The sequence below is a fragment of the Lathyrus oleraceus genome, chromosome 4, assembly GCF_024323335.1.
Source record: "Lathyrus oleraceus cultivar Zhongwan6 chromosome 4, CAAS_Psat_ZW6_1.0, whole genome shotgun sequence".
Taxonomy (NCBI): Eukaryota; Viridiplantae; Streptophyta; class Magnoliopsida; order Fabales; family Fabaceae; genus Lathyrus; species Lathyrus oleraceus.
The window spans coordinates 98,743,896-98,815,984 of record NC_066582.1 but is presented as its reverse complement, the minus strand read 5'-3'; positions in this window follow the sequence as shown (position 1 = coordinate 98,815,984).

Here is a 72,089-nt window from a genome sequence, read left to right as displayed (position 1 = left end):
TTCAATAGGATAAAACTAGGTAAAGGGAAAAAGGTGCAATATAACACAATAACAACAACATTTATATAGAAAGATTGAGAGAAAAAAAAGTATGCTTGGTTTTGGTAAGTTTTTCGAGGATGGTGTTAATTCAATTTCTTATGCTAACTAAATTGCTTCTTAAGGCTTTTTGACACAAAGTGATTTGATCAAGACGAGTATGGATATTGATGATAGATACATAAGTTTTTCTTTTAATCGGCCTTGAGAACTTTTTGATTTCTTTTTTAATGGTCCAAGAGAATTATCTGAAGTTCTAGATTTCTTGATCTTTGGTTTTTGAATTTCATCGGTCGGGTGAAGCCTCTTGAATCACATAATACACAAGAAAATTATGTTTTAGCATCGGTCAAAAGTCTTCGCTAAAAGGTATAAAATTGACGCAAAAAGGTGTTAGCGTCGAAATCGGAGCAGACAATAAAAAACTGAAAGAAAAACGTATCGTTCAGTCGGTGTTAACATTACCGTTGGTTCAGAAAAACGCTAAAGGAACCGTCATACATAAAAGCCGAAGCTATAGTACAAACATATTTAGCGTTTGCGGCGGCTTGAATCAACACTATTGTGTTGTGTGTACTTAATTATCGTCGGTCCATAGTGACATTATAGTATTGTGTGCATTAATGTAGTGTCGACCTGTAGCAACACTAACTTTCTAGAGATAACCATGTAGTGTTGTTCTAGTGCGACACTATCTATCTTTTTCACGTTCATTAGCGTCGACTAAAGGCGACACTCTCTAGTTTTGTGTATCTTTTAACGCCGACACAAAGTCGACGCTAAGTGTAAAAATTTTTTGGCCAACCTAAACCTATTTGGGATGAAACCTGCTTTGAATTTCTCTTTTTAGAACTACTAAAACCTGCTTAGGATAAAATATACTTTTAATTTCTCTTTTCACGATGTACCAAAATTAAATGGAATAACAATATTACGAGGTAAAAACCACTTTGACATTTGTCATCAATACATAATATGCGGAAATTAGGAGTCTGTATACATATTCCACAATATTAAAAAAACCAACATAACTAACACTCACAGAACAAGTGAACAATAATTTACATAAAGTAATATGTAAGTTTATGTCTTATATCAATTTCAACAAAATTAAAGTTCCAAATCATAAACTACTAAACCAAAATGACAAAAACTGGTACATAATCACAATCTAAAACAAATTATATCCCCATCAAACCAAAGATCAATGTCACTTTGTTGATCCTCATTCTCTAATTACAAACTCCATTCGTCTTCATTTTCATCTCCATCTCCATCTCCATGTCTATAATTCAAAAAATATCCATTAGACTAGAAGTGAAACAACAAAACATTCTTAACATCACTGCTTTTGAAAAATATAATAAGAACTTAAACTATAGTAATTCTATCGCATAAGTTCTATTGGCAAAGTGATTATAATATAGACAAATAACTAGTTTTTACTGCCTAAAATTGCAAGGTTCAACTTAAGTTAACGAGATCACCACAATCTACATGTCACAGAGATCACGACCATATGGTATTATTTGGACATTCATGAATGTACTGCAGTTTTATAAAAGCACAACTTGATATCAAACATATTGTCCAATGTCATGTGTATGTTCCATTCCCAACCAAAATAAGAGTAGTTCTTACTTATATTCATCAACTTTATATCAAACATATTGTCCAAAGTTGATCAACTAAAAATTAACAAATGTAATTAATAAAAAGTTTTAACAATGAGCACAATCATGTTATACTAGACCAATGAGTAGGGCATAAAAGGTCGTATGTCTCAAAGCAACTACTTATAGGATCAATGAGTTTCACCTTACATCTGTCGTGACATTTAACCAATATATTCTCTAGCTTCAGTCAAAATGAATTACTTTAAGGCTATGAAAAAGTTGAAGTACTTCCAAACAATGAATGTCGTTTATCAAATCTTCAATTAATGGGAATGAAAACAGTGTTCTCAAGATACAAAATTAATCAAATACTAAATTTTTCTTTGCTATAGTAATTTAACGAGATAAATTGATAACTTTTAGCTACTATGATTTTCTAATAGTCAAAAAAATTAAACCACAAATTCATATTCACACATGTTAATATAATATGACATATTTTTAAAGAGCATACATGCATTATCATATATTCAAAAGAACTTACTTCCAATGAGTTGCAATATAGATATCCATATGATGAGCATCTGACTCATCATCAATCACTCATTTTATCTAGATCCATAGATTGCTCATCAGACTCATCATCGTAATCATGATGAGTATTAGGATGGAAACTAGAAGGAGCAGTAGAAGGATCCGTCTTACCCGGGTGCCACATAGCAAACATTTGTTTCTTACATTCTTCAAATTTATTTGCTAACTCTGCAGTATTTGTAACACCATAATTCTCCTACTCAACATTTAGTAAGATGATTCGATTTTAACTCAATACTTAGAATGTCACGCATATTTCACCAAACACAAAAAAAAAAAAGATAATCATGTGAATTAAGCAGCGGAAACAATAGAGTTTGACATATAACTTTTCATCAAAAAATGAATAACAAAGTGGTTCAAAGTGAAAAAGGCATGTAACAATGAAATACAGGCAGCTTGTCCCTAGCGCCACATATTAGAGCGACTCCACTAAAGATCCAAACGATAACACCACAACAAAACAAGCAGGGGTGAGAATACACTCAAAATATGTTAATAGTGCAAAAGTAATAAAGGGTAGTACACACCAACATAAACACAAACATGTCATTTATAAGACTCGCCGATCATCAACATATTTATAAAACAATTACAATCATCACGAATCATCAATACAGATATATATGCAATGTACTCATCTCATCATCATCAAATGCATGTGGTACCATCCTACTCACCAATTATATGTCAGAGTTATGTTAATGAACAATCTCATCACCAATATTTAGATATCAAAGTTATTTTACTGATTTAGTCTCATCATCAATCATCACTTATCCATAACTCTAATATACATGATACATGGAAATCCCATAACAATGTAATATGAAAATCATCACCAATAGGTCATATCTAAATCCCATTACTCACCATAATGCAACACCATATTATAATATTCACCAATATACATATAACATATTAATACGCAACAATACATTACCAACACACATGATGCATGATTTATGTAACAACAACATACAGGAGTAACAACATCATTGGTTCCACCTTGAACTGTACACAATACCAATTAAAGTAATTACATTAGTTCTCACTCTGAACTACACGCCTCAACATCAACAACATATAGTTATATTCATCAGCACATGATTATACCAACAATCCACAACTCATACACTTAATTATAATTCCCAACATATAATTATGTAAAACATCTCAAATATTATTAAGCACGTCATAGTATTTTATCTCAACATAAAAATCAAGATCATATAATTTCTCATCAATTATCAACTCAACATCAACATCAACATCCCTCTTCATGGGATAATCAATAATTCAATCAATCACAATAATCAAATAAAATATTTTCATAGTCATTAACCATCAATTAGCGTTACATAATAAGTAACAGTGTATAATCACTTCCTCAAGTACAGTATTAACCTCTTATGACCTTACCATGAAGTAGTATTGCATCTTAGCTTTCAAACATTTCAAATTGTACCTCAAATGGAGTCACAAAACTCAAGTTATGATAAAAACCGTATCTGAAAAAAATCAGCCTTGTCTGATTCGAATCATGTTGTTTTTCTGATTCATATCAAATGGGTCAGAGGCGTTTTTCCCAAATTTTCCCCATGATTCGAATCATGTTGTAATATTTATTTGAATCAAACTTGCCTGAAACATTTTTCTGCTAAATTTTCATGAGAATCTCACTCCCAAACTCAATTTCTCCAACCTAGAATTATCCCACTTCAGTTTGAACATGAGTAATCACACGTATTCATATAACACATAAATTATCATGCATATTTGACATATTAACATTGATTTATCACAAAATCATCAATCTAGTTATCACATATTCATAAAACCCTAGTCGCCCTATGATTCTGAGTCTTTTATTGACATTTTTTATAAGTGTCAATCATGACATATTTTGTGCATATATACTTGGTATTCTTCTATTCTATTACGCGGTTTCGATCATTTATTAACACGAGTTTGCATAGAAAGTCAATTAATATGCATTTTTCCTTGGAGTCCTTAATATGTGTGTTAGTATGCAGAAAAGGATGCAAGAAATCAAATTGAAAGCACAAATTCCATGAAAGAAAGCACAAAGTAAATAAGACAAAGTTAAGTTTGCTCGCCCGACACGGAGTGGCGAGCATAAAGTGAGCTCTCTGAGTGAGCTCTGGAGAATAAGAAGCAAGGTCAAAAGATAAAAATCCAGGGGCAAAACTCTTGTTGGTCGCTCTACGAGGGTTTGAGAAATTGAGTTCGCCAAGCAAGCGCATGGTAACTGGGAGAGACCATATATTTTCATTAAGACGGTTTGATGCAATCTGACACATGATGGGCCAAAAAGGTGACTTTCTCCGGGCGAGCTCATGCTTGCTGGGCGAGACAGGACATTCATAACTTTCTATAAATAGGTCATTTTGCTGATTTATGCCCAATCTCTCAATATTACACCATTCCATTTAATACTAAACCCTAGAAAACTCAGTTTTGAGGCATTTGAAGCTACAATCATTTAATCGGAGCTAGATTTGCATATATTGTCTATTATTAAACTTGGATGCTCATTCATCCCCCTTTATTTATTGTAAAGTAAGCTACCATGGTTATGGATAGCTAAATCCTCTTGTATCAAGATTAGATGTAATCAATCTTAACTTGTATGTATTTGTTTTGATCTTTTGTATGTGAACAACTTGATAATCAATATAGATGATAACCTTTGCTTTTATTGAATATTTGTGGTTTAAATCATTGTTGAGAAAGATCTTTTAAGTCTTGACCTAAGTTTATCATTTATCAAAGACCAAGTCTAGACATGGAAGTGGAATTTGGTATTCACTTTGTATCATATGATTAATGTTATTTGTATTGTTTAATAGGTTGAGACATCATCGATTAAACAATACGGTAAAAATTGCAATATCGTCTTAGACATGAGCGGTATAGATGAGAGATACGTGGTTATGTTGATTATAAATGAAGTTCACATGTTTTATTAATCAAATACATACAAAATAGGTTGATGAAATCTAGTCTTGATATGTCTTTTAAAACATCAATATTTCTAAACTTTTTATCATTGCTACAAACTCTTATGAATGTTACTTTCAACAAACCAAAAACAATCGAAACCATCACCTAATACATTGTAAACTGTAGAATTGTGGTAATATTGCATCAATCCCTATGGAGAAGATAAAACAAATACCCACTAAAAACACTTTCAACAAAATGGCGTTGTTGTCGGGGATTATTGTTATGATACTGCAAGCATTCCCATAGTTTATCATGTTTTAAGTTTTTTTGTATTGTCATTTCTTATCTCATTTATTATCCCTTGTGTTTTTAAATTGTTCTTGGTTAGCTTTTCAGAACTCTATTTATGCGAGGAAGTGTACCCGCAAATCAACTTCTTTTTTATCTTGAGATTGAAAGAATTGCTCGTAAACTTAATAGCAAACCAGAAGGAAAAGACACCTAGCTAAGGAAAGAAGAGAACGCGAAGGAACTTATAGTAGTACTCTATCAATAAATCCTATTTTTACACCAGTCATGGAAGATCCACCTCCTCCTTCACCCCCCGCAAGAGGTCCTTGTACAAATAGTTCGAGGAGAAATGGTTAGTTTGCTATAACTGCAAACAATGGAAGACACTTGGAGATGAAGACTGAGATACTTTAACTTTTGTATGCAAATCCCTTCACATGGATTGATAATGAATATACTTACACACACCTTACAAAATTCTATGAGATTGCCGACGTAATTAGAGCTCCAGAAGCGGACGAAAAGCAAGTGTTCAAAAGACTATTCCCACATTCTTTGATTGGAAAAGCAAAAGAACGGTATATTTATCAACTTACTCAAACAATGACCCATTGGAATGTATTAGAGGAAAAAAATTCTTGAGATATTCTTTCCACACAATAGGTTCATGGAAGCAAAGACTTCAATTGCGGTTTTCTCTCAAGGTGCAAGTGAATCCCTTAATGAAGCTTGGGAGCGGTTCAAGTCAATGTTAAGGAAATGTCAAGGTCATGGTTTTAATGAACTTACTCAAATACATATCTTTCTCCATGGACTCTAACCACAACCCAAAACTCTATTGGATGCTAGCTTGGGTGGTTCTTTGATGTTGAATAGTGTGGAAGAAGCAATAGCCATTATTGATAGAATGGCACTCAACGATCATCAAGGCCAACGCAATCGAGGTACGGCATAAAGGAAACTGGGAATCATTGAATTGGGCACAAATGATGCAATTCTAGTCCCAAAAAAAATATTATCTCAACAGGTGGAGTTACTCACACAAAAAATGTCGAAGTTCCCACAAAAAATTAAAGAGATGCAAAAGATTCCTAACAAGCATCAATCATTTTCTTCTTGTGAATTATGTAAAGGAGATCATCCTACCGGTTATTATCCTCCGATTGGAGAGGGAGTGAATTATATGGGGAATCCAAATCAAAATAAAGGTTACCAACCAAGGTTACCAACAAAGAGGAAATAACCAAGGTTATCAACAAGGTTGGAGATAAGAGGCCAGACCTTCAAACCGTCAAAATCCTTATAAAAACTACAATCAACCTCCACAACCTTAAGGTGGAAATTCAAAGATGGAATACACTCTCACCCAATTCATACAAATTTCAATGGCTAACAAAGAGAGTACTGATGCGGCCATAAAAAATCTTGAGATGCAAGTTGGTCAATTGTCTAAGCAATTAGTCGATCAACACAAAGGAACTTTCATTATAAACACTCAAGAAAACCCGAGGGAGCATTCTAAGTCTATCTTAACTCGTAGTGGTAGAAAAATTAACATGGTCATTGGTGGTGAAGTTGAGGATTAGGAAGTTGTAGGTGAAAAAGAGAAGGAAAAAAATGAGATTGAAGTAGAAAAAAATGTTGAAGGATAATTAGTTGAAAAAGAGAAAATTGAAAAAGAAGAAGTAGAAAAGAAAAATAGAGAGGAAAAGAAAAGAAAAAGTCAAAAGGGTAAGGAAAGTATAAGTAATATTATGGTTCAAAACTTTCTATATCCTCATGCTCCTTCCAAGAAGGATAATGCTAGGCATTATGCTCGGTTCTTAGATAAATTTAGTCGGTTACAAATCAATATTCCATTTTCCGAGGCTCTTGAGCAAATGCCTACATATGCAAAGTTCATGAAGGACGTCCTTACAAATAAGAGAAGATATATGGATCAAGAAACAATCACTTTTGATGCTAGTTGTAGTGCAATCATTCAAAAGACTCTACCAGGGAAAGAAAGCGATCCGGGAAGGGTTACATTACCGGACACCATAGGTAATGAATACATTGACAAAGTTTTGATTGATTTGGGTTCTAGAATCAACTTGATTATGTTACCCATGGTTTAACGACTAGGAAACATTGAACTGAAATCAACTAAGATTACATTACAATTGCCTAAAAAGTCTAGAACCCGCCCTCATGGAATAGCGGAAGACGTTCTAGTCAAGGTAGATAAATTCTTTTTTCCGATTAATTTTGTTTTCATATATATGGAAGAATATGATGATACACCATTGATTCTAGGCCGACCTTTCATGAAGACCGCAAGAATGATGATTGATGTTGATGATGGTATAATGAAGGTTAAAGTTCAAGATGAAGATGTGTGCTTCATCCTCTTTGAAGGCATGAAGTACTCCAAAGTTAAGGGAGATGGTTTCCGAATGGATGACACCAATGAAGATTTAGTGGATGCGAAAAGGTAATCTTGTTGGAAGATTCTGTTTCAAAAGATACCTGGACGGTAAATGAAAAAGTTTGAAAAGATACCTTGGTGGTGAAATTGATCGGTTAACTATAATTTCTCTTGGTGATTCGTGATTTCTCCACCAAACTGTCGAGTTAATCGATGTTAAACAAGGGCTTATTGGGAGGCACCCCAATGTTGTAAGTATTTTGATTCTTTCTTTAATTTACTGCGTTTTAGTGTTAGTATAGAATTGTGAACAAGTGGAGTGGTGAAAATGCCAAAATTCTGGTGTCTGTCTGGTTCGCCCCAACTTCGTTGGGCGAGCTCGCCCCTGGTTCATCAGGCGAGCTCTATGAATTCTGGCCACTAGACTTATTTTTACCATACTCTTTTAAAGTAAAATTTTATTTTTCTTGTGGTCTTCATATGTGTGGGCCCAATTCATCATCAGAATTTTGTTTTGGTATTTCATTCCTCTCACTCTCTCACACACTTCAAACCCTAGTTCAAGTTTCTCTGCAGATCCGAGAGTCTGCTGGAGATCACTCGATGGTTACCCGTGAGGAGTTCATAGCTCGGGCTAATTGGCCTGAGGGCAGGACATTCTTTCAGGAGGAGGTAGAAGTTAAGCAGGATGGTGATGATGAGCTGGATGATGATGATTTTGATGAGGAGTAGAGGATGTCTACAAAGTGAAGATTTTTTTTTTTGCTTTTATGATTATTATGTTTTATGTTTTTGTTGTTAATGTAGTTTGTTTTGGATATTGTTAATATAGTTTGTTTTGGATTATGTACTAATTAATTTTGACTCATTGGAGTAGTACTTTTGTCGGTGTTTTACACCATAACCTTTTGTTATAAAAGTTGATTGCATTATGTTGAATGTGTCAAGTGGTGTTTAGTTGTTATTTTCTTTTATATATAGTTATCTACAAGGAAATATTGTGTTTGTCTTCAAAAGAGTTGTTATGATTGTTCAAAATAATCCATGAAGATTCACCCAGGTTTGGATGGTGATGATAAAAAAAATTATGTAATGTACACAAGAAAGGTACATGGTTACTGCTTTCTAGAATGTTAGCGTGACTTTGAATGTTGTACTTTTTGCAAAAATCATTTTAATACATCATTGTGCAAAGACTTGTTTCAAGTAATTTAATCATATACATCTAAAACCACAAATTGTGAGTAAGCTTTCTATTGTTCACCAAATTGTTATGGATGAATGTTAATTCTTGTCTAACTCGGCTGATTCATGTCAAATCTTTTAATTGTTGTGATTTTTTGAAAGCATGGAAATGATCAAGGAATTTTGTTGATCTTAAGCACAACCATGACCAAAACTAACTTACCTTGTGGGTAGTGAGAATTTGTTAACCCCCTTTGAGCCTTAAAATGTTAGGATCCATTTTGATGATGAACTATAATTGTTGTAATTGTCTCACGTATTTTAAATGTGCAAAAGTCTTCATCCGTTTTATGAAGCGGAGAGTTAGGATGATTCAGGTATGAAGAAGTTGTAGCTTGAAAATGTATTGCAAGATAGTATTTTTTAGAACTTAATTCTTAGTCGTGATTTGGTTTTAGAAAGTGTTGAGCATATCCTGTAAGTGTTCATTTGTTGAATTTGGACCATTATTTTCTCTCTTGTTGAATTATATGCTTGAACAAATCTTTTTGTGCTAATGAAAAATATACTTTGTTTGAGGACAAACAGAGATCTGAGTTGGGGAGAGTTTGATAAGTGTCAATTATAACTTATTTTGTGAATATAAACTTGGTATTTTTTGGTTCTATTCCAATGTTTCAATCATTTATTAACCCAAGTTTGCATAGAAAGACAATTAACATGCATTTTGCCTTGGAGTCCTTAATATGTGTGTTAGTATGCAAAAAAGGATGCAAGAAATTAAATTGAAGGCACAAAATTCCATGAAAGAAGGCACAAGGCAAAGAAGACAAAGTTAAGCTTGCTCGCCCGACGCGGAGTGGCGAGCATAAAGCGAGCTCTAGCGAACAAGAAGCGAGGTTAAAAGATAAAAATCCAGGGGCAAAACTCGTGTTGGTCACCCGACGAGGGATTAAGCAATTGAGTTCGTCGGGCGAGCGCATGGTCGTCGTGCGAGACCATATATTTTCATTAAGACCGTTTGATGCAATCTGACACGTGATGGACCAAAAAGGTGAGTTTTACCGGGCGAGCTCATGCTCCCTGGGCGAGATATGACAATCATAACTTTCTATAAATAGGTCATTTTGTTGATTTTTGCTCAATCTCTCAATATTACACCATTCCATTTGATACTAAACCCTAGAAAACTCAGTTTTGAGGCATTTGAAGCTACAATCATTTAATCGGAGTTGGATTCTCATCCATTGTCGATTATTCAACTTGGATGCTCATTCATCTCCCTTTATTTATTGTAAAGCAAGCTACCATGGTTATGGGTAGCTAAATCCTCTTGTATCAAGGTTAGATGTAATCAATCTTAACTTGTATGTATTTCTTTTGATCTTTTGTATGTGGACAACTTGATAATCAATGTAGATGATAACCTTTGTTTTTATTGAATATTTATGGTTTAAATCATTGTTGAGAAAGATCTTTTAAGTCTTGGCCTAAGTTTATCATCTATCAAAGACCAAGTCTAGACATGGAAGTGGAATTTGATATTCACTTTGTATCGGATCATTAATGTTATTTGTATTGTTTAATACGTTGAGACATCGTCGATTAAACAATACAATAAAAATCGCAATACCGTCTTAGACATGAGCGGTATAAATGAGCGATGCGTAGTTATGTTAATTATAAATGAAGTTCACATGCTTGATTAATCGAATACATACAAAATAGGTTGATGAAACCTAGTCTTGATATGTCTTTTAAAACGCTAATTTTTCTAAATTTTTATCGTTGCTACAAACTCTTATGAATGTTACTTTCACCAAACCAAAACCAATCGAAACCATCACTTAAGAGATTGTAAACTGTAGAACGGTGGTAATATCGCATCAATCTCTGTGGAGACGATAAAACAAATATCCACTGAAAACACTTTCAACACTTTTGTAGATTTTTCATCTCATTCATTCAACAAAAACTTTCTATTTGATCACAACTAGCACTATAAGATTCTTTTATTTTAAATTTTGTTCGTACGAAATGAGTAGAGAAATTAACATTTGTGTGTAGGGATATTAATGGATAGGGAGGAGGTGGGGGATACATTCTCGTCTTAATCCCTAACCTTCATTACTCCTCATCCCCGTTCTAGGATCCCCACCACGGAGGAACTTTGTCCTCCATGCCCGTCATCGCGGATCCTCCCAGAATTTCAAGGTTCTTATAGAGACCTATAAACATAAACATAAACTTATTATTTATTATTTTTAATTATAAAAATTCAAAAATTAACCACAAGAAATTAAAAAATTAATCCTCTAAGATAAATATATATTTTTTAATTATATTTAATCTATACTTTTGAGAATCATGACCACCAAAATTTTAAATTTATTTATAAAATAAATTATATGAAATGACAAATAAACTGTATTGTTTAAAATTTGTTTATAAAATAAATTATATAAAATGACAAATAAATCTATATATATAATTTTCATTTTGAATTGTTTTGGAAGACCAGGATTTTCACGCGATCAAAAATCTTTTGACCATATGAAATACTAGTAATATCTAGTAGAACCTTCCATGATGACATGATGCCTACAATTCTAAGTTTAAATTACGGCATAAAAACCACTCTATATATAATTTATTTGTCTCATGCATCACATGTAGTCGTAATGCAATCACTGTGTATCATAAAATAGTCATAATAATGAAATGTATTTGATGTCAATTCTTAATTCCGTGTATATAGGATCTCTATTTTCTTTTCTAATTTTAGATATTTTAAATTATTGTTTTTTCTCCGTTATAATATCAATTCACTCATTTTTATGAAGATTACAATTAGAAAAAGTAATCCACTTGGTAAGATGCTGAGAGAGAGAGAGAGAGAAGAAGGTGTTAATCCAAAGATAACAAAAGTCTAAGACGTGATGCTGGCGGCGAAAATTAGGTTACGGATGCGTGAGGGTGGGGTCAAAGACGCTCTTCACATGCACTTATTGTTACTATTATTCAAATTAACAACGATGGATTTTTAGATATTTAAATAATAACTTATCAAAAAACAATTAAATAACATTATCTTGGTGGTCCTGTTAAGTTAACATATAAAAAAAAAGAAAAAAACGAGCTTGAATTTTTTAATTACTAACATTTTAGGTTTCACTTTCGTAGATTAGTTCAAGCAAATTCTCTGATGAGTGAGTAGTCAATAATATTAGTCAATGTTTTATAACAAAAGTAATATTATAAATATTCTAATAATTAGTTACGTAAAAAAAATTAAAGATGCGATGAAAATTGCAATTTACCAAATCATCAATATTATATGTCTAATAAGTGAGTCCGTGTTAGTGTCACTATTTTAATTTAATATAGCATTATGTATGAAAGCATTGCTGAGTCTCTCTGCTAATAATTATTATTATATTTGATCATTTATCACTAAAAAAAATAATTATAAATCAAAGAAAATAAAAATGTGATTTTGAAATTATCCTTATTAATCCATCAATGTATTTTAAAATTATTTTATTTATAAAATGAAAAAAATTAATATATATATATATATATATATATATATATATATATATATATATATATATATATATATATATATATATATATTGTGATGCACATAGTATTAATTAAAAAATAATTAAAGAATCAATTTTAATTCATAAATATAATAGTTATTTCGTAAAGAAGTTAAAATAATTAATTTAGTAAAAATCTGATATTAGAAACCATTGTTATGGAAAACATTAAACCTTGTGCTGACGTAAGCTGTGACTTCTGCTTTATAGTTTATTTATGGAGTTACAGTAGTTCCTTGCATTGCACGTGAATGCATGCACACTTATAAAAGTAATAGAATCTTCTCATTATTTATATTTATCAATAAAAGATTTTTAAAGTATAAAGGAAAAAGTTCGTTTTTTTTTTCAGTCACATGATTTTTTTTGTTGAAAATTTACCAAGTTAATGAATCAAATCATAATTGGATTGAGATACCATAGTGCTATGCAAAGAACAATTTATTTGACATACTTAGAGTGCTATGCAAATTATAATTGATCTAAAACAATTTTTTTAATGGTGGTAGTTTATAAATATATTTTTTTGTCAAGTGGTGAAATTCACTCTTTAAGAATAGATATGATATTCTTGCACACACCTACCAACTAATCAATGGAATAATATTTATATTATTTTAAAATATTTATAAAATTAAATTGATACAAAATACACGGCAATAATACATAAAAATTGCATTTAAACAAGATTGTCTCAAACAATCTACACTTTGTTTCAATTTTAAATATGAACCTTGATAAAATAGAATACAAAATAATTCAAAATAGTTCATCTTATATTTAAATTATTAATACCATTTAAAGCCAAAGAAAAAATTAATAATATATAAATATTTTAACTAAAATTCAACTCATTTTTGCATTTTTTGTTTATAGAATGTCTCTATTTATAGAGAAATTTTCATATCATTTTGTAAAAAGAATTAGTTTTTTTTAAATGATCTCTACAATGTTAACAACAAAGTGTTTTAATTAATAAATAGAGATAAAAGCTCCAACTTCTCTCTAAATTTCAAACACTCACCGAACCTCATTCATCAATCCATCACTAATACCTTCTTCAACATCAGCACTGCAACAAATATGGAGTTAGAGTGGTAGAGAACCTGAGAATAACGTACAACATCCAATAAGCTCTCAACCTAGGGTGATACTTCTCAATCAAAGTCACTAGTTTAGGTGCAAATTTATATATGTTGTAGGAAAGAGAATTGGGTCAATTAGAGACTCTAATGGTATGGACAATGGTTTGTTAAAATCAGACAATGGCGACTTGAGGATGTTGATAATGAACGAGTAACTTGACTTAGATGTTATGGCACACAGAGCCTAATTTTTTTAGAATTCTTAACATCTTCGATGTGTGTGTACTTATGCTCAGATGAAGAAACAAGTAAATAATCTAAAATGGACGTTGCGAGGGTGGTGGTAAGAACATAATATAAGTTGGTGTTAAATGAAACATTCAATGTGGGGATAAACAACGAAGGATACTCAAGGGCCGGTGAGGATAGTAATGTCAAAAAGTAGAGATACAAAGATGACTTTGGCCTTTCGGAATCCATTTCAGAATCAGAGCGCGACTCTGATCACTGGGTAGGGAACAAAATATAAGCTGCCACACAAGATATGGTGGTCAGATGTTCCCTTGACTGGAGTAATAATGAAAAAAAATAGGGAAATATGTAAATGGTGAAAAGACGACTTTTTGCCTAGACTGTCCATTTCTTGAAATTGTTTTTCCATAATGTCTTATTCTAAAAAAAAATCTCAGAATGTCACACTTTCTTTTTGGGTCTCGAGGATGAAACGCTGAAATTGTTGAGTAGACTCGGTCATTGGTTGGCCGAGGTCATGAAGTATAAATTTTTTTATTTTTTATTTATTTTAAATACAGTTATATAATTAAATAACCTTATTAAAATTATTATTAAATAGTTTTTTAATTAATTCTATATTTAAATAATAAAAATGATTTTTTTAAAATAATAATAATATTTTTGTAAAATACTAATAATAGTTTGCTAATATTTTTTTTTAAATATTAATAATAAAAATGATTTTTTTTTAAATACTTATAATACAACTATACATATTATAATGAGGCATATAATGAATTGTAATGATTAATAATTATTTTATTGATATAATGGAAGAAATACATTTTATTTATAGTGGTCGCCTGTTCCACATCTTGTGCCAATTTTTTTGCGTTTTCCCTTGCCCAAGTCTTCTTGTCTTTGTCTTGCGGGAGACGGAGATGAGTCGAAGACAATTCTTCATGTAGATCTTGTTGTTGATCTTGTTGTTGACTTTGATGTTGTTGTGATGTGTTTGGAGGCATATCCATACCGTCGAGTTCTTGAATGCGAAAAGAAGGCATATTCATTAGATAGTCATCATTGAGGTCAAAGTTGGGTAGTGAATGTGTTAGTTGTGTGTAGGTGTTGGGTTGGGTGTGTTGGATAGGAGGATAGTAGACATAATCAGGGTTGTATGTAGGAGTGGGTTGTGCGAATGTGGTGTTAAATGTTTGGGGTTGAGAATGAGGGTTTGAGTATTTAAAGTTGGGTTGGGGAATTGGAGTGTATTGTATGGGTGGGCGTAGGTTGGTTTGTTGTTGATATTGTTGGTTGTAAAAGTAGTTTGTTTGAGGAAATGGAGTTTGGGGATTATGGTGCTGGGTTGAGGTGGAATAAATGGTGTGTTGTTGGGTGGTCTGGGTGTGTTGGTAAGTTTGTTGAGCTGATGATGATGGTTGGGCCCCAAATATGGATGTGTATGTGGGGGGATGTCTTTATGTGGGGGCGATGTTGTTTAGTGGGTTGAAGAAGCTACACGTTGATGGGGATCAGTCAAAAATTGTGTTGGAGCAACGTGCATAAAAGGAATTGATAAAAACCAATTCATGTATTCTCTACCCGGCTTAGACTCACCAATTACCGAGTTACCTTGTAACACCAAATGCCTTCTCCTTTTCCATTTTTTTAGCTCTTCTTTCTTTAAATCTTGCCAATGTTTGTCCCAAGCTTGAACCATAGTCATATTATGGTGTTCACTTAGACATCTTGGTTGAGACGGTATTTGTTGTTCAAATCCAAATTGTAGTTTGACTTGATCCATCTGATGCATCTCAACGGTAAAAAAAACATACTATATATGTTGTTGCACTCTGTAACACGGTGGGAGAACTGACTTTAGTTAAATGTTGTGGATAGCAAGAGTCGCCACCGACTTTTATTTTATCCAAAAGGAAAGGATATAAAAGAACAGGAAAGACCTTAAAAAGATTTTGAGTTCGGGGGTAGGTTATACAAAGGGAAGGTATTAGCACCCTTTATATCCATAGTTATCCATGGGCTCTTAGTTACTTAGCTCACTTTGTTTGTTTGCAAGAGTGTAGTGTGTGATTAGAAAAATTTCTTTAAGTACTTTGTAATGACCCTCGTATGGGTGTATACCAAGCCTAGTTTAGAAATTGTGAGGTGTAAAAGTAATTTTGAAAAGTGTGAGCAAGTAACTATGAGATACCTGCCCTAGATTAAGTCTTTCGTGTTCTCGTATATTCTTTCAATGGTAAGACTGTCCCTATTATTAAGGAATAGGTAGTCATTACCTTGGATGTGTTTAAGGGACGGGCGTAGGGTCATCGTATGGTCAATGAAGGCAACATAAGGGGTGTCTTTAGCAACTCGTAGGGACTATCATCATATTTACCGAAGGGACAAGATCATTATATCGTAGGCAACCTCGTAGGGACTTGATCTTTTAAGTTTATAGGGACTTGATGATTTTTCTGTTTGAAGGGACTTTGCTTAAGACACCCCTATTTTCGAGGGACTTGACCATTTAAAGAAGGCAACCAAGAGGAATACCCTAGGAAGTACAGATGGCGATCAAAGATCGACTGACGTGTGTGAGTGTTATTTTTCAGATATTTGTCTTGAATTTAATTTTCTAAGTTCAATTATTTACAGTTAGTTTTTTGCACTCCCTAAATTACTAACCACGCAATAAATATTTACAAAAATAAAAGCAAGAAAAATAAATTCCTAAACTATTACATGGTTTTGGGACAGATACATAATAATCAGGCGAGAAAGAATAAATTTACAACCTATACATTTGTTCCTAATATTATAAATAAAACAAAATTAAAATAAGGAAAATAATGAAGCAAAAATAGAATAGATAAAAGCAAATAATAATAAAATAATAAGTAAACAATGGTAATAAAGCAATAATAAAATAACAATAATAATAAAGTGATAATAAAAAGGTTAGAATTTTAAAAGAAATTATTTTAGGTTAAACAAGTTAGATTTTTTTAGAAGTTATTAGAAAAATATGAGTTTAAAATAAATTAGTAATAATAAAAGAATTTAAAATACATTAATGTACAAATTATAAAATAAAAGAGTTATATGAAAAATATTAAGTTAGTTATTTACAAAATAAATAAAGATTATAGAAAATATCAATTTATTAGATTAATAGGTTTATTATTATTATTCAATTAGAAAATGGTCAATTAGATTTATTTACAAAATATATAAGGATTTATTAATAAGTAAGTAATAAAAAAAAAGTTATTAAAATAGTTAGTATTTATTATTTATTTACAAAAAAAATATAAAGGTTATAGAAAAATATTAAATAATTAATTTAGTAGGTTTTCACGCCCTACATTACTAAACCACGCAGTTAATATAGGATCAATGGCAGAAATTTAAATGGCAGAAAAATAAATGGCAGAAAAATAAATGGCAGAAAAATAAAATGGCAGAAAATAAATGGCAGAAAATAAAATCCTAATTATTACAACGCTTTGGTGCAGTTACATAATAAAGATGGCGAAAAGTAAAACTGAAAATATTACAAGTTAAAACTTAAAATATTACAAGGGCGAAGCAGTTACAGTGTATGAATAACATAAATAAGAATGAAAATAGGAGATAATAATAAGGTTTGTTAAGGTTTAAGAAAAGGTTTATTGTTTAGAGGAAATAACACGGTTAAAGTTTTAGATTTGAAATTTAGAGTTTGTGGCGAAATTGTCAGGGTTTAGGAAAAAACAGGGTAGTTAGTTATGAAAAAAAATGTGCAGATCTAAATATATGTATATAAAAAAAAATATGAATTAAAAAAAACAACGGCGTTGCTAGCGCAAAATTGCGATCATCGCAACTGGATCGGATAACATAAATGTCACGCCTCATACACGTATATGTGAAAACAGCGTATTGACACGATCCGATCCGAAAACATAATCAAATTATAACATAAAATAGAAATATATATATATATATATATATATATATATATATATATATATATATATAATATATATATATATATAATATATATATATATAATATGAACATGTATTTGAAACACAGTAACAAATATATCAACAAAATAGATAAAGTATATATCATATATAAACTATTACCAAACTGTGTGTACGATAGTATAGATCAGCCACTCTCAGTTTCTCTTTTTTGTTCTGTCTTTCGGCCTCCCTCTATCAGTCATGCTAGTAAATATATATAGGAACAAATTAGGTTAATGATAATGGGCCTAAGTTTATTTTGAAACCCAATATTAAATTAAAAACTGAATAAAGTTAAATAATTAAAATAGTTAAAATTAAAATAAAAACTAATTAACCTATTTATTTATTCTAGACCCAATATAAAAATAAATAGACTCAAAAAAAATAAAAGTCGGGCACCAAAATGCTCGAAAAAATAAAATGAACACGTCAAAATAATCAGCGCGAAATAAATGACTCGGAAAAATACAGCGTTTGGTCGGATTTTGAAATAAAAATTATGACCGTTTAAACCGCTCAGACTGATCAACATATGACCAAAAAATAGTCGTAAAAATATTTTTAGCATGTCAAATTAAACCACGTGAACCGCAGATTAATGTTACCGACATTTGCAAACTTAAACTTAACATTTTTTCGTTGACTAATTTTAGGCACAGTTAAAAAGTTAATTTGACCGGTCTGTTTGTAAATTCTGAGAAATTATTTCGGCTAATATTAAGACAGAAAAAATGTTATGCTATGAAGATGATGCAAATGAATGTGAAACAAAAAATTGGTTAGAGTTAAAAATAGAGGGCAAATTTTGGGGTACAACAGGCTGCCCCTGTTCAATTTTCTGAAACCTGAGGAGTTAGATTGGCCTGTGTGCCATTCGTGACTTGGAAGGTTGAAGGGGATTGAACACAAAAGCCCAAAAATTTGCACTCGCTGGTGCGTAAAGTAACACTGATGACTAGTTGTATATGCTTAAGTGGGCTTGAAGATGCCACTTGGAAGAACTGGAGATGGGCTTATAGATGCCATCCATAATATCAGGAGGTGATAATATCTTGATGTTGATACTGGATATCAGTACTAGGTCTTCGTATAGGCCGTCTCTGAATCGTATCTAAGAACATACTTTTAATTTAAGTGTCAGAACCAAATCTTCGTGGCGATTTCTTTCTGAATTAAGTATCAGCACTAGACCTTCGTATAGATCGTCTCTGAACTGTTTTGAATTGTTGAATAGACCAGTAGAAATAAATCTTCGTGATGATTATCTCTTCTGGAAATATCCTGGATTAGGGAATAGATCTTCGTATAGACCGTTTGCCTACTATCCAAGAACAAAAGAATATCAGGATTAAATCTTCTGAAAATATCCTGGACTAGGGAATAGATCTTCGTATAGACCGTTTGCCTACTATCCAAGGACACCTTGAGTAATGATTAAGTATCAGCACTAGATCTTCGTATAGATCGTTTCTGACCTGTTGTGAATTGTTGATAGTATTTTATCTGTATATAACCATCCTGCAAGGAAAAGGTTAGTTTATGCAATATGTATGCATGCATGGCATGGTGCATCTAAGTAAATGTATTATGCACTTATGGATATGCTATGGTATGATGTAAATGATGTATGTATGAATCATGCGGCCTGAAGCGTCCGGATATCTTTGTATAACAACTGCTGGCTAGGGAAAATAAATCCCGATTCGTTGCTGAAGAGTATGAGGAACTCGTTCCCGTCTTGTTTGATAGTATAGTATTTGTCACTTCCCGTATTCGTTCGTCGTACTTCTATTGAAGGAATAAGTTCCTGAGTATCCCGACTGAGGATAAAAGAGATGGACATAAATTCAAGGGGAGACGTAATTCGAAGTATCTATAAAGATAGATTTGCTCTACTGGGGATTTGTAGTGGGGATGAACCGGCGAAGCTTCGTTGAACTACTACCCTCGTTCGTCCTTAGTAAATACTATTACTGCATTTTATGCATTTCTGGTAGACATCAATCGTATTCAAAAGCATACATACATTCAAACACAACCAATGGACGTTTTCGCTTATGTAAATAGAGTAAAAGTAAATCTGGATTCAAAGATGAAATTTTATTTATATCACAAAGTGACCTATACATAGGCAAGTTTGTACAAGGAGACAGAAATCCTAGTAAGAGGAATTCGTCGTAAATTTTTTATAAAACAAAGAAAACAGCTATGTGAAAAATGGTCCTATTGAGTTTCAATTCTACTATTGCCATTATCTTCAAATATCTCATCTTCTGCTGTTGAGACAGAAACGATTGGATTGATCTTTATCTGTTTGAACTTGATTTAGGTAGCACCATCAGTTGAAGTTACATGACTGATCCAAACGAGACATAGTCATACGCTTTTATCCCTAACTTTTGCCTGGATTGCCCTTTCAGGTTTTCAATCCACCAGGATACCCTTTTTTGCCCAAGCCGCCTTTTCAGGTTTTTGACTTGCCGGGTGTACATTTTTTTTTATATATATCCCTAATTTTTGCCCGAACCCTTTTGGTTTGCCGGGATGCCCTTATTTTTGCCTAGGCCAGTCAACCTAGCGGGTCTCTTTTTATGCGTAGTATTTTTTAACTATGTCTGCGTTTACAGGCTGTGGAAAGTCTTTACCATCCATAGTAGTAAGCATCATGGCACCTCCTGAGAATACTCTTTTGACCACAAATGGTCCTTCATATGTAGGAGTCCACTTGCCCCTAGGATCACCCTGTGGTAGTATGATACGCTTGATTACCAAGTCACCAGCCTGATATACCTTTGGCTTAACCTTCTTATTGAAAGCTTTGATCATCCGTTTCTGGTACATATGACCATGACAAACAGCTGCCAACCTCTTCTCATCAATCAAATTTATCTGGTCGAGTCGAGTCTGTATCCACTCATCTTCATCCAAGCATGCATCCTTCATGATTCTTAAGGAAGGGATCTGAACTTCAGTGGGCAGAACTGCTTCCATACCATAGACTAAGGAGAATGGGGTTGCCCCTGTTGAAGTACGTATTGTAGTACGATAACCATGAAGAGCAAATGGTAACATCTCATGCCAGTCTTTGTATGTTACTGTCATCTTTTGTATGATCTTCTTAATATTCTTATTAGCAGCCTCCACGGCGCCATTCATCTTTGGCCGGTACGGAGAAGAGTTATGGTGTTTTATTTTGAACTGCGTGCAGAGTTCAGCCATCATCTTGTTGTTCTTCCGGAGAGAGCAGGTTTTTCAGATGTATATTTGATAAGATCCATCTTAGAAATCAATAAAGTGGTATGATTTAACATATACTGTCTTAGTCGGCGAGCAGCCTAAGCCAAAGCATAGCAAGCTTTCTCGAGCTAGGAGTATCTTGTTTCACAGTCGGTACCTTTTGCTAAGGTAGTATATTGCATGCTCTTTTCGACCAGACTCGTCATGTTGCCCCAACACACACCCTATTGAATTTTCTAACACGGTCAAATACATGATTAGAGGTCTTCCTTCAACTGGTGGCATCCGATTTATAGGTTCTTGGAGATACTTCTTGATTTTGTCAAAAGCTTCTTGACATTCATCATTCCATATCATCTCTTGATTTTTCCAGCGAAAACCTCTACATAGTCACGTAACGTCCGACTTAATCTTTCTTTGACACTGTTTTCCAAGCCTGCTCCTATTTTGACTTCTTTCTTGTCTACTTCAGTACCCAGATTTACAACCTCAATTGATTCCTCATGCGGCTGTGTAACTTTCTCTTCTTGTTGTAGTAACCTAGCAAGCTCTACAGGTACTTCACAATCTTCATCCTTTCCATCTTCAGCTTGATAGATCGGATTCTCGAAATTATAATTGGCAATAGTAGAACTGTTATCAACAGGATCCAGAGTGGATGAGGATCTGCATTTTAGTGATGTGGGTGTGTGTAAGAACACATAGCTGATGAAAATAAAATAAAAGAAAAACAAAGAGCCCAATATTTACGAAAACGAAACGTCCATTGATTTTATTGAATGAAGTATGCAAATGAAATGACATCCCGAAACAAGCATACCATTGTGCCCCGGGTAAGGCACAAGGCTTAAAAATAACAACGCAGTAATAGTATTTACTCCTGACTAAAGGAGATAGGAATAACGTCTTCAGTCTTCCAATTGTTGAGCCCATCACCCACAGTAGGAAAAATCCAGTTATCCAGATTGTAGTCTTCATTACAGTCACCCACAGCATTGATTTGATCTTTCATGTTCCCTTGATTGGTGATACGAACAGCACGAGCACGACGAACAGCCTTCTGGGACTCTGCAGTGAAACCCAAACCAAACTTGTCAGACTTGTAAGGAATGTCGGGAAGCTGACCCTAAATAGTACGACCACCTTCTTCAACCACAGCTCTAGCATCTTTGAGGGAAGCCATTGTAGGAGGTACTCTGGTAACCACAGGAACTCTTTTAACCACAGGAGGAGCTTCAGTAGCGGGAACGACCCAAGGAACTACTTCACATGTCTGGCAAGGAGTCTCAACATATTCACCTTCCACTTCAACATACTTAAATGTATTCACATGACTGACCATATATTCTTCATCTCCATAAACAGTTACAATCTTTCCCTTCACTGGATATCTCAGCTTCTGATGTAGAGTGGAGGTCACAGCACCTGCCCCGTGGATCCAGGGGCGCCCAAGCAAACAAGAGTACGCAGGACGAATATCCATTACATAGAAGGTAGAATCGAAGACTTGAGAGCCTACTTTGATCGGGAGATCTATTTCTCCATGCACCACTCTTCTTGAACCATCAAAGGCTCTCACCACTATATTACTTGGTCTTAACACAGCATCTTCAGGACTGAGCTTGTTCAGAACCTCTTTGGGAAGTACATTCAATGGAGAGCCATTTCTGCTGAAATAAACAGCGAGAAGATAAGATACCTGTTCATAAGAAACCTGTGATGCAATAATATGGTATGTAGATGCTTATGCAATGTTTTCAAGGACCGTAGGATTTAAATTTGTGTAAACCACCAAAAAGTAAGCTTTTATTAGTAATAAACTTGTTTGCCCCTTGGGCTTACAATAAAAATGAAATGAATACAAAAAATGGGGTTTTAAGTCTCCCATGGACGTTTCCTCTTTGTGTTGAGGTATGAGTTGAGATTCCGCTCCTCGTGAAGTTGTTTTGTTAGCTCCAGGATTCTTTCCTGACTTTCCTTGTAATGAGTCTCAAAAGTATCTCTTTGCTCCTTCAACTGGATCCAGGACCTCTGTAACTCTTCCATGTCAGTGGGCATGTCTGGATGAAGAATGATGTAAGAAGTATCTCCTTCAGCAACAGGCTCCATGGTAACTGGCAGGATAGCAGGATATGGCATCATAAGAGTCTGAGCATGAGATCGTACCCATCTGAGATATGGTTCCATAGGAATAGTGTACTTGGGTTCCAGAGTCTTGCTGTCAACCTTGTTCACTTTACCCCATGCTCGTATGAACCTTTGACGGTAACCTTGAAGATCGTTGTCGTAGTCGAACACAATACCCTGAATAAGCATGTCATGAGGACCATCAGTCCGAGCGTAACCAAACTGACGTAGAGCTAAAGAAGGGTTGTAGGTAATTCCCCCTCTTATGCCAAGGAGTGGCACATTAGGGAACTCCCCACAACGGTCAATGATGGTAACATTCTCCATAGATCTAGAGCACCAACGAATATCTGAATGAGAAAGTGACATAATCCTCTTGGACCACCTGAACCCTTGTTCATTCTTCATCACTGATCGAGGAAGGTGAGAAATAAACCACCTAGATAATAGAGGTATGCAACACATCAGAGTTCCTCGTGCCTTCGTAGTACGGGTATGAAGAGAGTGTAAGATGTCTCCAAGTAATGTAGGCACTGGATTGCGAGTCAGAAATATGTTGATGGCGTGTACGTCTATGAACTGGTCTGGATTGGGGAACAGTACTAAGCCATAAATCGATAGGGCTAAGATCTCCTCAAAAGCATCATAACTCATAGCCTTCAGGAATACTTGAGCTTTCTCCATCAATACCTTAGCAAGAATACCCTTAACTCCACTCCTTGTTTCTAGGACAACGTCTGATTTCTTTAAATGTAAGGCTGCAGCAATGACTTCAGGTTTAGGCTCTTTTTCCAAGCTTGTGAAGGGTTTCTGATCAAGAATAGGTATACCCAGAAGCTTGGAGAACTCTTCCATTGTAGGAACCAGCTGATAGTCGGGAAATGTGAAGCAATGATGTTTAGGGTCAAAGAACTGAAACAGGACACTCATCATGTCTTCATTGAACCCTGAAGTGACTAGATCCAGTAGGTGACCATGCCTCTTGATGAACTGGGAGTTTTCAGAAACTTGAGAGACCAATTCCTTAAGCTTAGGAGGTATTCTTACAAAGTTGATCCGGATAGTATTCCTACGAGCAGAAGCCATGACCTGCAACAAAGAACAAAGATAAATCCTTTGGTCCTTGAAATGGTTAGTGAAAATGCTATGCTTATGATGCATGATGATGCTATGATGTTATGCTCAATCACAAACATGTGGCACACACAAACAAGTCACACAATAGCCCTAGGTTTGAAGGCTTGCATGAGGTTTAAAGGTAAGTACCCTCCCCTGAAGTTTAGTTGATTCATCCTGTCCTACAAAAGTAACCAGGTTCTAAGGGATCTCAAAATCATTGATCCTTCACAAGGGTGGTTGTTCAGTAGGCAACTTACTTGCCAACCAAAACCCTCCAAGTTTAGGATCTCAATGAGTGTAGTATCGAGTATCAACCAACTTCAGTCTTCACCAAAGTCGGTTATCTCACTACTTTCTAAAGGCCAAGATGGGATGACTAGGGTTCTAAAAGTCAGTTAGTGTATTGACAACATATGACAGCCTCATATTATCCTCAACTTGCTTAAGGAACATAAGCACCAACCAAGAAGTCACACTAACTATGGCCACCAGATCAACCATATCGATATACGCCGTACAGTTTCCTTGGTCTATTGCCATTCACCTAAGGTACACTAGATCCGGGTTAGGGTCTTTCACACATAAGAGCACCCAACAGATAAGTATAAAGCAAACAAGGCAAACAATTTTAAAGTGATCTAATTCCTAAGGGTACCCCTCTTTTATATCGTCCCCAGCAGAGTCGCCAGTTCTGTAACACGGTGGGAGAACTGACTTTAGTTAAATGTTGCGGATAGCAAGAGTCGCCACCGACTTTTATTTTATCCAAAAGGAAAGGACATAAAAGAACAGGAAAGACCTTAAAAAGATTTTGAGTTCGGGGGGTAGGTTATACAAAGGGAAGGTATTAGCACCCTTTATATCCATGGTTATCCATGGGCTCTTAGTTACTTAGCTCACTTTGTTTGTTTGCAAGAGTGTAGTGTGTGATTAGAAAAATTTCTTTAAGTACTTTGTAATGACCCTCGTATGGGTGTATACCAAGCCTAGTTTAGAAATTGTGAGGTGTAAAAGTAATTTTGAAAAGTGTGAGAAAGTAACTATGAGATACCTGTCCTAGATTAAGTCTTTCGTGTTCTCGTATATTCTTTCAATGGTAAGACTGTCCCTATTATTAAGGAATAGGTAGTCATTACCTTGGATGTGTTTAAGGGACGGGCGTAGGGTCATCGTATGGTTAATGAAGGCAACATAAGGGGTGTCTTTAGCAACTCGTAGGGACTATCATCATATTTACCGAAGGGACAAGATCATTATATCGTAGGCAGCCTCGTAGGGACTTGATCTTTTAAGTTTATAGGGACTTGATGATTTTTCTGTTTGAAGGGACTTTGCTTAAGACACCCCTATTTTCGAGGGACTTGACCATTTAAAGAAGGCAACCAAGAGGAATACCCTAGGAAGTACAGATGGCGATCAAAGATCGACTGACGTGTGTGAGTGTTATTTTTCAGATATTTGTCTTGAATTTAATTTTCTAAGTTCAATTATTTACAGTTAGTTTTTTGCACTCCCTAAATTACTAACCACGCAATAAATATTTACAAAAATAAAAGCAAGAAAAATAAATTCCTAAACTATTACATGGCTATGGGACAGATACATAATAATCAGGCGAGAAAGAATAAATTTACAACCTATACATTTGTTCCTAATATTATAAATAAAACAAAATTAAAATAAGGAAAATAATGAAACAAAAATAGAATAGATAAAAGCAAATAATAATAAAATAATAAGTAAACAATGGTAATAAAGCAATAATAAAATAACAATAATAATAAAGTGATAATAAAAAGGTTAAAATTTTAAAATAAATTATTTTAGGTTAAACAAGTTAGATTTTTTTAGAAGTTATTAGAAAAATATGAGTTTAAAATAAATTAGTAATAATAAAAGAATTTAAAATACATTAATGTACAAATTATAAAATAAAAGAGTTATATGAAAAATATTAAGTTAGTTATTTACAAAATAAATAAAGATTATAGAAAATATCAATTTATTAGATTAATAGGTTTATTATTATTATTCAATTAGAAAAATGGTCAATTAGATTTTATTTACAAAATATATAAGGATTTATTATTATAAGTAAGTAATAAAAAAAGTTATTAAAATAGTTAGTATTTATTTTTTATTTACAAAAAAAATATAAAGGTTATAGAAAAATATTAAATAATTAATTTAGTAGGTTTTCACGCCCTACATTACTAAACCACGCAGTTAATATAGGATCAATGGCAGGAATTTAAATGGCAGAAAAATAAATTGCAGAAAAATAAATGGCAGAAAAATAAAATGGCAGAAAATAAATGGCAGAAAATAAAATCCTAATTATTACAACGCTTTGGTGCAGTTACATAATAAAGATGGCGAAAAGTAAAACTGAAAATATTACAAGTTAAAACTTAAAATATTACAAGGGCGAAGCAGTTACAGTGTATGAATAACATAAATAAGAGTGAAAATAGGAGATAATAATAAGGTTTGTTAAGGTTTAAGAAAAGGTGTATGGTTTAGAGGAAATAACACGGTTAAAGTTTTAGGTTTGAAATTTAGAGTTTGTGGCGAAATTGTCAGGGTTTAGGAAAAAATAGGGTAGTTAGTTATGAAAAAAAATGTGCAGATCTAAATATATGTATATAAAAAAAAATATGAATTAAAAAAAAACAACGGCGTTGCTAGCGCAAAATTGCGATCATCGCAACTGGATCGGATAACACAAATGTCACGCCTCATACACGTGTATGTGAAAACGGCGTATTGACACGATCCGATTCGAAAACATAATCAAATTATAACATAAATAGAAATATATATATATATTATATATATATATATATATATATATATAATAAAATATATGAACATGTATTTGAAACACAGTAACAAATATATCAACAAAATAGATAAAGTATATATCATATATAAACTATTACCAAACTGTGTGTACGATAGTATAGATCAGCCACTCTCAGTTCTCTCTTTTTGTTCTGTCTTTCGGTCTCCCTCTATCAGTCATGCTAGTAAATATATATAGGAACAAATTAGGTTAATGATAATGGGCCTAAGTTTATTTTGAAACCCAATATTAAATTAAAAACTGAATAAAGTTAAATAATTAAAATAGTTAAAATTAAAATAAAAACTAATTAACCTATTTATTTATTCTAGACCCAATATAAAAATAAATAGACTCAAAAAAAATAAAAGTCGGGCACCAAAATGCTCGAAAAAATAAAATGAACACGTCAAAATAATCAGCGCGAAATAAATGACTCGGAAAAATACAGCGTTTGGTCGGATTTTGAAATAAAAATTATGACCGTTTAAACCGCTCAGACTGATCAACATATGACCAAAAATAGTCGTAAAAATATTTTTAGCATGTCAAATTAAACCACGTGAACCGCAGATTAATGTTACCGACATTTGCAAACTTAAACTTGACATTTTTTCGTTGACTAATTTTAGGCACAGTTAAAAAGTTAATTTGACCAGTGTATTTGTAAATTCCGAGAAATTATTCCGGCTAATATTAAGACAGAAAAAATGTTATGCTATGAAGATGATGCAAATGAATGTGAAACAAAAAATTGGTTAGAGTTAAAAATAGAGGGCAAATTTTGGGGTGCAACACACTCCAAACTCGGCTGTCACTATAATCAGGCACTGGATATTGTATGTACAGCCTCCATATAAACTGTTAAAAGAAATATAACTATTAGAATGTATAAAATAAATTTAGATAAGTTGAATATTATAATTAATCATTCTTACATCATTTTCTTCCATGTGTTCAATTGTAACACGGTACCCCTGTATATGATGACGAGGATTATTTTCGTAATGCATACCTCGTTTGCACCATCTTGCATATTAAAAAAAATACCTTAAAGTGACGTATAATTAATTTTGAGAAATATAAATTGCATTTAAATGAAAATCAGTACCTTAATGCATAAGGATGTAATGGAACCTCGTTACTAATTAGGGCTAACAAGGGTATGCGTGTGAATGTCCATACACTTAGTAATACAACACAACCTCCTATGTTTTTTACTCCTTTATGGGCTGCCTTGCACATATGTCTATATAGTGTCGCCAGACAAGCAGAACCCCAACTGTATGTGTTATATTTTTCTAAGTCTCCTACTAAAGGTAACCAAGAAGAATGCAATAAAGTGTGACTCTTATCTGGCATTAAAAAAGTAGCAATTAATAGTAAAATATAAACTTTTGAATGAAGAATATTTTCCGCTTCGGTCGGGTTAGGGTTATTTTTCAGTTGTGTTAATAGTGCTTCTAACCAAACAACTTTGACAGAAGCCCCATTTTTATCTGAGGTTGTTGGTTCGACGCCCAAATTCTCCATGTAAACATCATTGGTTACGTTTGTTGGGACATTAACAGCTTTACCATTAATTCGGAAACCGAGTAACATACTCACATCCTCTAGTGTGATAGTACATTCACCCGTTAGTGAATGAAATGTATGTGTCTCAGGTCTCCATCTCTCTAACAATGCAACAATTAATTTAGAATATACTTTTAAACTTGCTATCTTGGCTACATTTGCAAAACCGATCAGTTCCAAATACGGTATTATAACCGCACTTGGTTGAATGTATGTATGTGAATGAACCCGGAACCTACTGTCTTCCTGAAATTCAAATAAAAATGGTAATAAATATTTGATGTGATATTTACCTATTGAATTTGTGAAATAGATTTGAAAGAGACTTACATATTCGACAATGTTCGCCGCCGTCCCACGGTGTGATTCGCCAATCCACAACAAAGACATTTTGGAATAGAAGAGAGTGAATATTTGAAGAGAGTAAATATTTGAAGAGACTAAATATTTTTGAAATAGAAATTGAAGGAAGATGATGAGAAAGAATTGTAGAGGAAAGGTTTATTTATAGTGGTGAATTTGCAAGGAATCCCTGCAAGAATGATTCCCTTGCGGATAGGAAATTTCACTGCAAAATTGCATGCATGCAGACTCGCCCCTTTGATGGCCGAGCTAAGCCTTGTAAAGTGTTGCCTCGTCCAATGGAATGACGAGCTTAGCCATGTAACGTGTTGCCTCGTCCAATGAATGGGTGTAATACCCCAAAATTTACCCTTCATTTTTCCTGGAGGCATGGGATTACGCTTTACACCTCATGCATGCATTCATTTTTAGGTCATTTAGCATTTGCATTTCATCATGGCAATCGGAATCGGATCCAAGAAGCTTGAACATCATCCAGGACACTTTGTGGGCTCTATTTAGATGATCAGTCAACACAAGGGAAATACTTGAGTTACTTCCAACAGGGGTCTATTCGTCAGTCAAAACATTAATCTTGAAGGAGCAAAGGTTTGTTCATGAGCTGTCATGCTCGCTAGGCGAAGCCCACGTGTTTTGAAAAAAAAACAAAAAACGAAAAATAAATAAATAAATAAATAAATAAAAAGAAAAAATCTTGGACTTGGACTTGGACCTCTCTCATTTGAGCCCACAGGTCCACAAAAATCAGGTTATAAATTCAGAGTTTCAGTGAAACAAAAGGCAATTCTATTCCTATTACCCTGTCTGGGAAAAAGATAGTGAGAGAAGAGCTAACAGAGTTCAGAGCAACCTCCAGGCAACTCTGAAAGGTTCATTCTGACTCACACACTTTTAGCTCAAGCAAACCCTAACATTGGTTTGCAAATCCAGCCGTGCCATTTGACTTCAACCGATCTCTCCAATCAGGTTTGCCCTTATTCCCATTACCTTTGTGCTTTGAAGTTGAATACTCTGAATGTTTGAGGTATGATGGATGAATTTCATTAGGTTTTTGCCCACGGGTTCATAATTATGTATGAATGTATAAATAATGCCTTGAATGCTTAATCGTTTAATTTCTGAAGTGTATGCCACAGGGTTTGAGGTTTCTGAAACCATACTGTTTTGCTCTAATCTGACTTTTGTTTGTCATAGCATGTTTTCTCCTAATCCTTATCTTGTTTCACTAACCCTTTTGTTGAGTTTTTGTGAAGGCTCGCATGACTTTTGCAGGGATAGCTCGCTGGATATTCCACTTTGCTTGTTGGCACATTTACTTTATACATGTTTGTTTTGTATGTGTTCGTATCCCCACAGGTAGCGCGGTTCCTTCGTCAAGGACTGCCTTTTTGCATGAGTATCCCAAACCTTAACCCTTCATTGATTTTTCTTCTCGAAAACACACGTTTACTCCTTCTACTACAGGTGAGTAAGTCTCCAAAGGTCGAGCATCCGGTAGATTGCGTAGTAACATCGTCCGCCCCCAAAACATAATCCTTAACCCCGTAGTTAGCCAAACTACGGCTTGCTCTGATTCTCATTCCAGATGAGATACGTAGGCATAAGACGTGATGTCTTAGCGAGCACACATCCCCCCAACCCATAGGTCAGCCGAGCTACGAAGACTCTGATTCTCATATTCAGATGAGATACGTATGCAGTGGATGCGACATCCGCGCGAGTCATTTTCATTTAACCCATTTTTTAGTAAACAACACAAGATAAACTCACACCCTTTAGACAAGAACTACAAAAGTGGATCCCGTAGAGTACTACGGATGCGTAGGGGTGCTAATACCTTCCCTTCGCATAACCGACTCCCGAACCCAAGATTTGGTTGCGAGACCTTGTCTTTTCCTTTCCTCTTTTCAGGTTTACTTCGAGCGTTTCCTTTCCCTCCTTTGGGATAAATAACGCACGGTGGCGACTCTTCTGTCATTTTCTTTCGCCGGTTGTTTTTTCGCACACTGTATTTTTCAGGTTGCGACAACTGGCAACTCTGCTGGGGACCCGGTTTCCCTAAGCGAGTCCCTCCTAGCTTTTGTAGTTTGTTTGTTTATTGGGTGTTTATGCTTTTGTACAGTTATTTATTTACCTGCTTTACCTTATCGCATTGTGTACATGTCATTGTTGTATCTATTGGCTGGCTATGGCTGCTTGGTGATCTTTGTGAGATGATTTCTATACCCGAACTCGAGTGCACTTAGGATAGGAGAATGGCATAGTCTTGTCGACTTGTGTGGAGTTATTCCTTAGCAAGTTGACTTGCAAGCCCATTCACTTGGTGGAGGTCATGTTGAGATCAATAATGTCACACAAGTAAGTTGTGGTTAGACATTACTTTTTCCAATATAGGCCTTAGAAGCCAAGGACCTTAGTTTACCAAACCCATCTTGGCCTATTCGTAGGACGAAGTGCGAAAGTCGTTCAAGTGTAAGATTTGATACGATTGTTACACGATACTACACTCATAAGAGTCTCTCTTGAGAATATTTTTGGAATACGAGTAGTCCTTCCTCCGATAATATCCGAAAGATGGGATTATGACTATGGGAACCTTTTGTAGAACATGTTTGGCAGGTTTAAACCTTAGTACACTCCTTTTGGGTGGTTCTTAACCTAAACTCCATGCTCGTGACTTGCAACAAACCCTTGATTCATGGTTGATCCGATCAGGTATCCTTAATATCAATGAAACTTGGGTGTTGATAAGGTGTAAACCATAATCCACCAAAATGGGCGGTTGATATTAAGGATAACATGATCCATCCCATGACCTTTGTTTGGTGTGCTCCTAATTTCTCTCCAGACAGTGCAACCTGACAAATGTTCAAGCAGATACAGCGATCCGGATTCCCATGCCACTGTGTCGCATCCTGCGAAAAATCAACCGGCGAGCCTAAAAATAAAAAACACACAGAGCCGCCACTAAACGTTATTTATCCCAAGATAGGGAAAGGAAACGCTCAGAGAAACCTGGAAAGACACGGTCTCGCGACCAGAGAGAAAAGGTTCGGGAGTCGGTTACGCGAGGGGAAGGTATTAGCACCCCTCACGTCCGTCGTACTCGACGGGATCCACGTCCTAGAATAAAGAAAAGGTTGCTAAACATCACACACACACACGGGGAACGCAGGTGGGGTTAGGAGGAACGGGCTCGATAAGGCGTCGCACCTTATGCCTACATATCTTGTCTGGAACAAGAATCAGAGCCACTGTAGTTCGGCTTACGCACGCCAAACAACACAACATACAAACAAGCAAGGGTGGCAAACATGGAGCCCGACAACCACTGGATGGAATTACGTCGGCATCCGAACCAAAACGCACTCAAGAGGGCAAACATGGAGCCCGACAGCCAATCCTGGACTTACGTCAGCATCCGAACCCAAACAATCAATAGCATACAACAAACAAACATACAAACACACGCAAAAAAAGAAAAAAGGCGCCCGGAGTGGTCTCGCACGACCACCTGCCTACATACCTCGTCTGGTACGAGGATCAGGGCGATGTAGTTCCCCTGAAAGGGACTAAATTGCTAACCAGAAACCGGGGAAAGATACACAACTAGGGAGCTGAGACTCGAGCCTAATGTTGTCATGCATCGTTAACCCTAAGTTCGGTTTTCTATCCTACTTGCATAAGCAAACTAACCTAACCAGGAAAGAAGCTAGCACACAAGCATACAATCATATATCATCAAATGAGAACAGGTATCTCAAACAAGCATGTCAATCAGATATCCACATAACACGCACTATAGCCAAACAAGGGGCTCAATCAATCAGGTTTGACTGCCTAAGCAAGTCGTCTGTACCGGCTGTGTTTGCTCTTAACCTTGCCATTACGAGGCTAAGGTGAAGCAGATGATGGGATGAAGTGAGGATCAGACCTCACAGCTCATATCCCTAACCAGGGAGAGCTGACAAATGAGCATGGGTCCAGAATAGGGGAACCCTTCTATACTCGATGACTCTGACACAACAGATCTTGGGCTTTTGATCTCAATGCTACAACCATGTAATGGGAGCAAGGAGAAGACTCAACTGAATAGTGGGGGACAGGTTGCTTGCCCCTACCTTCCACCAATTGCCTTACTTGAAGGACTTTTCCTGCTTGGGCTTAAAAATAAACATACACAAGCATTGCCTCTTAAGGAGGACTTCAGACAATTTGCCCGGCCCGGTAACAGCCGGGTCTCCAGACTACATGAAGTAAGAAGGTTATACCTCAAATGCAAGTTGCTTAAGCAAAGCAAAGCAATGGTTCACAAGGAACTGAGCAACTAAAGTACCTGGAAACAATCAAACTCAGTCAGTATTCAATCAGACAAATTGTACAGCAAACAGTTAAACAGTCAAACTATACACAACACAAGGCAAGCTCAAGGCTTAAACCCAAACTCCAACACCTACAAAACAATGTTATGTTAGTGTACAAACATCCACAACATCAATTAAAATCAACTTGTATCATTCTCCATGTACATTGCTTTTTTGATCCTGAAAAATCAAGCAAATATTAGCAACTAGACCACTAGGCCAAGCCTAGGGTCCCAAAGCAAGAAAAAAGTTAAAACAGCAAGGTATCCACCATCCAACATCAAATTAACATCAAACAAGAGCAAACATCCTTGGTCTCATGTTTATATCATCCATCAAGTTCAATTCATGCACAAAACAATCCATATTGGTTCAAATGAAGCACCAAATATACAAACAGAAGTATTGCATTCAAAGCCATGCCAAAACACATCAAAAAATCTCAAATTAAATACACCTAAACAGGGGTCAATCAAGGTCTACCATGTCAAATTTGAGCTTAATTGGGCAAATGAAACCATGTCAATGAAAATCAACAAAACAGACACAATTTCATGCTTCAATTCACACCATCAATGCATACATCCAATTCAAAAATTCATATCTCATTGAAAACAAAAAAGAAATGGATGAGACCAAAACAGGGAGGTCACACAACGTGTCTAGTTCATGCATATCAAATTTCATGGCCATACAATACAATATGAGGATTTCCCAATCAATCTACCAACATGTATCACATGAGCTTGCAATTTCAACAACCAGAAATGAAAAATCAAGATCAAATTGAAAATGCAGTGAAAAATTCTACAAAAATTCATACAACATCCTAACATATCAACAATTCACCATGCCAAATTTCATTCAATTCTAACATGCATAGGCTATCCAATTAAATTCAACAAGTTGACATCAAGAGGTGTGACACAAATTGTCACACCTAAGTTCCAAAATTCATATCTCAATGATCAGGTATCAAAAACTCATGAAATTTACATATAAATGAACATCATCCAGTCAACAATCATCACAAAAATTGTCAAGAATTTATTTTACATTATGAGCATTTCACATTGGATTTGGCAAAACATGTACAAAATGACACATATAATCAAACCTTAGGCATTTTAATTTTCTACACATGCAAAAAAAATCCACAAAAATCATGATAAAATTCTACACATTTCCAGAAGAACAATGCAAAAAATCTCACCAAAATTGGATAAAAAACGAGTGAGTTATGAATTTCTAAAGATCAGGCATCAAAATGAAATGAAATTGTGAAAAAAAAATGAAATAAATGGTGCCAGTGGCAAATTTGTAAATACAGCGAAACACTCATCTTCTTCAAGCTTCGCTAGGCGAATGGATCACTCGCTAGGCGAATACGCGATTTCCTCGCGAAAAAAGACGACGAAACAGTGAACACAACACACACTTACGAACAAATTTTCACATAATCATGCAAGCAATATACCGATCGAAACGTCTCGTCATGTAGAACATCGAAACAACAAGCATTCATCCTAAATCTACTCATGCTAACCGGATCGAGCAAAAGAAAGTTTATCATCAAAAGTTCAGATCTACATATCTCATTCAATTCTTAACGAAAACGCATGATTCAAGTTGCAGTGTGTTCTACGTTGCAAGATCTACCTAAACCACATGTCAATTTCAAGAATCGAAAGGTTTGAATTCTGACCTTATGAAGCAACAGTTGCGAAATCGAGCTCCTCAAGGCTCCAATGGTGAAAACAGATGGAGTTTGTTGATTAGGAAGGTGAATGGAGAAGCTAGCTTAGCTCGAAACAGCTCCAAGTGCAAGAATCATGAAGATGCCATTGTTGTGCAAGCCTTTGGACAGTTGGAATTCTTGAAGATTTGGCCACGAAGTCTGCAAAACAGTTCACCACAACCACATGTAGAACCTGAATCAATCAAAAACGAAGCAAATTGATGAAGATTTTGTGAAGAAATGTGAAAAAAAAAGTGATGAAGTTTTGAGAGAATTTGAGAGGTTTTGGAGGGAAATTCAGTTTGGATCTTGAAGAATGAAATGTGGTTAACAAATTCTGTTATGATTAACAATATATACCATCTCCTTAATCCACTTCTTAATCCATAATTACCAAAATCATGTGGTTAGTGCTAATGAGCTTTTTAAGTGCAAGGGCAAAATGGTCCTCTCCAAATAATGCAATGTGACAGCAAATGACAGCTCAAACAAGTTCTATTTGGCATATGGAGTGTATTAGAATTGGCCTTGCATTCAAAAACCATGAATTTGCAAAATGTCCATTTTTAGCACTTCATTTTCCAAGCCCAAATCCAATTTACATTCCTTAGCCATGAAATGAATATTCAAACACCCTTAAAATGCCATTCCTGAGGTGTTGGAAAAAGTCCCATTCAAAAATTCCAATTATTTTGAAAGTTGGACAATTTTGCCCCTGGTCCAATTCAGCTGTCCAGTTGAAAAGTGACTTTTTGCCTTGGCCATTTTTGGACAAATCCAATGATGCACCCTTGAAGTACATGTCAAATGGAGTTTGTGCATATAAAGAACTTGCAATTTGGACAATCCATGTGGAAGTTATGGCCTCCTGATTACGGGTCATTTTTGAAATTCACTGAGCCCCAATTTCCAAACCATACATTGGATTTTCAAGTTCTTGGACTTTTTGGAAAGGTGAGAACAAGATCTACAACTTTCATGTTGAACAAATTTTCATTTGAAGCTTCCTTGGACACGTGGCTTTGAGGTCCAAAACTTTCCATTTTTGGAAACTTCAGTTAAAGGTCACTTTCTATTTTTGGCAGTTTTTGTCCTGACTTGATTTCCTTCATTTTTAAGCTTTGAGATGTCATTCAACACTTGTTCCAACATGATTGAAGTGTCTTCAACTCATTTTCACCTCCAAATCCATCAGATCATGTACAGTTGACCACGGTTGACTTTTCATCTGACAGATGAATTTGGCAATGCATAGATCACATTAAGCCCCAATCTCCAACTGAAATGGCTCAAGGGTGAAACCCTAGCCTCAATAAGCACAATATAATCACAAAATGAACCCCACAACCATCAGAAACCTCATCTCCTGACTAAGCCCTGACTGGCCCAATGCAACTGATTAGGGTTGACCAGTGGTCAAAACCCTAATCTCAAGGAATCTTCTTCAATCTTCTGATGACATCCAACCATGATGATGATGATGTATCAATTCAATCAAGATGAAGACCAATATCCTTGGGAATCATGAAACCCTAATTCACAGCCCAATCCTCAGATGGCCAATGATCAGTCAATAAACCCTAGGCTTGCACTTTGACTTTCTCATCTGCTGGACAAGACTTGGGAGAATGACTTGCACAATGTAACCACATGATATGCAATATGAAATGCCTAATGACCTAAAATGAAATGCAAATATGTTAATGCTAGTCCCAAGAGAGGAGGGCAAATTTTGAGGTGTTACAGCTGCCCCTATTCAATCCACTGTGAACCTGTCGATACGAATAGCCTCGGCGTTCGGATGATCAGGATGAAGAGTGATTGAATACCAAGAACAGACGAACAATTTGCACTCTGATCGGGAAAATAATTAACCACGCCTGTCAGCATCGGCGAAGAAACAATCTCGAAAGACGTCGACCTGGATACCAAAATAAATGGTAACGCAGGGATAACTATGGCCTGAACACCACACATCTACTCGGGATTATTACTCTCTCTTTTTTATGCTTTTCTTGAACCCCGAAATTTCTGCTTGTGCAAACGATCCTCAGACCTCTGCATTTGAACCCCAACATCTTCTTTCTTTGCTCTTTTTCATTTTCTTGAACCCCGAAATTTTCTCTGCGCAAACGACCCTCGGATCTCTGCATTTGAACCCCATTCTCCTGTTTGCCAAAATAAATGGACCCCATTCTCCGATTTGGACCCCAGTCGCCTGACGATAACCCGCGATCGCCAATATGAACCCCGTTCTCCAGAAAATGCCGCAACATCTCCTTCTCCATTTGAACCCCGTCTCCAGAAAATGTATCCACATTTCCTTTTCTCCATTTGAACCCCAGGAAAATGCCTCAGCATATCCTTTTCTCCATTCTCCCGTGATAATTCCGCTGGCAATGACGGAAATAACACCAAAACCACTCTGAGGGCGACATATCAGAGGGTACACCTTCACATAAGGAAGGTAACATGTGCATCTCTTCTTCCGAAGACACCCGTAACGACCTCCACTGGCATCCGCCAAAGTCTAAGGTGACACATGAACAGAAGATAATCCCAAGGACCTCATCCTGGATATAATCTTCCACTCTATCTCCATTTGAACCCTAGAAAATGCCTCAGCATATACTCTTCTCTGATTGAACCCCGATCTCCAAAAATGTCGCAACATCTCCTTTTCTCCATTTGAACCCCGGAATCGCGCTGATCGCGTAACGTCTTCTGATATCATTTCCATCTCTGTCCGACGGAAACATTTCCTCCAATATCGCACTACTGGGGAACACTGTTGATCTGACATCATGGTACCACACTCCTCAGAGTAACACTTTCAACCAGACACTGACTGATGACTGGGAAGAAACTCGACGTTTTACTGGACATCGAACAATGATGTTGACAGACATCGAACAAGGATGTTGACAGGACATCAAACAATGATGTTGACAGGACATCAAACAATGATGTTGACAAGACATCAAACAAGGATCGACCAGACATTAAACAATGACTGGGAAATAACTCGACGTTTACTGGACATCGAATGATGATGTTTACTGACACCAAAGAAAGCTCGACCAGGCACTTACTGATGACTGGGAAATACTACTGCTCACAATGCTGAACTCCTCGGAGTATCGTCTTCATTGTCCGGCAAAACCAATCCTCAAGCGGTAACCACGGCTCGAATCGCGCTGATCGCGTAACATTCTCCAATCTTCATTCCCATCTCGGCCCGACGGAAAAGCTTCCTCCAGTATCGCACTACTGGGGTACATCTCTGATCCAATCATGAGGCTAAACTCTTCGGAGTAACACCTTCGCTATCTGACACAACCACTTCTCAAACGGTAACCACGGCTTGAGACTAGCTCTATGCTTGCAACAATGATGCATGATCTTTTTCTGCGCAATGCTCCATAATTATGGAAATGCTACGCGATTATTTATTTTTCTATGCAATATGCTATGCTTTATTTTACATGATGAATGCATAAAAAGGTATCCCCCTCAAGGGACTCTTCTGGGGAATACGAGACACTCTGCTGAGGAACTCGTCACCGCTCCAATTCCACCCTGCTGGGGAATAACACTGCTGCTGGGAAATAGCAACCCTTGCTGAGGAAGAACCTCCTTTGCACCCAATCCACTCGGGAAACTGCTGGGGATAAGCACCACCAACACTCTGTAGGGATACACCAATCTTGACTTGCCGAGGATATCAATCCTGATTCCGCTTCGGGAAAACCCTCACAGATACCTGCTGACTCCGCTGGGGAAACACTCACAGAGACTCTGCTAGGGGAATAGCAACCTCCAGGCTCAACTGGGGGAACATCAATACATCACCTGCTGGGGAAGAACCTCTTTGACCCTGCTAGGGAACCGCATACTACTCCGCTGGGGACAACCCACGCAATCCATAGTTAGAATTAACTCAGCTGGGGATGCAAAAATCCGTCCGCTACGGGAACTTGTCCGATCCACAGGTAGGATGAACACTGCTGGAGATATATTTCATTGAAACCCGCTCCACTCGGGGAATAGCAACCTTCTGGCCTGGCTGCTGAGGAAACACCGTCTTAACCTGCCGGATAACCATCCTGACTCGGCTGGAGAAATCACAGACCTTGGATCTGCAGGGGAGTTGGCCCTCTGATTCTGCTCGGGGACCTAGCTGGGAAATGAGAACAGTTGGTACAGAACACCTGTCGACTCGTCGAACCATGGTATCCACCTCCCAATCTCGTATCAGCTTTCCACTTTTGGGGACTCCCAGACTCGTCTGGACCTTTTCTGCTCCATCATCTTGTATTCCAAATCGCTCCGCGCTCGACGGAAAGCATACTCCTGGGATTAATACAGAAATTTCAATTTTCCGACTTTGAAGAGTCTTCTTGGTTAATTTCAAGGGTCGTCGGACGTCCCTCCGTCGTTTCCCCGTTCCTCCTTCGTCCCTGATCGAACTCTGCGGGGAATCTCTACAAACTTTCAAATCTTTCGACTTTGAAGAGTCTTCTTGGTTAATCATCAAGGATCGTCGTACGCCTCAACGCCTTCGTCATTTTTCATACACTCGTCCCTGACCGGACTCTCTGGGGATTTACTACAAAGCTTCCACATCACGACCTGCAAGTGAGTGAAAAGTATCTAACAGTTCCTGCAAAACAGATCGTTAGATAAAACCGTGCCCCAGGCGTGTCAAGATTTCAACACTTGGGTCACTCAACCTTCCAAATAAGATTTCAAGCATTCAATCTTATAAACATGCATTGGAAGGAACCTGTATGTATAAAAAATGCAAAATTCTTTATCAAAATAATCGGATGTTTTTGCAATCAAAGCGGTAATGAAAAACAAAAACAGAATTATTTGACCGAATGTGCATTTTGTTGATTTGAAAAGTGTGGCTCAAATGAGCAATACAAAAGGAAGCAATTCCTGAAAAGAGGTAACTGCGCTCAAAAGGAAAAATCTATCCTAATGGCAACGTGGAACCCGTGATCTCATCGAGTTCCAACTCGGTTACACCCCATATGTCCTCAGACTCTCCATGCTTTCTGCCTTCTGAACAAGACGATTCCAACTGATCCTTACCGGGTATTATCCATGATGCTTCAATCAAAGCGCAAACGATCATGCCAGACGCAGTTGTTCGTTTCAATCCCTCTTTTGCCTGGACCGCCCTTTCGGGTTTTCAGTCCACCGGGATACCCTTTTTTGCCCAAGTCGCCTCTTCAGGTTTTCGACTTGCCGGGTGTACATTTTTTCATTTTTATCCCTAATTTTTGCCCGAATCTTTCATTCTGTTTTTGGTTCGCCGGGATGCCCATTTTTGCCTGAACTATTTTGTTCTTTTCGTCCAGCGGGTCAATTCATACGAAGTATTTTTTAACCGCGTCCGCATTCACAGGGGATGGAAAATCCTCACCATCCATGGTCGTTAACAACAAGGCTCCGCCAGAGAAAACCTTCTTGACCACGAATGGACCTTCATAATTCGGCGTCCATTTGCCCCTTCGATCGTTTTGAGGAGGAAGGATCCTTTTCAGCACCATATCACATACATGATATACCCGAGGTCGCACCTTCTTGTCAAAAGCACGCTTCATCCTTTGCTGGTATAACTGCCCATGACAGATGGCTGCTAGCCTCTTTTCCTCAATCAGGCTCAACTCTTCATACCGGGTCCTTACCCATTCAGCCCCTTGCAATTTCACGTCCATCAGGACTCTCAAAGAGGGAATCTGAACTTCAACAGGTAATACAGCCTCCATCCCATATACCAATGAGAAAGGAATTGCCCCAGTAGATACACCGAAGATCACTACCCAGGATACCAGTTTCCTACTCAATCACCATCGTTGGTGCATTCAAATGTTGTTCGGGCAACAACAGCTTACTCACCTTATCTTCCCCATCAGACATCAGAATCCGTTCGGATTCAGGGTCAGACCCCTCCTCCGGGATCGGTCACTCTCAATCTTTCGATTGGAGCACCTCGAGATGTCCTCATCAGGGAATTCAAACTTCTTCGGTTGATAACCCTCAATGGGTTGCGGAGCGACGTAATCAGACAATACACCCCTTGATCGCTTTCTGAGAGTATCACAAATCAATCAACATTCTTTTGCTCCTCCGCAACCCGGCCGGTCGATGTTGGCTCCTCAAACCTATACTCAATCAGATCCATCTCGGAAATCCACAAGATGGTCTGAACCAGCATACACTGTCTCAGTCGGCGAGCAGCCTATGCCAAAGTACAGCAAGTTTTTTTTCGAACAGTGAATGTACTGTTTCACAGTCGATAAACTTTTTGCTAAGGTAAATTGCATGCTCTTTTCGACAAGACGCGTCATGCTGACCCAATACACCTCGTGGACCCTCGAAGGCCGTCAAGCACAGAATTGATGGTTGTTCCTTCCACCGGAGGTAACAGAATCGGAGGTTCCTGCAACTTTTCTTTTATTTTTCAATGCCCCTTGGCAATCATTATTTCACCTGACCGTTTGATTTTTTTTTTTCAACATCTTACATATGGGTTCACACGTGGCGGTCTAGATGAGATGTGAACCATGACAGGTAGTTCAATCTATCTAAGAAACCACGAACCTCCTTCTTTTCTTCTTCTCGGTTCAGGCATTCTGTTTCTTCTTTCTTTTTTTTTTTTTTTTTTTTTTTTTTTTTTTTTTTTTTAACAGGATGAACCTCGATTCCTTTTACAATGAACCCCAACATCCTACCGGATCGCGCTCTGATAGTGCACTTGCTTGAATTCAACCTCAGTTTGAATTATCTTAACTGGTTAACCGACTTGGCCAGATCTACCAGATGCCCCTCTCCTGTTTGGGACTTTGCTATCATGTCATAACATAGCATTTGATCTCATGATGAATCATATCATGAAACAAAGTCACCATGATACTTGGCATCGACGCTCTGCTTCTCTAGAGGACAGTTTTCTTTCCATGGTAGCTTGCGCGCAATGACATTGGTATCTGCCCTGGCATATCCTGACACGACCAGGTGAAAGTATCCACATACTCCTTCAACAGGGCTACCATTCTGCTCTCGACTTGCCTCTGAAGCGGCCTTATTTTCACTTCCTGACCTCGGCGGTGCTCGGACTAACAACCTCAACCCGCTCCTCGGGCGGCTGAATCACCTTCTCCTCTTGTTTTAACAACCTGGTTAATTCCAGCGGACCACAATCTTCTTCGTCTTCTTCTTCAGCAAGATTGCTCGGTTTGTCGAAGTCATATGAGGTGTAACCAAATCGTTATCAACGAGATCCGGAGAATATTTTTGAATTCGGAACGATACAAACCAAAAAAAGGAGAAAAAATGAAAATAAACATTGCCATTTTTATTTGTTTTTAAACTGCAAAAATAAATGAAAAACAGGGAACACCGCTTTTTGACTGAAAAACATCCATTTATTAATGATGCAGAAAATGCAAATTTAAACATGAGGTGGCCCTTACAATGGACCATTACGTGTCGGGCAACACATATGGCTTTCATGCATATAAACTGAAAACAAGAAACATTACTCTTCCGGACGAGTGTCAGTGATGATCTTGTTTAGGCCTTCCAGCTTCTTGGTACACACGATTTTATCCATTGATCAATCTCTCAGTCACTGTCAGTTTCTTTACCCACTGTATAGGCGTGATCTGAATCTAGCATTCCGGCACTTACAAAGGTGAACGACGGACGACGTCCTCTGTTCTGCTCAGACGAGTCTTGACCTGGATGATAACCAATCCCAAACATATCCGCCTTTACTACAATGCCTATGATTTTTCCCCAGCCTGTGATCCCTCCATTTCTCAACATTTCCAGTGCCTGTTTGTAAGAAGACACAGACGGTTTTTTCTCTTTCCCAACACTATTGTCATTTTCCACCTTGACGGTTTCAATCAGACTGGGTGTTTCAAATTCTCCACCGTCCATTTCCTTCACCTTCTGGATCATATCCCCCATCGGTACACCACCCTCTGTGGCGATGGCCATACAACAAGTATCAACACTAGGGAAAGTTCCCTCTTTCCTCCGGGGTTTTGGGACCACAGGCCTCGGCATTTTTAATCGATCTCCATTCACCAACCCAATCGTCTTCCTATCCTCAGAAATTGCATTCATCTCCACCTCACCCGGCGCGGGCATATGATTAGCATTAACATTGGGAAATTGTGCAAAATTAATGGCCTTGGAATCCACCAGGTCTTGGACAGCATGCTTGAAAGCTCTACAACCCTCAATGTTATGCCCAGACGCCCCCGAATGGAATTCGCACTTAGCATTCTCATCGTATTTGGTTGGCCTCTGATCAAGTTCTAATGGAGCTAATGTCCTCAATTGTACCATTCCGAGATCTTTCAACTTCCTCAACAGAAGAGCATACGGTATGGGTGGCCTATCAAATTGACGATCAACCCCCTTTCCTCTTACCTGGTTCCCAGCTCTCTGTGCTCCCTGGCGAGGTGACGGATGTCTCGGTGGTACAGCTGAGCCACCAACAGGAATGGTCGCGGTGGCAACATAAGGGTGATAACGATCCTTACCGCATTCTCTTTTAGTCTGCGCACCACCTGATTCAACCTTCTTCTTGGGCTGACCACTGTCAAGGGATTTCTTCACCACAGAGCCAAAGGGATTTGTTACTTCAGATGACGGAGCCTTTCCCTGAACTTTCTCTTTGATCATCCAGCCCTCAATCCTTTCTAATCTCTCAGCCATGGCTTTCTGCCCCAAGGCAAGCCCTTGCACAACCCTGAACAAATCCCTCACCATCTCTTTCAGTTCGAGGATGTCGGCGTTGGGAGGATCCATCAGTTTGGATTTGTTGCCCCTAGCAGGATATCTGAGCAAACAAGCTATGCGCACCGGTCGACACCTACAAAATAGCAAATGGGTTAGTATGCATGAATGCAACGTCTGTCCATATGAGGAAGATTCTGTCCTTTGATTCTGGTTTAATCGAGACAGCTAATATTTTGACATCCACATTCTGAAATTCAAGATGTCTCTCAACCAGATTCTCAATCCATAATACTCCCCATATGGCCAGACATAGGTTAGGTGCAGATGAATGCAAAATGAGAATGATGCAGATGTATGCAATGCACTGGGCCATCCTCCAAGTCATCTGATCATCTGTTGCACTGAGTTACAGCCCTGATCTCTGAACCGATCACAACCATCTGAGGTACTGATTAACCATAAATCCGACTCAAGGGTTCCGAAATAAACGGAAGACAGATACATCATCATCATCACTGGTCTCTGAGCAGACATTCGCGACCATCTGAATCGGCCCGGGGAATCCTGAAATAAACGGATCCCCACTGATAAAATACGGACAGCACTCCGGCGTCACGGCAACAAATATCCATAAATCCGACTCATAAATATGTCTCTGAATCACAGATCAAAAAGTCACCATCTGATTATGCATCCGAACAATCACCCTCCCCTCACAGGTAAATTCTAATCAAGCCATCCTAAGGCGGATAATAGTCTCGACAATCGGGCGGAGATACTCAATGGGTTTGCCCTTTCGGGTGTGCCATTGTAGCTCTCTTAAAATCGTCTAAACCAAAGATCCGGGAAATGATCGGTCACCAGAGTCAACAACTCAGATGGAGTGACTCAAACAAAGTGGATACTCCACAAAGATGAGCACTATCAACTGAGCCTCGTCCGGCTTGTGGCACATCACGCCGCCAGGCACATGTTGATCTAACATGAAAGAGGCAACGTGAGACCACACTAGTCCTAGGTGTATACTCGGGCCTGGGTTTTAGCCCCACTCAGAACACCCACCCCAAACAACAGAACCACCTGCAGAGGAAGATGGCAACATGACAGTAATGATGCATGCAAGTATTTAATGCAAATATATAAACAAGGGTTAGAATAATAAATGCAATAAATAACACACAATAAGCAACCCAAACCAACCCTAAAACGCTAGGAAGGACTCGCTTAGGGACGATGGACCAGCATAGGTCTACATCCACGTCCCCAGTGGAGTCGCCAGCTGTCGCATCCTGCGAAAAATCAACCGGCGAGCCTAAAAATAAAAAACACACAGAGCCGCCACTAAACGTTATTTATCCCAAGATAGGGAAAGGAAACGCTCAGAGAAACCTGGAAAGACACGGTCTCGCGACCAGAGAGAAAAGGTTCGGGAGTCGGTTACGCGAGGGGAAGGTATTAGCACCCCTCACGTCCGTCGTACTCGACGGGATCCACGTCCTAGAATAAAGAAAAGGTTGCTAAACATCACACACACACACGGGGAACGCAGGTGGGGTTAGGAGGAACGGGCTCGATAAGGCGTCGCACCTTATGCCTACATATCTTGTCTGGAACAAGAATCAGAGCCACTGTAGTTCGGCTTACGCACGCCAAACAACACAACATACAAACAAGCAAGGGTGGCAAACATGGAGCCCGACAACCACTGGATGGAATTACGTCGGCATCCGAACCAAAACGCACTCAAGAGGGCAAACATGGAGCCCGACAGCCAATCCTGGACTTACGTCAGCATCCGAACCCAAACAATCAATAGCATACAACAAACAAACATACAAACACACGCAAAAAAAGAAAAAAGGCGCCCGGAGTGGTCTCGCACGACCACCTGCCTACATACCTCGTCTGGTACGAGGATCAGGGCGATGTAGTTCCCCTGAAAGGGACTAAATTGCTAACCAGAAACCGGGGAAAGATACACAACTAGGGAGCTGAGACTCGAGCCTAATGTTGTCATGCATCGTTAACCCTAAGTTCGGTTTTCTATCCTACTTGCATAAGCAAACTAACCTAACCAGGAAAGAAGCTAGCACACAAGCATACAATCATATATCATCAAATGAGAACAGGTATCTCAAACAAGCATGTCAATCAGATATCCACATAACACGCACTATAGCCAAACAAGGGGCTCAATCAATCAGGTTTGACTGCCTAAGCAAGTCGTCTGTACCGGCTGTGTTTGCTCTTAACCTTGCCATTACGAGGCTAAGGTGAAGCAGATGATGGGATGAAGTGAGGATCAGACCTCACAGCTCATATCCCTAACCAGGGAGAGCTGACAAATGAGCATGGGTCCAGAATAGGGGAACCCTTCTATACTCGATGACTCTGACACAACAGATCTTGGGCTTTTGATCTCAATGCTACAACCATGTAATGGGAGCAAGGAGAAGACTCAACTGAATAGTGGGGGACAGGTTGCTTGCCCCTACCTTCCACCAATTGCCTTACTTGAAGGACTTTTCCTGCTTGGGCTTAAAAATAAACATACACAAGCATTGCCTCTTAAGGAGGACTTCAGACAATTTGCCCGGCCCGGTAACAGCCGGGTCTCCAGACTACATGAAGTAAGAAGGTTATACCTCAAATGCAAGTTGCTTAAGCAAAGCAAAGCAATGGTTCACAAGGAACTGAGCAACTAAAGTACCTGGAAACAATCAAACTCAGTCAGTATTCAATCAGACAAATTGTACAGCAAACAGTTAACAGTCAAACTATACACAACACAAGGCAAGCTCAAGGCTTAAACCCAAACTCCAACACCTACAAAACAATGTTATGTTAGTGTACAAACATCCACAACATCAATTAAAATCAACTTGTATCATTCTCCATGTACATTGCTTTTTTGATCCTGAAAAATCAAGCAAATATTAGCAACTAGACCACTAGGCCAAGCCTAGGGTCCCAAAGCAAGAAAAAAGTTAAAACAGCAAGGTATCCACCATCCAACATCAAATTAACATCAAACAAGAGCAAACATCCTTGGTCTCATGTTTATATCATCCATCAAGTTCAATTCATGCACAAAACAATCCATATTGGTTCAAATGAAGCACCAAATATACAAACAGAAGTATTGCATTCAAAGCCATGCCAAAACACATCAAAAAAATCTCAAATTAAATACACCTAAACAGGGGTCAATCAAGGTCTACCATGTCAAATTTGAGCTTAATTGGGCAAATGAAACCATGTCAATGAAAATCAACAAAACAGACACAATTTCATGCTTCAATTCACACCATCAATGCATACATCCAATTCAAAAATTCATATCTCATTGAAAACAAAAAAGAAATGGATGAGACCAAAACAGGGAGGTCACACAACGTGTCTAGTTCATGCATATCAAATTTCATGGCCATACAATACAATATGAGGATTTCCCAATCAATCTACCAACATGTATCACATGAGCTTGCAATTTCAACAACCAGAAATGAAAAATCAAGATCAAATTGAAAATGCAGTGAAAAATTCTACAAAAATTCATACAACATCCTAACATATCAACAATTCACCATGCCAAATTTCATTCAATTCTAACATGCATAGGCTATCCAATTAAATTCAACAAGTTGACATCAAGAGGTGTGACACAAATTGTCACACCTAAGTTCCAAAATTCATATCTCAATGATCAGGTATCAAAAACTCATGAAATTTACATATAAATGAACATCATCCAGTCAACAATCATCACAAAAATTGTCAAGAATTTATTTTACATTATGAGCATTTCACATTGGATTTGGCAAAACATGTACAAAATGACACATATAATCAAACCTTAGGCATTTTAATTTTCTACACATGCAAAAAAAATCCACAAAAATCATGATAAAATTCTACACATTTCCAGAAGAACAATGCAAAAAATCTCACCAAAATTGGATAAAAAACGAGTGAGTTATGAATTTCTAAAGATCAGGCATCAAAATGAAATGAAATTGTGAAAAAAAATGAAATAAATGGTGCCAGTGGCAAATTTGTAAATACAGCGAAACATTTGAATCTGGCGCCTATATAAAACCGCGCGGTTTCGCTAAGCGAACCGGAAGCTTCGCTAGGCGAACACTCATCTTCTTCAAGCTTCGCTAGGCGAATGGATCACTCGCTAGGCGAATACGCGATTTCCTCGCGAAAAAAGACGACGGAACAGTGAACACACACACACTTACGAACAAATTTTCACATAATCATGCAAGCAATATACCGATCGAAACGTCTCGTCATGTAGAACATCGAAACAACAAGCATTCATCCTAAATCTACTCATGCTAACCGGATCGAGCAAAAGAAAGTTTATCATCAAAAGTTCAGATCTACATATCTCATTCAATTCTTAACGAAAACGCATGATTCAAGTTGCAGTGTGTTCTACGTTGCAAGATCTACCTAAACCACATGTCAATTTCAAGAATCGAAAGGTTTGAATTCTGACCTTATGAAGCAACAGTTGCGAAATCGAGCTCCTCAAGGCTCCAATGGTGAAAACAGATGGAGTTTGTTGATTAGGAAGGTGAATGGAGAAGCTAGCTTAGCTCGAAACAGCTCCAAGTGCAAGAATCATGAAGATGCCATTGTTGTGCAAGCCTTTGGACAGTTGGAATTCTTGAAGATTTGGCCACGAATTCTGCAAAACAGTTCACCACAACCACATGTAGAACCTGAATCAATCAAAAACGAAGCAAATTGATGAAGATTTTGTGAAGAAATGTGAAAAAAAAAGTGATGAAGTTTTGAGAGAATTTGAGAGGTTTTGGAGGGAAATTCAGTTTGGATCTTGAAGAATGAAATGTGGTTAACCAATTCTGTTATGATTAACAATATATACCATCTCCTTAATCCACTTCTTAATCCATAATTACCAAATCATGTGGTTAGTGCTAATGAGCTTTTTAAGTGCAAGGGCAAAATGGTCCTCTCCAAATAATGCAATGTGACAGCAAATGACAGCTCAAACAAGTTCTATTTGGCATATGGAGTGTATTAGAATTGGCCTTGCATTCAAAAACCATGAATTTGCAAAATGTCCATTTTTAGCACTTCATTTTCCAAGCCCAAATCCAATTTACATTCCTTAGCCATGAAATGAATATTCAAACACCCTTAAAATGCCATTCCTGAGGTGTTGGAAAAAGTCCCATTCAAAAATTCCAATTATTTTGAAAGTTGGACAATTTTGCCCCTGGTCCAATTCAGCTGTCCAGTTGAAAAGTGACTTTTTGCCTTGGCCATTTTGGACAAATCCAATGATGCACCCTTGAAGTACATGTCAAATGGAGTTTGTGCATATAAAGAACTTGCAATTTGGACAATCCATGTGGAAGTTATGGCCTCCTGATTACGGGTCATTTTTGAAATTCACTGAGCCCCAATTTCCAAACCATACATTGGATTTTCAAGTTCTTGGACTTTTTGGAAAGGTGAGAACAAGATCTACAACTTTCATGTTGAACAAATTTTCATTTGAAGCTTCCTTGGACACGTGGCTTTGAGGTCCAAAACTTTCCATTTTTGGAAACTTCAGTTAAAGGTCACTTTCTATTTTTGGCAGTTTTTGTCCTGACTTGATTTCCTTCATTTTTAAGCTTTGAGATGTCATTCAACACTTGTTCCAACATGATTGAAGTGTCTTCAACTCATTTTCACCTCCAAATCCATCAGATCATGTACAGTTGACCACGGTTGACTTTTCATCTGATAGATGAATTTGGCAATGCATAGATCACATTAAGCCCCAATCTCCAACTGAAATGGCTCAAGGGTGAAACCCTAGCCTCAATAAGCACAATATAATCACAAAATGAACCCCACAACCATCAGAAACCTCATCTCCTGACTAAGCCCTGACTGGCCCAATGCAACTGATTAGGGTTGACCAGTGGTCAAAACCCTAATCTCAAGGAATCTTCTTCAATCTTCTGATGACATCCAACCATGATGATGATGATGTATCAATTCAATCAAGATGAAGACCAATATCCTTGGGAATCATGAAACCCTAATTCACAGCCCAATCCTCAGATGGCCAATGATCAGTCAATAAACCCTAGGCTTGCACTTTGACTTTCTCATCTGCTGGACAAGACTTGGGAGAATGACTTGCACAATGTAACCACATGATATGCAATATGAAATGCCTAATGACCTAAAATGAAATGCAAATATGTTAATGCTAGTCCCAAGAGAGGAGGGCAAATTTTGAGGTGTTACAGCTGCCCCTATTCAATCCACTGTGAACCTGTCGATACGAATAGCCTCGGCGTTCGGATGATCAGGATGAAGAGTGATTGAATACCAAGAACAGACGAACAATTTGCACTCTGATCGGGAAAATAATTAACCACGCCTGTCAGCATCGGCGAAGAAACAATCTCGAAAGACGTCGACCTGGATACCAAAATAAATGGTAACGCAGGGATAACTATGGCCTGAACACCACACATCTACTCGGGATTATTACTCTCTCTTTTTTATGCTTTTCTTGAACCCCGAAATTTCTGCTTGTGCAAACGATCCTCAGACCTCTGCATTTGAACCCCAACATCTTCTTTCTTTGCTCTTTTTCATTTTCTTGAACCCCGAAATTTTCTCTGCGCAAACGACCCTCGGATCTCTGCATTTGAACCCCATTCTCCTGTTTGCCAAAATAAATGGACCCCATTCTCCGATTTGGACCCCAGTCGCCTGACGATAACCCGCGATCGCCAATATGAACCCCGTTCTCCAGAAAATGCCGCAACATCTCCCTTTCTCCATTTGAACCCCGTCTCCAGAAAATGTATCCACATTTCCTTTTCTCCATTTGAACCCCAGGAAAATGCCTCAGCATATCCTTTTCTCCATTCTCCCGTGATAATTCCGCTGGCAATGACGGAAATAACACCAAACCACTCTGAGGGCGACATATCAGAGGGTACACCTTCACATAAGGAAGGTAACATGTGCATCTCTTCTTCCGAAGACACCCGTAACGACCTCCACTGGCATCCGCCAAAGTCTAAGGTGACACATGAACAGAAGATAATCCCAAGGACCTCATCCTGGATATAATCTTCCACTCTATCTCCATTTGAACCCCAGAAAATGCCTCAGCATATACTCTTCTCTGATTGAACCCCGATCTCCAAAAATGTCGCAACATCTCCTTTTCTCCATTTGAACCCCGGAATCGCGCTGATCGCGTAACGTCTTCTGATATCATTTCCATCTCTGTCCGACGGAAACATTTCCTCCAATATCGCACTACTGGGGAACACTGTTGATCTGACATCATGGTACCACACTCCTCAGAGTAACACTTTCAACCAGACACTGACTGATGACTGGGAAGAAACTCGACGTTTTACTGGACATCGAACAATGATGTTGACAGACATCGAACAAGGATGTTGACAGGACATCAAACAATGATGTTGACAGGACATCAAACAATGATGTTGACAAGACATCAAACAAGGATCGACCAGACATTAAACAATGACTGGGAAATAACTCGACGTTTACTGGACATCGAATGATGATGTTTACTGACACCAAGAAAGCTCGACCAGGCACTTACTGATGACTGGGAAATACTACTGCTCACAATGCTGAACTCCTCGGAGTATCGTCTTCATTGTCCGGCAAAACCAATCCTCAAGCGGTAACCACGGCTCGAATCGCGCTGATCGCGTAACATTCTCCAATCTTCATTCCCATCTCGGCCCGACGGAAAAGCTTCCTCCAGTATCGCACTACTGGGGTACATCTCTGATCCAATCATGAGGCTAAACTCTTCGGAGTAACACCTTCGCTATCTGACACAACCACTTCTCAAACGGTAACCACGGCTTGAGACTAGCTCTATGCTTGCAACAATGATGCATGATCTTTTTCTGCGCAATGCTCCATAATTATGGAAATGCTACGCGATTATTTATTTTTCTATGCAATATGCTATGCTTTATTTTACATGATGAATGCATAAAAAGGTATCCCCCTCAAGGGACTCTTCTGGGGAATACGAGACACTCTGCTGAGGAACTCGTCACCGCTCCAATTCCACCCTGCTGGGGAATAACACTGCTGCTGGGAAATAGCAACCCTTGCTGAGGAAGAACCTCCTTTGCACCCAATCCACTCGGGAAACTGCTGGGGATAAGCACCACCAACACTCTGTAGGGATACACCAATCTTGACTTGCCGAGGATATCAATCCTGATTCCGCTTCGGGAAAACCCTCACAGATACCTGCTGACTCCGCTGGGGAAACACTCACAGAGACTCTGCTAGGGGAATAGCAACCTCCAGGCTCAACTGGGGAACATCAATACATCACCTGCTGGGGAAGAACCTCTTTGACCCTGCTAGGGAACCGCATACTACTCCGCTGGGGACAACCCACGCAATCCATAGTTAGAATTAACTCAGCTGGGGATGCAAAAATCCGTCCGCTACGGGAACTTGTCCGATCCACAGGTAGGATGAACACTGCTGGAGATATATTTCATTGAAACCCGCTCCACTCGGGGAATAGCAACCTTCTGGCCTGGCTGCTGAGGAAACACCGTCTTAACCTGCCGGATAACCATCCTGACTCGGCTGGAGAAATCACAGACCTTGGATCTGCAGGGGAGTTGGCCCTCTGATTCTGCTCGGGGACCTAGCTGGGAAATGAGAACAGTTGGTACAGAACACCTGTCGACTCGTCGAACCATGGTATCCACCTCCCAATCTCGTATCAGCTTTCCACTTTTGGGGACTCCCAGACTCGTCTGGACCTTTTCTGCTCCATCATCTTGTATTCCAAATCGCTCCGCGCTCGACGGAAAGCATACTCCTGGGATTAATACAGAAATTTCAATTTTCCGACTTTGAAGAGTCTTCTTGGTTAATTTCAAGGGTCGTCGGACGTCCCTCCGTCGTTTCCCCGTTCCTCCTTCGTCCCTGATCGAACTCTGCGGGGAATCTCTACAAACTTTCAAATCTTTCGACTTTGAAGAGTCTTCTTGGTTAATCATCAAGGATCGTCGTACGCCTCAACGCCTTCGTCATTTTTCATACACTCGTCCCTGACCGGACTCTCTGGGGATTTACTACAAAGCTTCCACATCACGACCTGCAAGTGAGTGAAAAGTATCTAACAGTTCCTGCAAAACAGATCGTTAGATAAAACCGTGCCCCAGGCGTGTCAAGATTTCAACACTTGGGTCACTCAACCTTCCAAATAAGATTTCAAGCATTCAATCTTATAAACATGCATTGGAAGGAACCTGTATGTATAAAAAATGCAAAATTCTTTATCAAAATAATCGGATGTTTTTGCAATCAAAGCGGTAATGAAAAACAAAAACAGAATTATTTGACCGAATGTGCATTTTGTTGATTTGAAAAGTGTGGCTCAAATGAGCAATACAAAAGGAAGCAATTCCTGAAAAGAGGTAACTGCGCTCAAAAGGAAAAATCTATCCTAATGGCAACGTGGAACCCGTGATCTCATCGAGTTCCAACTCGGTTACACCCCATATGTCCTCAGACTCTCCATGCTTTCTGCCTTCTGAACAAGACGATTCCAACTGATCCTTACCGGGTATTATCCATGATGCTTCAATCAAAGCGCAAACGATCATGCCAGACGCAGTTGTTCGTTTCAATCCCTCTTTTGCCTGGACCGCCCTTTCGGGTTTTCAGTCCACCGGGATACCCTTTTTTGCCCAAGTCGCCTCTTCAGGTTTTCGACTTGCCGGGTGTACATTTTTTCATTTTTATCCCTAATTTTTGCCCGAATCTTTCATTCTGTTTTTGGTTCGCCGGGATGCCCATTTTTGCCTGAACTATTTTGTTCTTTTCGTCCAGCGGGTCAATTCATACGAAGTATTTTTTAACCGCGTCCGCATTCACAGGGGATGGAAAATCCTCACCATCCATGGTCGTTAACAACAAGGCTCCGCCAGAGAAAACCTTCTTGACCACGAATGGACCTTCATAATTCGGCGTCCATTTGCCCCTTCGATCGTTTTGAGGAGGAAGGATCCTTTTCAGCACCATATCACCTACATGATATACCCGAGGTCGCACCTTCTTGTCAAAAGCACGCTTCATCCTTTGCTGGTATAACTGCCCATGACAGATGGCTGCTAGCCTCTTTTCCTCAATCAGGCTCAACTCTTCATACCGGGTCCTTACCCATTCAGCCCCTTGCAATTTCACGTCCATCAGGACTCTCAAAGAGGGAATCTGAACTTCAACAGGTAATACAGCCTCCATCCCATATACCAATGAGAAAGGAATTGCCCCAGTAGATACACCGAAGATCACTACCCAGGATACCAGTTTCCTACTCAATCACCATCGTTGGTGCATTCAAATGTTGTTCGGGCAACAACAGCTTACTCACCTTATCTTCCCCATCAGACATCAGAATCCGTTCGGATTCAGGGTCAGACCCCTCCTCCGGGATCGGTCACTCTCAATCTTTCGATTGGAGCACCTCGAGATGTCCTCATCAGGGAATTCAAACTTCTTCGGTTGATAACCCTCAATGGGTTGCGGAGCGACGTAATCAGACAATACACCCCTTGATCGCTTTCTGAGAGTATCACAAATCAATCAACATTCTTTTGCTCCTCCGCAACCCGGCCGGTCGATGTTGGCTCCTCAAACCTATACTCAATCAGATCCATCTCGGAAATCCACAAGATGGTCTGAACCAGCATACACTGTCTCAGTCGGCGAGCAGCCTATGCCAAAGTACAGCAAGTTTTTTTTCGAACAGTGAATGTACTGTTTCACAGTCGATAAACTTTTTGCTAAGGTAAATTGCATGCTCTTTTCGACAAGACGCGTCATGCTGACCCAATACACCTCGTGGACCCTCGAAGGCCGTCAAGCACAGAATTGATGGTTGTTCCTTCCACCGGAGGTAACAGAATCGGAGGTTCCTGCAACTTTTCTTTTATTTTTCAATGGCCCTTGGCAATCATTATTTCACCTGACCGTTTGATTTTTTTTAACATCTTACATATGGGTTCACACGTGGCGGTCTAGATGAGATGTGAACCATGACAGGTAGTTCAATCTATCTAAGAAACCACGAACCTCCTTCTTTTCTTCTTCTCGGTTCAGGCATTCTGTTTCTTCTTTCTTTTTTTTTTTTTTTTTTTTTTTTTTTTTTTTTTTAACAGGATGAACCTCGATTCCTTTTACAATGAACCCCAACATCCTACCGGATCGCGCTCTGATAGTGCACTTGCTTGAATTCAACCTCAGTTTGAATTATCTTAACTGGTTAACCGACTTGGCCAGATCTACCAGATGCCCCTCTCCTGTTTGGGACTTTGCTATCATGTCATAACATAGCATTTGATCTCATGATGAATCATATCATGAAACAAAGTCACCATGATACTTGGCATCGACGCTCTGCTTCTCTAGAGGACAGTTTTCTTTCCATGGTAGCTTGCGCGCAATGACATTGGTATCTGCCCTGGCATATCCTGACACGACCAGGTGAAAGTATCCACATACTCCTTCAACAGGGCTACCATTCTGCTCTCGACTTGCCTCTGAAGCGGCCTTATTTTCACTTCCTGACCTCGGCGGTGCTCGGACTAACAACCTCAACCCGCTCCTCGGGCGGCTGAATCACCTTCTCCTCTTGTTTTAACAACCTGGTTAATTCCAGCGGACCACAATCTTCTTCGTCTTCTTCTTCAGCAAGATTGCTCGGTTTGTCGAAGTCATATGAGGTGTAACCAAATCGTTATCAACGAGATCCGGAGAATATTTTTGAATTCGGAACGATACAAACCAAAAAAAGGAGAAAAAATGAAAATAAACATTGCCATTTTTATTTGTTTTTAAACTGCAAAAATAAATGAAAAACAGGGAACACCGCTTTTTGACTGAAAAACATCCATTTATTAATGATGCAGAAAATGCAAATTTAAACATGAGGTGGCCCTTACAATGGACCATTACGTGTCGGGCAACACATATGGCTTTCATGCATATAAACTGAAAACAAGAAACATTACTCTTCCGGACGAGTGTCAGTGATGATCTTGTTTAGGCCTTCCAGCTTCTTGGTACACACGATTTTATCCATTGATCAATCTCCCAGTCACTGTCAGTTTCTTTACCCACTGTATAGGCGTGATCTGAATCTAGCATTCCGGCACTTACAAAGGTGAACGACGGACGACGTCCTCTGTTCTGCTCAGACGAGTCTTGACCTGGATGATAACCAATCCCAAACATATCCGCCTTTACTACAATGCCTATGATTTTTCCCCAGCCTGTGATCCCTCCATTTCTCAACATTTCCAGTGCCTGTTTGTAAGAAGACACAGACGGTTTTTTCTCTTTCCCAACACTATTGTCATTTTCCACCTTGACGGTTTCAATCAGACTGGGTGTTTCAAATTCTCCACCGTCCATTTCCTTCACCTTCTGGATCATATCCCCCATCGGTACACCACCCTCTGTGGCGATGGCCATACAACAAGTATCAACACTAGGGAAAGTTCCCTCTTTCCTCCGGGGTTTTGGGACCACAGGCCTCGGCATTTTTAATCGATCTCCATTCACCAACCCAATCGTCTTCCTATCCTCAGAAATTGCATTCATCTCCACCTCACCGGCGCGGGCATATGATTAGCATTAACATTGGGAAATTGTGCAAAATTAATGGCCTTGGAATCCACCAGGTCTTGGACAGCATGCTTGAAAGCTCTACAACCCTCAATGTTATGCCCAGACGCCCCCGAATGGAATTCGCACTTAGCATTCTCATCGTATTTGGTTGGCCTCTGATCAAGTTCTAATGGAGCTAATGTCCTCAATTGTACCATTCCGAGATCTTTCAACTTCCTCAACAGAAGAGCATACGGTATGGGTGGCCTATCAAATTGACGATCAACCCCCTTTCCTCTTACCTGGTTCCCAGCTCTCTGTGCTCCCTGGCGAGGTGACGGATGTCTCGGTGGTACAGCTGAGCCACCAACAGGAATGGTCGCGGTGGCAACATAAGGGTGATAACGATCCTTACCGCATTCTCTTTTAGTCTGCGCACCACCTGATTCAACCTTCTTCTTGGGCTGACCACTGTCAAGGGATTTCTTCACCACAGAGCCAAAGGGATTTGTTACTTCAGATGACGGAGCCTTTCCCTGAACTTTCTCTTTGATCATCCAGCCCTCAATCCTTTCTAATCTCTCAGCCATGGCTTTCTGCCCCAAGGCAAGCCCTTGCACAACCCTGAACAAATCCCTCACCATCTCTTTCAGTTCGAGGATGTCGGCGTTGGGAGGATCCATCAGTTTGGATTTGTTGCCCCTAGCAGGATATCTGAGCAAACAAGCTATGCGCACCGGTCGACACCTACAAAATAGCAAATGGGTTAGTATGCATGAATGCAACGTCTGTCCATATGAGGAAGATTCTGTCCTTTGATTCTGGTTTAATCGAGACAGCTAATATTTTGACATCCACATTCTGAAATTCAAGATGTCTCTCAACCAGATTCTCAATCCATAATACTCCCCATATGGCCAGACATAGGTTAGGTGCAGATGAATGCAAAATGAGAATGATGCAGATGTATGCAATGCACTGGGCCATCCTCCAAGTCATCTGATCATCTGTTGCACTGAGTTACAGCCCTGATCTCTGAACCGATCACAACCATCTGAGGTACTGATTAACCATAAATCCGACTCAAGGGTTCCGAAATAAACGGAAGACAGATACATCATCATCATCACTGGTCTCTGAGCAGACATTCGCGACCATCTGAATCGGCCCGGGGAATCCTGAAATAAACGGATCCCCACTGATAAAATACGGACAGCACTCCGGCGTCACGGCAACAAATATCCATAAATCCGACTCATAAATATGTCTCTGAATCACAGATCAAAAAGTCACCATCTGATTATGCATCCGAACAATCACCCTCCCCTCACAGGTAAATTCTAATCAAGCCATCCTAAGGCGGATAATAGTCTCGACAATCGGGCGGAGATACTCAATGGGTTTGCCCTTTCGGGTGTGCCATTGTAGCTCTCTTAAAATCGTCTAAACCAAAGATCCGGGAAATGATCGGTCACCAGAGTCAACAACTCAGATGGAGTGACTCAAACAAAGTGGATACTCCACAAAGATGAGCACTATCAACTGAGCCTCGTCCGGCTTGTGGCACATCACGCCGCCAGGCACATGTTGATCTAACATGAAAGAGGCAACGTGAGACCACACTAGTCCTAGGTGTATACTCGGGCCTGGGTTTTAGCCCCACTCAGAACACCCACCCCAAACAACAGAACCACCTGCAGAGGAAGATGGCAACATGACAGTAATGATGCATGCAAGTATTTAATGCAAATATATAAACAAGGGTTAGAATAATAAATGCAATAAATAACACACAATAACGCAAACCAAACCAACCCTAAAACGCTAGGAAGGACTCGCTTAGGGACGATGGACCAGCATAGGTCTACATCCACGTCCCCAGTGGAGTCGCCAGCTGTCGCATCCTGCGAAAAATCAACCGGCGAGCCTAAAAATAAAAAACACACAGAGCCGCCACTAAACGTTATTTATCCCAAGATAGGGAAAGGAAACGCTCAGAGAAACCTGGAAAGACACGGTCTCGCGACCAGAGAGAAAAGGTTCGGGAGTCGGTTACGCGAGGGGAAGGTATTAGCACCCCTCACGTCCGTCGTACTCGACGGGATCCACGTCCTAGAATAAAGAAAAGGTTGCTAAACATCACACACACACACGGGGAACGCAGGTGGGGTTAGGAGGAACGGGCTCGATAAGGCGTCGCACCTTATGCCTACATATCTTGTCTGGAACAAGAATCAGAGCCACTGTAGTTCGGCTTACGCACGCCAAACAACACAACATACAAACAAGCAAGGGTGGCAAACATGGAGCCCGACAACCACTGGATGGAATTACGTCGGCATCCGAACCAAAACGCACTCAAGAGGGCAAACATGGAGCCCGACAGCCAATCCTGGACTTACGTCAGCATCCGAACCCAAACAATCAATAGCATACAACAAACAAACATACAAACACACGCAAAAAAAGAAAAAAAGGCGCCCGGAGTGGTCTCGCACGACCACCTGCCTACATACCTCGTCTGGTACGAGGATCAGGGCGATGTAGTTCCCCTGAAAGGGACTAAATTGCTAACCAGAAACCGGGGAAAGATACACAACTAGGGAGCTGAGACTCGAGCCTAATGTTGTCATGCATCATTAACCCTAAGTTCGGTTTTCTATCCTACTTGCATAAGCAAACTAACCTAACCAGGAAAGAAGCTAGCACACAAGCATACAATCATATATCATCAAATGAGAACAGGTATCTCAAACAAGCATGTCAATCAGATATCCACATAACACGCACTATAGCCAAACAAGGGGCTCAATCAATCAGGTTTGACTGCCTAAGCAAGTCGTCTGTACCGGCTGTGTTTGCTCTTAACCTTGCCATTACGAGGCTAAGGTGAAGCAGATGATGGGATGAAGTGAGGATCAGACCTCACAGCTCATATCCCTAACCAGGGAGAGCTGACAAATGAGCATGGGTCCAGAATAGGGGAACCCTTCTATACTCGATGACTCTGACACAACAGATCTTGGGCTTTTGATCTCAATGCTACAACCATGTAATGGGAGCAAGGAGAAGACTCAACTGAATAGTGGGGGACAGGTTGCTTGCCCCTACCTTCCACCAATTGCCTTACTTGAAGGACTTTTCCTGCTTGGGCTTAAAAATAAACATACACAAGCATTGCCTCTTAAGGAGGACTTCAGACAATTTGCCCGGCCCGGTAACAGCCGGGTCTCCAGACTACATGAAGTAAGAAGGTTATACCTCAAATGCAAGTTGCTTAAGCAAAGCAAAGCAATGGTTCACAAGGAACTGAGCAACTAAAGTACCTGGAAACAATCAAACTCAGTCAGTATTCAATCAGACAAATTGTACAGCAAACAGTTAAACAGTCAAACTATACACAACACAAGGCAAGCTCAAGGCTTAAACCCAAACTCCAACACCTACAAAACAATGTTATGTTAGTGTACAAACATCCACAACATCAATTAAAATCAACTTGTATCATTCTCCATGTACATTGCTTTTTTGATCCTGAAAAATCAAGCAAATATTAGCAACTAGACCACTAGGCCAAGCCTAGGGTCCCAAAGCAAGAAAAAAGTTAAAACAGCAAGGTATCCACCATCCAACATCAAATTAACATCAAACAAGAGCAAACATCCTTGGTCTCATGTTTATATCATCCATCAAGTTCAATTCATGCACAAAACAATCCATATTGGTTCAAATGAAGCACCAAATATACAAACAGAAGTATTGCATTCAAAGCCATGCCAAAACACATCAAAAAATCTCAAATTAAATACACCTAAACAGGGGTCAATCAAGGTCTACCATGTCAAATTTGAGCTTAATTGGGCAAATGAAACCATGTCAATGAAAATCAACAAAACAGACACAATTTCATGCTTCAATTCACACCATCAATGCATACATCCAATTCAAAAATTCATATCTCATTGAAAAAAAAAAGAAATGGATGAGACCAAAACAGGGAGGTCACACAACGTGTCTAGTTCATGCATATCAAATTTCATGGCCATACAATACAATATGAGGATTTCCCAATCAATCTACCAACATGTATCACATGAGCTTGCAATTTCAACAACCAGAAATGAAAAATCAAGATCAAATTGAAAATGCAGTGAAAAATTCTACAAAAATTCATACAACATCCTAACATATCAACAATTCACCATGCCAAATTTCATTCAATTCTAACATGCATAGGCTATCCAATTAAATTCAACAAGTTGACATCAAGAGGTGTGACACAAATTGTCACACCTAAGTTCCAAAATTCATATCTCAATGATCAGGTATCAAAAACTCATGAAATTTACATATAAATGAACATCATCCAGTCAACAATCATCACAAAAATTGTCAAGAATTTATTTTACATTATGAGCATTTCACATTGGATTTGGCAAAACATGTACAAAATGACACATATAATCAAACCTTAGGCATTTTAATTTTCTACACATGCAAAAAAAATCCACAAAAATCATGATAAAATTCTACACATTTCCAGAAGAACAATGCAAAAAATCTCACCAAAATTGGATAAAAAACGAGTGAGTTATGAATTTCTAAAGATCAGGCATCAAAATGAAATGAAATTGTGAAAAAAAAATGAAATAAATGGTGCCAGTGGCAAATTTGTAAATACAGCGAAACATTTGAATCTGGCGCCTATATAAAACCGCGCGGTTTCGCTAAGCGAACCGGAAGCTTCGCTAGGCGAACACTCATCTTCTTCAAGCTTCGCTAGGCGAATGGATCACTCGCTAGGCGAATACGCGATTTCCTCGCGAAAAAAGACGACGGAACAATGAACACAACACACACTTACGAACAAATTTTCACATAATCATGCAAGCAATATACCGATCGAAACGTCTCGTCATGTAGAACATCGAAACAACAAGCATTCATCCTAAATCTACTCATGCTAACCGGATCGAGCAAAAGAAAGTTTATCATCAAAAGTTCAGATCTACATATCTCATTCAATTCTTAACGAAAACGCATGATTCAAGTTGCAGTGTGTTCTACGTTGCAAGATCTACCTAAACCACATGTCAATTTCAAGAATCGAAAGGTTTGAATTCTGACCTTATGAAGCAACAGTTGCGAAATCGAGCTCCTCAAGGCTCCAATGGTGAAAACAGATGGAGTTTGTTGATTAGGAAGGTGAATGGAGAAGCTAGCTTAGCTCGAAACAGCTCCAAGTGCAAGAATCATGAAGATGCCATTGTTGTGCAAGCCTTTGGACAGTTGGAATTCTTGAAGATTTGGCCACGAATTCTGCAAAACAGTTCACCACAACCACATGTAGAACCTGAATCAATCAAAAACGAAGCAAATTGATGAAGATTTTGTGAAGAAATGTGAAAAAAAAAGTGATGAAGTTTTGAGAGAATTTGAGAGGTTTTGGAGGGAAATTCAGTTTGGATCTTGAAGAATGAAATGTGGTTAACAAATTCTGTTATGATTAACAATATATACCATCTCCTTAATCCACTTCTTAATCCATAATTACCAAAATCATGTGGTTAGTGCTAATGAGCTTTTTAAGTGCAAGGGCAAAATGGTCCTCTCCAAATAATGCAATGTGACAGCAAATGACAGCTCAAACAAGTTCTATTTGGCATATGGAGTGTATTAGAATTGGCCTTGCATTCAAAAACCATGAATTTGCAAAATGTCCATTTTTAGCACTTCATTTTCCAAGCCCAAATCCAATTTACATTCCTTAGCCATGAAATGAATATTCAAACACCCTTAAAATGCCATTCCTGAGGTGTTGGAAAAAGTCCCATTCAAAAATTCCAATTATTTTGAAAGTTGGACAATTTTGCCCCTGGTCCAATTCAGCTGTCCAGTTGAAAAGTGACTTTTTGCCTTGGCCATTTTTGGACAAATCCAATGATGCACCCTTGAAGTACATGTCAAATGGAGTTTGTGCATATAAAGAACTTGCAATTTGGACAATCCATGTGGAAGTTATGGCCTCCTGATTACGGGTCATTTTTGAAATTCACTGAGCCCCAATTTCCAAACCATACATTGGATTTTCAAGTTCTTGGACTTTTTGGAAAGGTGAGAACAAGATCTACAACTTTCATGTTGAACAAATTTTCATTTGAAGCTTCCTTGGACACGTGGCTTTGAGGTCCAAAACTTTCCATTTTTGAAACTTCAGTTAAAGGTCACTTTCTATTTTTGGCAGTTTTTGTCCTGACTTGATTTCCTTCATTTTTAAGCTTTGAGATGTCATTCAACACTTGTTCCAACATGATTGAAGTGTCTTCAACTCATTTTCACCTCCAAATCCATCAGATCATGTACAGTTGACCACGGTTGACTTTTCATCTGACAGATGAATTTGGCAATGCATAGATCACATTAAGCCCCAATCTTCAACTGAAATGGCTCAAGGGTGAAACCCTAGCCTCAATAAGCACAATATAATCACAAAATGAACCCCACAACCATCAGAAACCTCATCTCCTGACTAAGCCCTGACTGGCCCAATGCAACTGATTAGGGTTGACCAGTGGTCAAAACCCTAATCTCAAGGAATCTTCTTCAATCTTCTGATGACATCCAACCATGATGATGATGATGTATCAATTCAATCAAGATGAAGACCAATATCCTTGGGAATCATGAAACCCTAATTCACAGCCCAATCCTCAGATGGCCAATGATCAGTCAATAAACCCTAGGCTTGCACTTTGACTTTCTCATCTGCTGGACAAGACTTGGGAGAATGACTTGCACAATGTAACCACATGATATGCAATATGAAATGCCTAATGACCTAAAATGAAATGCAAATATGTTAATGCTAGTCCCAAGAGAGGAGGGCAAATTTTGAGGTGTTACACACTGCACTGCATTCACAACATTTTGCATCACATCATTTTGCATCACATCATTTTGCATTCATAATCATTCACACATGTTTATCCATTTCTGTGGGGTTTATATCTTCTACTTGATTCTAGTCGGAATTTTCTTGGTTCTCATCAACGGCTTAGTCTTTTTTTTTACATCGTTTATCTATTGAGAGACTGGAATCAAGGGGGTAGAATACCTTTGGAATTGATAAACATGTCATTGCATTTACATATTCATTAGCATGTCTTGCATAACAGGTACCGCCACAGTGTTCTCAGTTTGTTTGGTGTTCAATCAGCAGGATAGCTGACCCAGGCATTCACTGGTACGGTACCCGCAGAAACCAACAGAGAGTAATGGAAAGCCTACAGGCAGAGTTCGCCGAGATGAAAATCCGCATGAATCAATTCATGGATGTGGTTCAAGGGGTGGCTCAGGGGCAGCAAGAGCTCAGGCAGATGATACAGAGGAATCCCCCTGCTCAACCAGAGACGGTGACTGATCCTCCAGCTGGAGAGGCTAATGGACCCAATGGACCGGGGCCTATCCCAATCCTACATGTCACCTCCGGTCAACAGCCCGTTCATGATGATCAGGACGATCAGTGCCCCCTGCTGCAGGAAGACTTTGGTATGGGTCATGGTGTGGACCCCATGTTTAGAAGATTGGAAGAGAGGTTGAAGGCAGTGGAAGGACAGAATCCTCTGGGAGTAGATGTTGCTGACTTAGGGCTGGTCCCAGGTGTGAGAGTGCCACCAAAATTCAAGGTCCCGATATTTGACAAATACAATGGCAACTCTTGCCCGAAGACCCATGTGCAAACCTATTTCCGTAAAATGGTTGCATACTCCGATGACGAAAAGTTGCTTATGTACTTTTTCCAGGACAGCCTAGCTGGGGCATCCCTGGAATGGTATATGAGGTTGGACAGAGCCCACATCCGTTGCTGGAGGGAATTGGCTGAGGCTTTCGTGAAGCAGTATCAGTATAATGCAGACATGGCTCCGGACAGAACTCAACTTCAAAATCTGTCTCTTAAAAGCAATGAGTGCTTCAGAGAATACGCTCAACGCTAGAGAGAAACAGCTTCCCGTGTTCAACCTTCTATGTTGGAGAAGGAAATGGCTAACATGTTCATGAACACTCTTCCAGGACCTTATTTGGAGCGCCTGGTGGGTTGCAATGCCTCCAACTTTGCTGATGTAGTCTCTACCGGAGAGAGGGTGGAGAATTACCTGAGGACATACAAGACCCAGAGTGGAGATGGATCCTCATCAGGGGTGAAGAAGCCGTTCATTCAGGGACAGAAGAGGAGAGAAGGGGATGCAAGTGCCATATCTTCTTATCAGAACAGGGATAACCGGAGGAATAACTTTCAGAACTATCATCAGCAGCCGTATGTTGCGGCTGTGACCATTCCAGCTGCAGCACCACTACAACAACAACAACCACAGCGTCAACCAGCTCAGTATCAACCACAACAACCGGGTAACAGACCCGCCTATCAACCGAGGCCAAGGACGATGGACCGGCGTTTCGACACTCTTCCAATGTCGTACGCTCAGTTGCTTTCAAGTCTTCAACAACTACAACTTGTGCAGTTGCGCACTCTGGCTCCTCCCGTTGGTAGGCTTCCGGTGGGTTATGACGCCAACGCTAGGTGTAGCTTCCACTCTAGGGCACCTGGCCACAATATTGAGAACTGCAAAGCTTTTAAGCACGTAGTTCAGGACCTCATTGATTCAAAGGCCGTTAACTTTGCACCAGCTCCTAATATCGTCAACAATCCCATGCCCCAACATGGTGGAGCCAACGTTAACATGGTTGAAGGAGAAGTCAAATTAGTCTCTGCGGTCAACAATGAAGATGGGGATAGTGATTGCGACATCGATAACTGGGTGCGTCCGAGGATCCCGGGTGAAGTTCTCAACAATTGGTCTTCTGAGGAGATTGTCCAAGCCACTTGTCTGGAGGAGTAATTTTCTTTGTTTATTCATGCATATCCAAGTCTTACGTTCCGCCAGGGCGTAATGACTCATTGTAGGACTCATCTATGTGACACTTGCATTTTTTATCATAAATAAAGAACGTCTTTTTGCATTCAAATATTTTGTTCCCTGTCTTTCTATTTTTGCAGTTTTTCAAAAAAAATGGCAATGTTTTGTTTAGTTTCCACTTTTCTTTTTTTTTTCTTTCACACTCATAAGCACATATCATCACTCATGCAGATGCACATCACCGGATCCTATTGATAACGGTTCTGCTATGGCTCGCTTCGACTTTGAAAATCCAATCTTTCAAGCTGGAGAAGAGGGTGATGAAGACTGTGAACTCCCTGAAGAACTTACCAGGTTATTAAAACAAGAGGAAAGGGTCATTCAACCGCATCAAGAGTCTGTTGAAGTGATTAATATCGGCACCGAGGACGCCAAGAGAGAAATCAAGATAGGGGCTGCTTTGGAAGACAATGTGAAGAAGGGGTTGATTGAATTGCTGCAAGAGTATGTTGACATCTTCGCTTGGTCTTATCAGGACATGCCAGGGCTTGACACATACATCGTGGTACATCGCTTGCCGCTCAAAGAAGGTTGTCCTCCGGTCAAGCAGAAGCTCAGAAGAACAAGACCAGAGATGGCTGTCAAGATAAAGGAAGAAGTGCAAAAACAGTTGGATGCAGGGTTTCTAGCAGTCACAAATTATCCGCCATGGGTTGCAAATATCGTTCCGGTACCTAAGAAGGATGGAAAGGTACGGATGTGTGTTGACTACCGGGATCTGAACAGGGCTAGTCCTAAAGATGATTTCCCATTACCTCACATTGACGTTTTGGTGGATAACACGTCTCAGTTCTCGGTATTCTCCTTCATGGATGGCTTTTCTGGCTATAATAAAATTAAGATGGCACTAGAAGACATGGAGAAGACAACATTCATAACCCCATGGGGCACCTTCTATTACAAGGTGATGCCGTTTGGTCTGAAAAATGTCGGAGCAACATATCGGCGAGCGATGGTGACTCTGTTCCATGATATGATTCATCATGAAATCGAGGTTTATGTTGATGATATGATTGTCAAATCTCAGACAGAAGAAGAACATTTGGTGAATTTGCAGAAACTGTTTGAGCATTTGAGGAAATTCAAGTTGAGGCTTAATCCGAACAAGTGTACTTTTGGGGTGAGATCTGGAAAACTACTGGGTTTTGTTGTTAGCGGAAAGGGGATTGAGGTGGATCCGGCCAAAGTGAAAGCGATACAGGAAATGCCTGAGCCAAGAACAGAGAAACAAGTTTGTGGTTTCTTAGGGAGGTTGAACTACATTGCAAGGTTCATCTCTCACCTAACAGCCACGTGTGAGCCAATATTCAAATTGTTGAGAAAAGATCAGGCTATCAGGTGGAATGATGATTGTCAAAGGGCGTTCGAGAAGATAAAAGAGTATTTGCATAATCCTCCTATCCTTGTGCCTCCGGTCCCAGGGAGACCGCTGATTATGTATTTGACAGTACTGGACAATTCCATGGGTTGAGTTCTCGGTCAACACGACGAGACAGGTAGGAAAGAGCATGCCATCTACTACCTGAGTAAGAAATTCACAGATTACGAGTCGAGATACTCAATGCTTGAAAAAACATGTTGTGCACTTGCATGGGCTGCTAAGCGATTGAGATAATACATGCTGTCTCACACAACCTTACTGATCTCCAAAATGGATTCAATCAAGTATATATTTGAGAAGCCAGCTCTCACCGGAAGAGTTGCTCGTTGGCAAATGGTACTGACAGAGTATGACATCCAGTATACTTCCCAGAAAGCCATCAAAAGGAGTATTCTGTCAGACTATCTTGCTCAGCAACCGGTTGAAGATTATGAGTCGATGAAGTTTGATTTTCCAGATGAAGACATCATGTTCCTCAAGATGAAAGACTGTGAAGAGCCAGTTGTTGAAGAGGGACCTGATCCAGACGAAAAGTGGAATTTAATGTTTGATGGGGCCGTCGACGCCAGAGGAAGTGGAATTGGTGTTGTCATTACAACTCCGAAAGGTGCCCACATGCCTTTCACCGCTCGTCTGACTTTCGAGTGCACCAATAATGAAGCTGAGTATGAAGCATGTATCTTGGGTATTGAGCAAGCCATTGATTTTAGAATCAAAACTTTGGACATCTTCGGAGATTCAGCTCTGGTAATCAATCAAGTGAATGGTGATTGGAACACTCTCCAGCCTACTCTGGTCCCCTACAGAGATTACACGAGAAGACTGTTGACTTTCTTCACAACAGTAAAGCTGTACCATATACCTCGTGATGAGAACTAGATGGCAGATGCTCTTGCTACTCTATCCTCCATGATCACGGTGATCCGTTGGAACCATGCTCCCAAGATCGACGTGATGCGCCTTGATAGGGCCGCGTATGTCTTTGCTGCTGAACTGGTAGTTGATGACAAGCCCTGGTATCACGACATCAAGTGCTTTCTGAAGAATCAAGAGTACCCTGCAGGGGCATCCAACAATGATAGAAAGACTTTAAGAAGATTGGCAGGCAGTTTCTTCTTGAACAAAGATGATGTTCTGTATAAGAGGAACTTCGACATGGTTTTGCTCAGATGCGTGGATAGACACGAAGCAGACATGTTGATGCAGGAAATTCATGAAGGCTCCTTCGGTACTCATGTCGGCGGACATGCAATGGGTAAGAAATTGTTGAGAGCGGGATATTACTGGATGACCATGGAATCTGATTGTTTCAAGTATGCTCGGAAGTGTCATAAATGCCAGATTTATGCTGATAAGGTGCATGTGTCGCCGAATCCTTTGAATGTGATGTCTTCGCCATGGCCCTTTGCTATGTGGGGCATTGATATGATTGGAAAGATTAAGCCAACTGCCTCCAATGTGCATCGCTTCATCCTTGTTGCCATCGACTATTTCACCAAGTGGGTCGAAGCAGCGTCGTTTGCGAATGTCACCAGACATGTGGTTGCCCATTTCATCAAGAAAGAAATCATTTGTTGCTATGGGATTCCCGAAAGAATCATTACTGATAATGGTTCTAATCTCAACAACAAAATGATGAAGGAGTTGTGCCAAAACTTCAACATTCAACATCACAACTCTTCCCCTTATCGTCCTAAGATGAACGGTGTTGTTGAGGCAGCAAATAAGAACATAAAGAAGATTGTGCAGAAGATGGTCGTTACGTACAGAGATTGGCATGAGATGCTACCCTTCGCCTTGCATGGGTATCGTACTTCAGTACGTACATCGACCGGGGCAACCCCTTACTCCCTTGTGTATGGTATGGAAGCAGTCCTACCTGTTGAAGTGGAGATTCCTTCTCTAAGAGTCCTGTTGGATGTCAAGTTAGACGAAGCTGAATGGATTCGGACAAGGTTCAATGAGTTGAGTCTTATCGAAGAGAAGCGAATGGCAGCCATTTGTCATGGGAAGTTGTATCAAAGTCGGATGAAGAGAGCCTTTGATCAGAAAGTGCGTCCTCGATGCTTCTAGGTCGGAGATTTGGTGTTGAAAAGGATCCTTCCTCCTCAGACAGATCACAGGGGCAACTGGACTCCTAACTATGATGGACCGTATATTGTCACCAAGGTTTTTGATGGTGGGGCCTTAATTCTTGCAACGATGGATGGTGAAAACTTCACTTCCCCGGTGAACTCAGACTCAGTTAAAAAATACTTCGCATGAAATAGACCCGTTGGACAATAAAAAGAGTAGTCCAGGCAAAAATGGGCATCCCGGCGAACCAAGAAAATGAAAAAGGTTCGGGCAAAAATTAGGGATTAAAAGTGAAAAGATTGTACACCCGGTAAGTTGAAAACCTGAAAAGGCAACTTAGGCAAAAATGGGTATCCCGGTGGATTGAAAACCCGAAAAGGGCGATCCAGGCAAAAGTTAGGGATTAAGCGAATGATTGCGTTCTGAGTAGTTCTGAATCTCATCTCGTGTCAATGACTGGAAACTTTTGAAGGATAGGAAACAGTCCAATCACTTTTCAGAAAGCTGATCATCTGGAGGATCTTGAAGACGAGCAAGTCATAGCAGAATTGGAACCCAATAGAAATCCATTTCACATTGCTAGATTAATGTCTGTTTTTATCTATTGTGCGATTACCTCTTTCCAGGGATTGCTTCCTGATGTAAATGCATATTCAGAGGTCGTTCAATCAATAAAATCATGTTATTCAGTATATCTCTGTTTTCATTTTCATTTTTCTGTTTTGTTTGCAAAAATGACGTCCAAATTTTTTTGATAAACATTGCATCATGACACATAAGAGCTTTACAGGTACATGCTTAATAAACATTTAAAATTGCTGTAAATTTTAAGTACTTTGGATCGTCTATTCAGAACAGGTACCCACGGGGCATTTCCTTAAAATCCCCTGCAGATGATCGTGAATGTTTTCCCTAGTGAAGTCGCCAACAGACGAATTCGATATCTTATCCCTGCAGAGCTGATCAGAGCATTGGATTCTTCAATCCCCAGCACGTTCTCACCACTGTACCTCCCCCCAAGCGGTGGTTTCAGATTATACACTCCCCAGTAGAGTTGACAGTGTCAGACTATATACCCCCAGCGGAGTTGACAGTGCCAGACTGTATCTTCCCAGCAGAAGCGGCTGCTCCTCAGAGTTCGAGGCCAGATCGATAATCCCAATGCCAGATCCATGGTTTCTTTCCTTGAAGCAGAACCTCGGTACCGTATCGGTGTTTGCTTCCCCTGCTGAGTCACCTCTCACAGATCGTGGTTGCCAGAACCACTATCGCTTTCCCCAACAGCAGGTTTTCTGTGCCGTTCTCTCCCCAGTCAGAATCTCGGTATTTCGTCATTGCTAGAACACCGTGTGGCGGGTCATTTCCCCACAGAATTCTTTGCGCTGTGCATCTCCAGCAGCCTTGCCAAGGTCCAGAAGATGGTGATCATTTCCCCAGCAGATTCCCTTGCCTCGGCTTGGCATTCTACCCAGCATTTCGCATCCCTGCATGTAGAATCATATTACATTGCATCCTCCCAAATCGCGTAGCATTTCCATTTTCATGGAGCATTACGCCTTTGAAAAATTCAAACATACGCATGTAAGCATAAAACATTCTCGGTATCCCAAGTGATAAGCCAGAAGTTGTTTCCAGTACTCAGACTGAAGATTGTTCATGACTTACCTTTGTTATCCCAAGCAAGTGTCATTGGCCCATGCGCCGCCTCTATTATCGTTGCCTATTTCTGCCGATGCTGACAGGCATGAAGTTTCCGGTATTCAGACCGAAGTGGCGTTCAGGCCAGTTTTCCGATGTTCAGATCGAAGAAGTTTCCGACGTTCAGGTCGATGCAACTTGTGGCGTTCAGGCCAATTTTCCGATGTTCAGATCGAAGAAGTTTCCGACGTTCAGGTCGATGCAACTTGTGGCGTTCAGGCCAATTTTCTGATGTTCAGATCGAAGAAGTTTCCGACGTTCAGATCGATGCAACTTGTGGCGTTCAGGCCAGTTTTCCGATGTTCAGATCGAAGAAGTTTCCGACGTTCAGGTTGATGCAACTTGTGGCGTTCAGGCCAGTTTTCCGATGTTCAGATTGAAGAAGTTTCCGACGTTCAGATCGAAGAAGTTTCTGACGTTCAGGTCGACGCAACTTGTGGCATTCAGGCCAGCCTCTCGGTGTTCAGACCGATATTAATAATCTCATATCTCCCGATGTTCAGATCGAAGTCATTTCCAGTATTCAGACTGATGAGCGGCCTTCAGGCAATGGTTATTTCTGTGTTACCATTTATTTTGGTATCCAGGTTAACATTCTTTTTGGGTATTCAGACTAATGAGTGGCATTCAGGCCATGGTTATTTCTGTGTTACCATTTATTTTGGTATCCAGGTTAACATTCTTTTTCGGTATTCAGACTGACTCTCACCGTACCAGACGGATTCTTCTTTCAAGACCACCTCTTTAACGATTCTGACAGGCATTGTTACTTCACTTCACTTCAGTGCAAATTTTCAGGCTTTTATTGTATTCAATCCCTTGATACCTCGAAAGCACGAAAGCCGCTGATATCTTATTTCCAGGTCTCCAGTTGATTGAATAGGGGCAGCTGTAATACCCCAAAATTTACCCTTCATTTTTCCTGGAGGCATGGGATTACGCTTTACACCTCATGCATGCATTCATTTTTAGGTCATTTAGCATTTGCATTTCATCATGGCAATCGGAATCGGATCCAAGAAGCTTGAACATCATCCAGGACACTTTGTGGGCTCTATTTAGATGATCAGTCAACACAAGGGAAATACTTGAG